The sequence below is a fragment of the Pleurodeles waltl genome, chromosome 7, assembly GCF_031143425.1.
Source record: "Pleurodeles waltl isolate 20211129_DDA chromosome 7, aPleWal1.hap1.20221129, whole genome shotgun sequence".
Lineage (NCBI taxonomy): Eukaryota > Metazoa > Chordata > Amphibia > Caudata > Salamandridae > Pleurodeles > Pleurodeles waltl.
In genome coordinates, this window is record NC_090446.1 from 680,138,223 (window position 1) to 680,210,311 (window position 72,089).

Below are 72,089 nucleotides of genomic sequence, written 5' to 3' on the forward strand. Positions count from 1 at the left end.
CAAAGAAAACACCCAAACAATGGAAAGCATGGGAAGATTGTGAATATATCAGTGGCACTCCCAGGAAGACATATTGAAAATGAATTCCTCTGGGACTCTGTCTTACTACTGGTCAAAGCAAGGAGATAGGCCAAAATAATTGCATGCGGAAAATGGCTTGACCTACATTTTTAATGACCCATGTAAGATATTTTCTCGCTCTCTCTGTCTCTCTTTCGCTCTCACACAAACACCAAGCCCCCCCAACACACAACCTTCACCATGAAGATTACACATACTGAAAGGGGTTAACTTGCAAATAAATCGCTGCAATACCAACATAACAAACAACAGCTTTCTCAGAGTACTCCTAGAGACCCACAAAAAGCAGTCCAATGGCACCTGAAGGCTGTGGCAAAGGGAGGGGTGGCCTTATTCAGTAAAACAAAAACTGACTAGAAGAAATGGAATCAAACTACAGGGTGTTGAATAGTGTGTTGACTTTTTAGGAGCCAAGATGAATACTTCATGAAGCAGATGGCTAAAGGTCTATATTCTTGATAGGTGTGAGACGCATGAAGAAGACTGCTCAGAAAGCTTCCACAAATAGCCAGTAGAAGGCAGTGCACTATGCCATGTGCACTGTGAGGAAAATCAGGGCAAAAGGCATATCCATACCTACCCTATTCCTATGACCCAGGAGCATAATCGAGTCGACCAAATCTGGGTAACTCTTCACCATTAACCTCACAAAATGGGTTACTTACAGCAAACATGAAACTTGTGTGGTGGGAGTCCTAGAGGAGGTGAAACCCCAGGAGCTAGGCAACAATGGGGCATCAGCCAATGCAGAGCAGATTTAGGACAATCTTCAGTAATGAAGAAAGTAGTGGCAATGTTAAACCTTCTCCAGTGCGTACCTACATTGAAAAATCCCAATCCAGGTGCATTTGAGAAATAACTGTTAATAGGCAAAAATATTTGATTATGTCTCCCCTCATTTCACTGAAGGAGAAAACTTGTGCTCTCAGACTGTCAATCTTCCATATTTCCTCCTTAGAATTCACCTGCCAGTGCCATTTTTTGTTGCTGGAAACTGTTAGTGTTGCACATCAGCCGACTGCGTAATGAAGGTAGGGGAGCATAACTTCATGAATACATTTATAGCTGCGCATTAGCTCGTGAGCTTCCTGTTGTGAAGCCAGGGAGTGAAAGTCGGAATGTTGCACAAACTAACCCATGGCATCTGCTGAGCCTAGATATCAAGTGATTCGCGAGCTCCTGATAAAGGGGATACTTTTTAAGCAGATAAATATCAAACACTCAGGAGGGAAGCACGAAAAGAAGCGATATAAGCATCAAGATTAGGTGTGCGCAGGTAGAAAAAGACGGCCATTTTGAGAAAACTGGACTGTCATCTGTGTGTTGCATTGTAGAAGAAAAGTAGAGTATCATTGCAGAATACCTTGCCCCTGCACCGTTTACACAGAGAAATAAATATGAAAAGCTCGTTGTGCTCCTTTCCTCCGCAGCTAAAATGAACAGATCTAAGTCTGAGAGCCTGCTGTGTTGGTCAAGGAGAGCGCGTGCAATCAGCACTGGCAAGCTCAGCGGTCATTAGAAAAGCGCGAGCCGAGACGCCTCACAAGCCTCAGGGTGCAGACGCTGATTGAATGGCCACTTGCGCGCAAGTTTTCGAGAGGGCCACACTGCTCTGTATCTGCAATTCGTCAGTTCATCTTCTCAAGTCGAGTTCTCATAAAGCTCCTCCAGCGACCTACACTTTCATAAGATGTATGGTTCAATTTGTGAGGAAATGTTTTTCAATAGAAATCAATACTCTAGAAATCATTTTTCCTGTTGCAGGATCTAAATTGATGTTCGCGGGAGAGGTGTTTTATCGATGATTAATATACAACTGTAAGTATTGTTAAGATAGCTCAGAAGGTTAGTCTGTTGAAGTAATAAGTGTGAAACTTGCATTCCAGAAGTTCAAATCCCGATATGGCCGACTCTTTGAAGGGTCCATCAAGTGAAAAGAACAGTTCTCGTCACCCAGCCCTGTATCACCAACAACTCACAGCAACAGACCTTCTACAATGTTACTTTATTTGCTGGTTTGTTTTTGAGTTTTGGTATATACTGTGACATTCACTAAATGGCCCTTTAAGAGTTTTAAAATGGGTTGTGGTAAATGCTACAGCACTGCATGTTAGTGTTCCTGCCACAGGAGATATTTGTAATGAATACACTACTAATACACCCTTTAAACTATTGGGCTTGTAAAATGTATATCCATTCGAAGGATGTGCAACAAGGGCCTGTCATTATAGATTTGTCTATTCTAAGGTCCTCTTGTGGACCATAACACAATTTACAGTGCGGTTGGAGCCAACCCATTGCTTACCATTAGTTGGCTTTCCTGTCACTCTTCTTGTATTTGTTCCTCCTCTGCAGAATAGCTTCTTTACAATCTTTTTGATTGGATGACTTATAGCTTTCCAATGCTCACATTCAGGGGACTACTTTTTTATTTTTCTTTAAACGCTCAATAAGAGTACACGTTTCTTTTTGCTGTCTCCTTTGTGTGCTGCTTCCCACCTCAAAATCTCAACCTTTCCACATGTTCCGTGTTGCTTCCTCCTCCACAAACCTTATTTCCTTCACTGTTTCTCCCACCTAGGCCTTTTTTGCTCTTTTGTCTTCTCACACCCCTCCCCACTTCATGCTTAGCTGCTGATTCCATATATACTTTCATTGTCTCCCACCAGCCTTCTACTCACTCCACCACTTACTCCCCGACCTTCTTGCCCTGAAGCAACATTTTGTTTGCTTCATTTTTTCCAGAAGCTGCTGTTTGCTGGTGGGATGTTCCAGTCTTCTTTTTGTGAAAAAAAAGTATATATATTTTTTGCACAAGTAAAAGTTCAGTTTTTTTATTTACAGCTCCAAGTGGAGGCATCAGTCAAGTTGGAACAGTAAATAAATAAAATGGCACCTTTGTTACAGTTATGCATGTGTGTGTGGTGATGCATGGGTGTGTACAAATGTCATCACAATATATATGGACGCATAGAGAATGACTGAACCCCCAGCAGCATCATGATGTGTACAGGTGCGTGTTACCATCATTTTGCCTATCTTATTTTTCATTTCAGATGCTAAACAGTAGTGGCAGAAAGCTTTTATGTTTTCTGAAGCTACATAACATCACAAAAAGCAATTGCAGTCAATAGGTAAGAAAGCAAGACCTATTGACTTTGTCAATGCTTCTATTTTTCTTCCTCATTTTTAGCGCTGCTAATGCTGCTGAAACCTGCATCATGATACTTCAAACAGTCACACGTCATGAGTCTCATAGATCAAAACACAGTGGCAGGTCAAATGAGCCACTGATCCAAACGTGCTGCTTTAAGTGAGATCAATAGAGTAGGGGTCACTAAAAGGGTGTGGCCAAAAGAAGCGTGACAAGGGATACTTTAGGAGAGGAGTGGCCTTTGTAACAAAGGGTGTGACCTAAGCAAAATCATTCAAGTGACAATTGAAAATATATATCTGAGCTAACTATTTCATAGACAGCATGGATGTCATTTAGGGGTTGCCAGAGGTCGCAGCTGCGACCCCTGGCTTGCCCTTTGCTACCCCTGGCACTGCCTTTACGACCCCTGGCCTCAGAGTTGGCAGATTTAGTGCCAGGAACACAGTGACTGCTACCCTTATGGATGTGAGTTGGGGCTAAACTCTGAGTGAGTGTTTATGTGAGAGGGTGTATGTAAGTGTGAATTTGTGTGTATCTGTAAGTATGTGTTTATGAGTAAAAGTGGAGGTCTAAGGGTGTGTGATGTCACATCTGCTACCCCTGGCATTTCGGTGAATTGACGTCCATGATAGACAGTAGTGTCAAAGGGACTTTAGAAACTCCGGTCAGCTGTGTTAATCATCTAATACACATGATGGTGCACTCTTTATTAAAGAATAAAAAACAAGTCACTGATTTTTGATGAACATCAGCCCTGCTATACCTCCGAGGATGTGACGTGACTGGTCCCTGAATAGAAAAGTAGAACATTTAAGTGCATCTCTGTCGTCTGGTTCTAAAAACTGGAGAAAGCGAGAAAGGCAACTAACATCAATTTTGCACTTTTAAATGAATTTGTGACTTTCTTCGGTTACATTCGATGATAGTGGTTCCCTTCATATGGCTGCCTAGGGACGGTGGGTCGTAGATCGTGTGCTGTGTAAGCCAGCCTGCTCCTGCTGCACATAGTACATGGGACAACTAGTGTGTCAAACAGCCAGGTGATGAGTACCTGCCCATCTTTTATTTGAAAGGGAGAGCACCTGCAATTCTCAGCACTGGCACAGAACTTTTAATGAAAGTGTACTGGCATTTTGCAGTAACAAACAAAAAGTACTCTGGTATAGTGAGTATCTGAACTTCGATATTTCCATTTACAGCTCTGCGTAGTTCATTTCTGAATTCATATGCAAGCTAACACAAGTAGGGTATTACAATCGTTATAAGTAAGGCGTACTGGGTGTACCCTGAAAATCAACACCATTATTTTGATGGGGCACAATGTCGAGAACAGAATATCAAACATAAAATATTGACAGGCAAGTAAGTCTCGATTTTCTATACCTTATATATATATATGTATATATGTTAGTTACTCGCAGTAACCAGTAGGTCATTATAGTTAGGACCCAGTTTCCATAGAAAAGTGCTTTTTGACATCATTTGAAGAATCTTTACAAATTTTCCAAATAAAGTGTCAAGTTGGTTCTTGTTATGGATGGAAAGTTTCAGGATGATTCATTAAGCAGGAGATGATAAAAAGGGAGGTGGGGGGTAAAAAAAACAGGGGTTTTCCAATGTTAATTCCCATACTCTTTAGACACAGCTGCAGGCTGAACCGCTGGATTGAATTACACCAAATTTGGCAAAATGGTAGCTTTTGGTCAGCAGATTAATTAATTTATTTATACAAACATTTATACAGTGCTCTGTAATCGATTCTGGTATCCTGGTGCTGGTAAAGCCCCAACATAAGAAAGAGAAAAAGGTGGAAGGGACAAGAGGGAAAGCCCCAGAACAGAATTAAAAGAAAGCTGCTGCTATAATCCAACATTACCGTGGAAAAAGCCACGTTTTCAAGGCTTTTCTAGAATGCAAAAAATCTGTCAAAGATCTAATAGAGTCTAACAACATACATAAATTCTATACTTTACATGCATCATAATAAGATACTTATTTGAAAAACATTCTTTATTTATGTACAAAAATATATTACATATTCACATAAGAGAAACCCCTATCAAAAAACCAAACTAAAAGGACAAAAGAAAGTGCCAAAAGAACAAGTGCTCATGATTAGAAGAGAAAGAGAAACATAAATCTCACCACTATCCAATAGAAACAGAGATTAAAAAGAAATGCCTGTTGGTTCAGCCTTTTCCACATTGAGTCATTTAGATAATTACAAGAGTATTAAAATCCCCATTCAAGTCCTTCCTTCATTGTAAAAAAGAGAAAACACATCCAGGCTCAACCACCATCGTGATGTTTCGACCCCCTCTGGCTCTTGGGCTAATTCCGGGCTCACACATGGGTCTTCATCAGGACTAAAACGATAGGGGACCACTAAAGTAATCCAAAGAGAATAATAATCAATCTAATTATACTAGTCTTTTGGTAAAATATCATGCTGCTGCAAAACTATTTACACCAATACTTACACTTAGTACAATCTCACTCTTGAAGCCACAATCTTCTTCAACATCACTTCACCTCGCCTCACACCTACAACATACAAAAACGAACTATATTAAACAACTCACTGTACAACAAAATAATGTTGAACAAACCAAAAAACACTACGCTCTTACCCAAGTCAACTAAAGATAAGCTCCTTCCACCATAATTTCACCAAATCTCTTCAAAGTAATCCTTAAAAAAGCAACCAAACACACATCATAGTCTCCATTTAAAACAAACATAATTTTCCACAATAACCTAACAATTGTCTATGTTCTATTGGAGAAACAAACATAATGGATCACCCATATCTCACTGCATTGATTAAATTACTCTATATTTCTATTCTCAGAAAAGCAAAGAAGTCAAAAATCTGGCATATCAAAAAAACGAAATTATTCCACTCTGTCAAGCTTCTCCAAAAGCCCCTATTTCTTTAGATATGGCAGCCGTTAGTTTTACTTCATATCTGACCTTCAAGGACATGGCATGTCAAATGGCGCGCTTTTATAACTTCCTTTATTATGGAAAGCGAACGCAGGTGTGGAAAGCATGTTTTTTATTGTTCCACTCTGGTCCGCACCTACAAAGGGCTCTATTTGCCCCCTCTGGCATCTGTTGGTATAGCAACAATGCTTACATATTGACTCCTATTCAGCACGCGCCAGTACAAAAAATGATAGTTTAATGTAAAACGTGAATCAGCATGCAAAAAATATTACCTGTTGTTTCACTTTGATCCAAATCTCTATACAACCCTGCCCACGGGGGCACCTCAAGATTTACCAACAATAATATTATATTTGGCCTGCTCTCATCTCACTTACACGACAGGGAATGCGTGTCATTAATAAAAAGGTTTGTATTTTAGAGAAAGGGGACAACAACAATGTGGATTATATTTATTATGTCGTCCTTTCACTCTATAACTATAAATATGTAGAAAGGGCCTATAATTCTTTGCTCACCCAGTTTTATTCAACCATCAGATATAAAAGTACAGAAAAACATAGCAACTCATTCCATGTAATAAGGTTCATCACAGAGCCATTATATATAGCAATAAAACTACTTTGAACTCAATACACCATGAGGTCTATGTCAAATATAACAAACAAAAATGATCCATTCCAGTGCTAGAATCATTACATACGGAAGAGAACTCACAATCTTAGTCAATGCAAGCCTAAAAATCATGAATCTAAAGCCCAGCTAAATCACCAAGACAAAATGTCAGTCCCTTTTAACCATTTGATAAGCTAGCTGTCTGCCTAGCTATCTCTTCATATTCATTGAGGCCTTGGGAGACAGAATCCAAGAGATGAATCCATTTAAATTCTCGTAGGTTTAATATATTTGAAATTGACTTGTCCATACTTGACAGAGGAATATTACAAACAAGATCCAAGAGGTAGATTTTCAACGAGAGGACGAGCTGGACCGAGATGATACACTACTTTCTCAGTATCCTCAGGTTCAACTGGTGGGGGGGAGAGTGATAATGAACAACCATCTATGAGTACGGCTCCCTGTAATCATGATATACATCTGTTAGATTTAACCTCAGGTACTTTTTTAGTACCTACACAAAGGATCCCCCAGGGAGTGGGTGGACGCCCATGGAACAGCGGTTTTCCCAGAGACGAGGCTGGGGCAGGCAACATTTGCACCGGATATAGCGATTTTGTGTAGGGACAAATTCTAAGAAAAGTACATCTTTGATAGAACTTTACCATACTTTAGTGTTATTTGGTTTGTTCAACATTATTTTGTTGTTTAATATAGTTAGTTTTTGTATGTTGTAGATGTGAGGCGAGGTGAAGTGAGGTGAAGTGATGTTGACGAAGATTGTGGCTTCAAGAGTGAGATTGTACTAAGTGTAAGTATTGGTGTAAATAGTTTTGCAGCAGCATGATATTTTACAAAAAGACTAGTATAATTAGATTGATTATTATTCTCTATGGATTGCTTTAGTGGTCCCCTATCGTTTTAGTCCTGATGAAGACCTGTGTGTGAGCCCGGAATTAGCCCGAGAGTCAGAGGGGGGTTCGAAACATCGACGATGGTGGTTGAGCCTGGATGTGTTTTCTCTTTTTTACAATGAAGGAAGGACTTGAATGGGGATTTAATACTCTTGTAATTATCTTAAGGATTCAATGTGGAAAAGGTTGAACCAACAGGCATTTCTTTTTAATCTCTGTTTCTATTGGATAGTTGTGAGATTTATGTTTCTCTTTCTCTTCTAATCACGAGCACTTGATCTTTTGGCACTTTCTTTTCTCCTTCTTGTTGGGTTTTTCGATAGGGGTTTCTCTTATGTGAATATGTAATATATTTTTGTACATTAATAAAGGATGTTTTTCAAATAAGTATCTTATTATGCTGCATGTACATTATAGGATTTATGTATGTTGTTAGACTTGGTTCCAGAGTGGGCATTGTAGTTTCTTAACAATTTCTACCCAGCCCCTTTTTGGTTTGGCAGGGTTACCCTCTGTGGTTTGTAATATAAAAGATCTAATAGAGCCAGGGAGCTGGTTCAAAATTTGTATGACTGAGACTGAAAAGGCCCGCCTTCCATAGCTTGCTTTTCTTATTTTTGTTATACGGACAGACTGGCCACCATCAATCCACATTCTAAGTTCATCCAGATGTGTGAGCAGAGCGGATTCAGTGCTACGATTTGACCTAAAGCCAAATTGTTCTCCCTCAAGGAGCAAGTTTCCATCCAGGAATTGAGATAAAATCAAGCAGGCATAACCTTTCCAGATTTCGGCTGTATTTTGGATCACCCTTTTTCTTATTTGGTGTAAATCCCTTCAGTAGTTTCTAAGACATTAAAGGAAATCCAAGTTTGTATATTTGGGTGCAGCCTAAGATAGATCTCATGGCGAGATCTGTATGCTGTCAGCACTTCAACCAGAAAGTGGTTGCAGCCATCGGGGGAACCATACTCATGATAGCACTCATTGAAATGCACTGTATTGAATGGCAGGTTTTGAGGGTCACAAAAAGCAGAATTAATAAAGGGCGATAACAGATTTTCATTACAATATATATCATTTGTTGCTAAGGTGATTTTACCCTTCAAAAAACCCTTATGCTGGGATTTTATGAATAATGTTTGAGAGAAAACTGTTTTCTCATGATTTTCCCACAGAGGTTATGGAAAGTGCTTCAGAAGCTCAAATGAGAACAGATTTTCTGCAGATTCATGCTATCTTTCTCAGCCATATAAGAATGGAGTCTGATATTCTCAGTAAAACATGTACATCCAACAGGAGCAGCCTGTCAGTAGGTTCCCTTGTGTTCTACTGCGGTTGCCCAGAGTGTTCTAAAGAACAACTAGACTGCTAACAGTTTTAATTTTGACAAAAGTGTTGAGTACCTGATGCCATCTTGATTGAATCAAAATGGTAAAACTTAAAACATTTATTTCAGAAAGGAACGAAATGAGGGGGTTCATTTTGTAATAGAAATTATGTTTAATGTTGTAGGAAAAAAACTTAGGATGTGTTTTAAGTGAGTTCTCAAATACTTTCCTTTTCTATTTCATTAACCCCTTCAATGCCACAGAAGTGATGGTTACGCCGGTTGTGCAGCACTGGGGCACCACGGACATAACCATTACTTCCTGGTAGCAGCCCTTGGGGGAAGAGCTAGAGCTCCCTCTGAGGGACTCCCACCCCCCTCCCCGGGGCAGGGATGGAAGGGAAATTGCTTCCACTTCCACCCCAACCCCTCCAGTGACGTCTGGTGACGTCAGTGCATGATTGCGCGCTGATCTCATGAGAGGTGGCCCCCATCGCGCCGGAAGCTGAGCTTCCAGCACGATCAGAAGAGAAATCAAAGCATTTCTCTTTTGATCAGGGCGTGGGGGTGGGCAGAGAGGCATCAAAGGAAAGGAAAGGCTTTTCCTTTCCTTTGATGTCTTTCTGAGCATTTTGGCTTCCCAATTGTAAAGCGTTTGGGCTGCAGAAATGCCCAATAGACATCAGGGAGTTTGTTTTTGTTGTGTTTACATATGAGGGGAGCGACCTCTTAGGCAAGGACCGCTCCCCAATAGGGGCTTTTTTTATTAAGCCTTTTTTGCACCAGGGGCAGATCAGCCTATTTTAATTAGGCTGATCTGGGGGGCAGAAACCACTACGCACCAGGGATTTTTTATTATTTAATTTTTTACAGATGGGGGAATTTTTTTTTTCTATTAGGCCAATCTGTCAGCGGGGGGGCAGAAACCACTTAGGCACCAGGGATTGGTGTGTATGTGTTTTGTTTGGGGGGCAGCTCCTTGGGCAAGGGTCGCTCCCAATGGGGCACATTACTGTTGGCAATTTCTGCCCCCCCTTGGGGGCAGAGCAGCATATTTTTGTAAGGCCCATGTGCCCCCAAGGCGGGCAGAAAGCCCACCAGACACCAGGGAAGAATGTTTTTTCAAAAAAAGAAGGTGGCGGTATGGCCATACCAACACCACAAATAAATAGGGACAAAGTTGTTCTGCACACCGGTGGGCAGATTGGGCAATTACCCCCCAAACCACTCCCTAGGGGTGCAGAAAGCCTACTAAATGCCAGGGAATTAAAAAAGAAAAAACAGTGGGGTGCTGGCTGCTGACTTGTATGGGCATGGTTATGGCCTCACCCTAACTGAAGGGGGTAACATTCTTTCAGCTCTTCACAGACACACTAAAAGATCTTATCCCAAAGGCAAGCAGGAGGACATTAGATTATTTTGGGTTTTGGTTTCACATTTGGGCCATGAGAGCTTGTCTAACTTTCAAAATTGTCCCACTTGGAATGGGGAGGGCTGCCCTTTTTGGACTTTGAGACGCTGCCATGTTGACAAATTTACAAGACCTAGCCACATCTGAAAAAAAACATCTGGGTGAGTCCAGGGTGGTGTGCTTCAGGTGTACCCACACCATTGTCTTACCCACAATGCCTTGCCAACCTCCACCTTTGTTTGAAATCACACATTTTTGTGATTGAACCTTCTGGAATCTGCAGGAATCCACAAAATTCCTACCACCCGGCATTGTCATCTATACCGATATAGCCTAAAAACCTTTTTTTTCAAACTGCCCTTTTGGAACTGATTTGGTTCCCCTGCAATTTCAACATGTTTTTGGCTCTTCCCTGTCACAGGCGCTTGGCCCACCTACACAAGTGAGGTATCATTTTTAATGGTAGACTGAGGGGAACATTGGGTGGTAGGAAATTAAATTTTTGCCGGTGCAGTGATCCCACACAGAAATGTGAGGAAAATGTTTTTTTTTTTTTAGCTAAATTTGAGATTTGCCGAGGATTCTGGGTAAGAAAACACTAGGGGATCCATGCAAGTTACACCTCCCTGGACTCCCTCAGATGTCTAGTTTATAGAAATGTCTGGGTTTTGTAGGGTTCGCTAGATGGCTGCTGAGCCCAGGACCAAAAACGCAGGTGCCCCCGCAAAAACAGGTAGTTTTGTATTTGATAATTTTGATGTGTGCACGCAGTGTTTTGGGGCATTTCCTGTCATGGGTACTAGGCCTACCCACTCAAGTGAGGTACTATATTTATCGGGAGACCTGGGAGAACACTAAGTAGAAGGACGTTTGTGGCTCCCCTCAGATTCCATAACATTGCAGTACCGAAATGTGAGGAAAAAGTGTTTTTTTATGCCAAATTTTGAGGTTAGCTAAGGATTCTGGGTAACAGAACCTGGTGAGAGTGCCACAAGTTACCCAATCCTGGGTTACCCTAGGTGTCTAGGTTTCAGAAATTTCAAGGTTTGCTTCGTTTTCCTAGGTGCCGGATGAGCTAGAGGCCAAAATCCACAGTTTGGCACTTTGCTAAAAAAAGCTCAGTTTTCTTTGGGAAAATGTGATGTGTCCATGTTTCTGTCGTGGGCACTAGGCCTACCCACACAAGTGAGGTACCATTTCTATTGGGAGACTTGGGTAAATGCTGGGTGGAAGGAGATTTGTGGCTTCTCTCAGATTCCAGAACTTTCTATCACCGAAATTTGAGGAAAAAGTGTTTATTTTGCCAAATTTTGAAGTTTGCAAAGGATTCTGGGTAACCAAAATCCACAGCTAGGCACTTTCCAAAAAACACGTCAGTTGTCAATATAAAAATTTGATGTGTCCATGTTGCGTTTTGGGGCATTTCCTGTCTCGGGCACTAGGCCGACCAACACAATTGAAGTACCATTTTTATCGGGAGGCTTGGGGCAATGCTGGGTGGAAGAAAATTTGTGGCTACTCTCAGATTCCCGAACTTTCGATCACTGAAAAGGTTTGGGAAAAGTGTTTTTTTTTGCCAAATTTTGAGGTTTGCAAAGGATTCTGGGTAACATAGCCTGGCGAGAGCCCCACAAGTCACCCAATTCTGAATTTCCCTAGGTGTCTAGTTTTCAGAAATGCACAGGTTTGCTGGGTTTCACTAGGTGTCAGCACTGACACCAGTTAACATGACGAGTCCAGTGCAGATTAATCCGTGCATGACACAGAGCCCAATGCAGAGAAGTCCTAACCTGCCTACTACATCAAGAGTTCAAAATCAGATGCCACAGCCAAATGTCCTGAGAATTTACCCTGATGTACCCATTGTGGAAACTGCCACAAACCTAATAGTGCCAAAAGAACAGGTTTTCCCGAAACCGACATTGGTTCAGACAGAGCCAACTCCACTCTTACTGCCTCAAATGCAGTTACAAGCATTGCCAAAGTACACTCCTATAATGGGGACACAGACAGATATGTTCATATTGATGAGTCAAAATATGGGAATTATGCATCCACAGAACCCGAACGTTAGACCTAGCCCAGATGCTGTATCTGTACCTGTCACAATTGGTCCAGTCATACCTTTGTTTGCACAGGGAAACAACTGTGCAAATGGACAGGGAGTCCTGAGTCAGAATTCAATGAGGGGAGGACACAATGAGAATACTCGAATAGTCTCTCCTGTGGGACAGACCTTTGACGGAACAGGATCATTGTTGGACCTTAGTCCATTCGGAATTCTTCCGAATACTGGAACATCAGTCATAGCCTGAAGATACTGACACCCCAGTCTCCAAAACTAACTGTACAACCATTGCCAAATACCCAGCCCAACAACATTTTCTGCAAGGTTTGACTGCCTAGCAATTGACTATATGGTTAGACAAGCTGAACACCCCACAGAGTGCTCCTAGGGGGGAGAGGAGTACTTGAACTATACTAGGCTAGGGATGGAACGGTGAGCATGTTGAAGGAGCTATGGGTGTAACAGACTTGAATCCTACACCGAAGCAGAATTGCAATACTTGTGCCCGAAAATTACAAGAGAGGTGCGCGCAGACTTAGCGGAGAAATATGACATGGAAATAGAGAAAACAAAACACTGGAAGAGGAGTTACAATTTAGATTTTGACTCAAAAGATTTCGAACACATGAGATCTGCAGGAATTAAGGCACACTTTAGGGAGTTGCTTCACAGTGTCGATGCATGGGGAGCATTAGACAAGTGGGAAGACAGATCGGTAAGAAGAGAGATAAAAGGAAAAGGGATTCTGCAAATCTTACTGCAAATGTGCAACAGGGTGAGGATCTGGTAAAATGTTTACCAATGAGAGAGATTCCGGGGGGGGAATATTGTCCATGTCCCTTGGACCAGAAGTGACATTCTGTTCTTTACATATCATTATCCCAGGTTGAGAGAGAAACCAGTAGAATGGTACCAGCAGACAGACATGTTCGAGAAACATGCAAAATGCCTGTGGGAGGATGTGAACACTCTATTAGAGATAGTAGTTCCAGCTGATTTATGGATGGAGTGTAAGAGGATTATAGATTGGCCGATAAAGGAACCACAGAGAGATCCGATTACAGGTGCAACATCTCCCGAGGTAATGAACTACTACTATAAAGAGATTGAGTTTTTGAAAATGAGAATTTCGGCCAAAAACATTGACTGGCAGAGAATAGACAGGACAGCCCAAGAAGTGAAAGAATCAATACAAATGTCTTATGAAACATAGTTGTAGGCATTTAAGCATTCCAGTGATACAGAAACAATTGTGCCAAAAGACATGATTCATTTTGTGTTTAGATTTGTGGAAGGATTGATACCTGAAATTAGCCAGATGATTAAGAGTCATTTGATTTGCTGGCAAGCAAAGCTGATTGATGAGGTATTGCAGTATGCAAAGTACTGTAGTGACGAGATTGAGATGAAGCAGAGAAAGTTGAAAGAAAAGGCGATGGTAATGCAGATCAAAGCGGCACAAACAGGGATGCAGGGAAATTTTCTACAACAGCAGCAACAGCAACAACAGGGAAATGTGATATTTCAAAATCAGGCGAGAGCTAGAGGTCGCAGAGGAATGGGAAACGGAAACTGTAGTCCCGATTTGAGTACTGTAGTGGTTCAGAGAGGTCACAGGTCAGAAGTTTAACCAGAGTTGTAACACAGTACACCAATTCCCATTACATAGTGAGCATGGAATAAACAATGATTGGGTGAGCGAGAGTTCGGATGAAGAGGAATGTGTGCCCGCAGCTTCCTTGGAGGTAGACCAGAAAAAACATATGTGAAGGGAAATGTAATGGGTCCTAAAGTTTCATTCCTGGTTGACACAGGAGCTACACCCTCTACAGTAAGAACTGCAGAAGTTCCAAACCTGCCCCTTTCAGGAAAAACGGTACAGATTTTAGGAGTAGCAAATCAGTATTTGACCAACCCAGTTACAGAAATAGTTCAGGTTAAGATTGGTAACTTTAAATGATTACATAATTTCGTAGTCTGTGACTCAAGTCCAGTATCCCTACTGGGAAGGGATTTGCTGTGTATAACAAGATGCTCGATTATTTGCTCAAATTACGCAATTGAGATACAGACAAACAGCAATGATGAGGATGACCCAGCTCCAGAGACGGAGTGTGAAATAATAAATGAGGAGTACCCCCTGATTACTTTCTTTCCAGTTTTCACAGTGAAGAATCTTCCTTCTGACTTACAGGGAACAGTTAAAGAGAGAACGTGGGATTTGACAGGAAAAGACACGGGCCTGATAAAGGGAGTAGAGCCAGTCAAGGTACTGGTAAAGCCAAACACAATTTTTCCCCACATTCCCCAGTACCACATGACACAGGACATCATTGAGAAGGTTGTTCCCATAATTGCAGAATTTGTGAAGTAAGGGGTTTTGAAATAAGTGTTGAGAAGCCCATGTAATTCACCTATAATGGGACTACGAACGTCCTGTGGGAAAGTCCAGATTGTCCAGGATTTGAAAAAAATAAATGACATTGTGATTAAATGTTGTCCTGTAGTGCCAAATCCAGCTGTGATTCTGTTTCAAATTCCATGTGATGCTGAATGATTCACCATCATAGACTCGTCACAAGCATTCTTTTATATGCCTCTTCATGAGGATAGGCAATTTCTCTTCTGTTTCAAATTTTTAGATTGATTCTAGTGTTGGTGTAGAATTCCTCAAGGGTTTTTTGAATCACCTTCTATTTTCAACCAGGTCTTGAAAAAGAACCTGCAATAATTGGAAATGCCTTTCCAATCGGCATTGGTAAAGAACATTGATGATTTGTTTACTGCATCCACAACAAAGGAAGAGTGCAAATATGACATGATTGCCTTACTGAAGCATTTGGGAAGGAATGGTCATAAAGTGTCTCCACTTAAATTACAATACTGTCAGAAAGAAGTGAAATATTAGGTCACCAGATTGAGAAGGGGATAAGGAAAATATCCAGAGAAAGAGTCACAGCCATATTGCAGATGCGTCCCCCAGCCAGATAAAGAGATGGTAGGATGTTTTTGGGGATGGAAGGCTACTATCGCCAATGGATTCCCAACTTTTCAGTCATTTCGAAGCCATTGTAGTAGCTGACTCACAAAGAAGTCACTAATCCTCTAGTGTTAGATCAGGCCTTTTTGAAAGCTTTTTCTGAACTGAGAGAGAGTTTGTGCAAAGCCCGGGCTTTGAGAATGCCTGACTAAACAAAACCCTTCAGGTTGTTTTGTCATGAGTGTTAAGCATGTTCTTTGTCTGTCTTAACTCAAGTCCATGGAGGTGTAAATCGCACAGAAGCATGTTTTTCAGCTACTTTGGACCCAGTTGCAGCAGCTTTACCAGGCTGTTTGCGTTTAGTTACTGCGGTTGCACAGAGCCTCGAACAGTGTGAAAGCATTGTGATGGGACATCCCCTGTCTATTATGGTCCCTCACTCCATTGAAGTTTTACTTACACGAACAAAGACGCAATACTTAACATGTGCCAGGCTGACTCGTTATGAAACAAGCATCCTGGGAACCCCTAATATGTCACTAAAAAGATGTACAGTGCTTAACCCGGCGACTTTACTCACAAATGAGAAAGTTTAAACTGAAAAATTGGAAGATATTGAGCATGATTGTCTTGAAGTAACTGATCTGTGCACAAAACCGAGACCTGATATTACAGATACCCGACTGTAAGAAAATGACCAAATTATCATTGTTGATGGTTCTTGTCTAAGAAACAATACGGGAATATGAAGAGAAGGATATGCTGTGTGCACAATTTCTGGTATACGTGAAGCGTCCTGGCTTCGAGGAATACATTCTGCACAAGTAGCAGAACTGGTAGCCCTTACTAGATCATGCCATGTTTCTGCACAGCTTAAAGTTACCATCTACTGATAGCCAGTATGGATTTGGGATAGCGCACAATTTTGGCCAGTTGTGGTCTCAGAGAGGTTTCCTGACCTCTTCTGGTTCACCAATAAGAAATGGTGAGAGAATTCCAGGGTTGTTGCAAGCTATCCAAATGCCTGAAAAGACTGCAGTGGTGAAATGCATTGCACATCTCAAATTGCAACTTTTTTTTGCCAATGGGAAATTGATATGTGGATCAAGTCGCAAGTTTTGCACGTTGAACTGTATATCGTTCAAGGATAAATGGGAATTGTTACCTGCAGAAGTTGCCACATGTCGAAGTTATGCATTGCATGTTATAAATACCTTGGAAGAGCTGAGAACATTGCAAAATAATGTTGACAGGGAGGAAAAATGATCATGGGTCAAAATGAAATGTGCAAAACAACAGGATGAACTGCGGATTTCAGAAGAGTGTCAATTAGCATTGCCAAACAGTTGGCTCAAATGGCTAGATATTATCATGGTCAAGCGCATGTTGGGAGGGATGCCATGATTCGATTGCTCAAATGTAATTGGTTCAATCCAAAATGTAGACAAGTTACTGAAGCAGTTTGCCATCATTGCATCAGTTGTCAACAAATGAACGTGGGAAAAGGGACAGTGGTCAATTTGAGCCACACTGGAAGAGCAGGAGGTCCATTCAGCAGAATGCAGATTGATTTTATTGAGATGCCTGTGTGTGGAGGATTGAGATATTAGTTGGTGATTGTCTGCATCTTTAGTCATTGGATTGAAGCTTACCCTACGCAATGACAGACTCACAGTAGTGAAATTACTGCTTAGGGAACTCATACCCTGTTTTGAGTTTCTGATCTCTTTAGAATCAGATAGAGGAAGTCACTTCAACTATGAAGTGGTTGAATTACTATGTGCAGCCTTAAACATTGAGCAGAAGTTGCATTGTAGTTACTGCCCTGAAGCATCAGGACTGGTGGAACAGATGAATGGTAACTTGAAATCAAGAATGGCGAAAATGTGTGCGTCCACGAATCTGAAATGGCCAGATGCACTTCTGTTAGTTCTGATGACAATGAGAAACACACCCTACAGGAAGACAGGATCGTCCCTGCATGAGATTCTCATGGGCAGAGCAATGAGGTTGCCAGCGGTTCCTGCAAATGCTCTTGTGAACATAACTGATGATATGGTGTTGGACTACTGCAGGGGTTTGGCTGATGTGGTTCTCTCTTTCTCTCATCAGGTGGAAGCCACCACACTGCAACCATTTCAAAATCAAGGACACAACCTGAGAGCAGGTAACTGGGTTGTGATCAGAAAACATGTGAGAAAGACATGTTTGGAGCCTCGGTGCAAAGGCCCTTCCATGTAGTTTTGAGTTCCGAACTGGATCCACGCAAGCCATACGAGAAAAATGGCATGCCCTCTGGACAATAAAGAGGAGTTGTTGAGAGTACCAACAACGACCAGACCAACCTCAGAGCCAGAAAGAGGAGAAAGAGGAATTGAGACCGGATCTGAACAAATTCTGGCACTCCTCTGAGAGACAAAGGATAAGACCTATAGGAGAGTGGCAGTGAACAAATCTCAATTGAGGCCGCAGGAGAGTTTAGTCACAGAAGGTCTCGCCCAGAAGTAGAAGATTTTGAGAGACAAACAGAGCAAACGAATGACCCCATGGGGGAAGGAGTTGAGGTGGATCAAAGCCAATGTGGTCTGACTCCTCCTCAAACAGTTGCAGGTTTGTCAAGAGAAAGTCCTGCAGAGCAAGAAGAAGTTACAAGTTCAGCACTGAAAGGAGCATTGGCAAAAGGTCCACTGAAAGGAGATAAGTGGCCGGAATCACAAGTGAAGAGAAAGGAGGCAGTAACAGTGACAACTATTGATGGGGAAGTAGATATGACAATGAGAGAAGATCTGAGCGAAGAAGAGTTGAATGGAGATCGAATGTTGAAAATAAAAAGAATAGCAAGTCGAAGGCACGCTTGTCTTGAATGGGCGTGTGCAACAACAAGTGAATGGCAAAGAAAATATTTGTCCTTTTGCTTCGATGAAGACATTCCAGATCAATATTTTGACACTTGAAGGATACTTGAAGGAAATCAATGAACTAAACTGCTGAAACTACAAGCTGAGAAAAGTACAAAAAAAAAGAGACTGTTGAAAGTAACCGGAAAAGGCATTTGATAACCTGATTTGACAGAGTAATCTGATTTGACAAGCTGCTATGCCTATTTTGACAACTTTACCGATTTTGACAAAAGGATCCTAGAAGTGAGATTGAAAGCTGTAAATAACTGCTGAAAGAAGATTGAAGATTTTGTTTTTGATTTTGCTGCATAGTTATTATTTTTTCTCTTCTACTTTCTGATTCTTTACAGATCATGAATAACATTAGCCAACAGGGTAGGAAGAATAGTTGTTGTAAATACTTGAGTACTGGTTTGGCAATTGTGTGCTTGATATTGTGCTTGGTATTGACTGTGGGAGTGACTGTTCTTGACAAGAGTAAAGCCACCCATACTTCAGCTTTTGAAACAACTACTGCACTCACATAAATAGAGAAGTTCAGGTTAGATGAGAAGTATCTGCACGTAGACAATACACAAGGAGAACTTTCTTCCAATGTTTTCTACCACTTATTGAGTATTTTGAGACAATGGATGTGAGAAATTATGTTTTCCACACGGATTCCATCATCAATCAAAGTAGGAGTTACCTATCATAGTTTGCCTCTCACTGATGGATTACGTTGTAGTCTGTCACTAACAAGATTAACCAGGAGTACATTCAGTATTTCTATTCTAATTTTGACATCATGTTTTCGCTTCTCCCTATAATTAAGCACCTGAGTAGAGTATTGTAACCGGGTTGCGAGGGCTCTGGTTACAAATATCGACCCTGGGCCAATCAACCAATACCCCGGGGCCACCGATGCGAGAAAAGAAATGGAAAAGTCCCTCACAATCCCGGATATCCGGGTTACAGAGAAAATAAAGGAAGGACTACTGGTGCGCTCGGCGTCGGAAGAAAACAGAGAGGACAGAGGCAGACAAGAGAGTCAGGAAGAGTGACTGGATCCAGAGGACAAAGGAGGAACCCCAGGAATCGGCGGCCCGACCTGTAACCAAGGCACAGGTACGCCGGCAGTGGAGCAACGTTTGGAAGCAGTTTCCCGCCACGTCCCTAGAGGGACGTGGTTATCGCAGGTACATGCCTGCTTCTGGAGCCCCCATAACATATTTTTCAGGTGGGAGGGGAAGGCGGGTGGTGTGGGGGACAAGCGCTGGGAAGGGAAAACGAAATTAACTCAGCACCAATGACTTAACAAATAATTATTTTTTCTTCTTCTTTTGAGCTGTCTAGAGTTATTCTCACAAAGTACAAAACGTTTGGTTCTGTTTACCTTTAATTTTTTTGGTTCCTTGTTCTAACAAGGTGAGGGCTGTAAGATTAACAGCCTCACTTATAGAGCCAAGAAAGAAACCTTTAAGAATACAAGGAGACACCTCAACACCCTGGTGAGATTTTGGGCACCTATTAAGATTAGCTGCACTTTCCCTTCTAAGCCCCTGAGCAAACCACTTACCTTTCTTTCTTTCTTTTTTTATCGTTTTTCCAGTCAGCGTTCCGTCCGGTTCTGTCCGGACGTCGGTGGGCATCCAGTCGAAGAAGAAGACCCCCTAAAAAAAAGAGACAAAGAAAGGAATTAGTGACAGAGGTAAGATAAGAAAGGAAAAGGCACAGAAGAACAGAAGAACCCAAAGAAAGAAAGCCAAAGCAAAGAGAACACTGACTGTGTAGGACTCTTGAGAAACTAGAGACTTAAATAAATGTAAAAATAAACAACACTGTTACCAAAGAAATATTGGGTCTCCAACAGAGTTATTTATACCTCTCCTTCAGTAACGCTATACCCTAGCCTCTACAGTGGTGTCAGAAGTGGGATAGCACCAGTGGAAGAAGGAAGAGACCATATTCTGTCCTCTGAAATGGAAGTTAAACCCACGATTGAGGACAGGATCCAGCAGCTCGTGGAGGGGCACCTACAGGTCATATGGGAGGAACACCAAAGGGACGCTAGGACAGATATAGAAACCCTTCAAAGCGCATTAATGAGCCAGGACACCATTATAGCGAATAACCAGCTTGTTCATGAGACCGCCTTACAAAAACTAACAGACACCATAGCTGCAACACGGGTCCATCCCAACGTGCCTAGCTCTGTCCTCCAGAAGTATCAAGAAGGTGAAGATCCTGATGCGTTCTTCACCAACTTTGAGAGGGTAGCAACATCCGCCACGTGGCCAGAAGATAGGTGGGGACAGTACGTGGCCGCCTTACTGACCGGCAATCTACAAGCTGCATATCAAGCGGTTAACCCTGGGGGAACTACCCCTTTTGCAGCTATAAAGAAAAGTGTATTGGAGCGGGTTGGCTTTGATACCGAATATTACAGACTTAAATTTAGGAAAAGAAAGTGGTGTCCATCAGAAAATCCCCGTGCCCTCTATTTCTGAGTAAAGGATTTGGGGCTGAAATGGTTGGAACCTATTGGGACCGACAGAGAAGATGTTATTCGGGCAATCCTTTTCAAACAATACCTGGAGGCCTTACCGTCATCCACCGGTAACTGGATCAAACAGCACACCAATGTGGATACTACCGCGCAATAGATCTCACGTGTGCATATCATCGATCCACTGACTTTAAAGCTGTACTGTCAAAAGGAAACAACTCCACTTGTCGACCTAAATGACCCTCATACCGTCCTACACCTCGCAAAAACCCCAGGGAAACTTTTATTCTCTGATTCAACGAGAAAAGCCCTAACCAACAACCCCAGTGCTACAGTTGTGGGGAGTGAGGCTATATTGCCCGCACATGTCCCCACAAGGAAGAGAAACCGGAACCCATGGAAATCAACGTTACCCGTGGAAGAGTATTTGATACTGGAAAAGAGAATTTGAAGTATATGAAAGTGATGATCGTCAACGGACACAACACTACCATACTGGTTGACTCAGGCTGCAGTCAATCCGTCATTAGAGCAAACCTGGTAGACTTCAAAATTCAAATACCTAGAAACACTGTTTCTATATGTTGTAATCACGGTGACATGAGGGAATATCCCTTGGTCTCTGTCTCTGTTGAATGGGAGCACCGACAAGACGTAATAGAGACGGGAGTCATTGACCATTTAGTGAAGGAAGTCATCGTGGGCACCGGTTACACATATTTTTCCGATCTACTGGGTAGTACACAAACCAAAAGCCAGATGGGTCTATGGTGGGAGGAAGCACCCTTCGCAAGAATACACATAAGTCCGGGGGAATACCGGTACAATCCCACCAAGAAGAAAAAAAGAAAAAGGAAAAAAATTACACCAATCGAAAGAAGAAACCAGTAGAATGGGGGATACAAAAAAAATAGCAGTCACCTCTCTTCCACCTTTCCACAGTAGCCAAAGAGAGGATCCTACCCTCCAACACGCCTGGAGATCAGCTACGTGCGAGATAACTGGAGAGGTGGGTCCCTATTTTCTTGTTCAAAAGGGCCTCCTGTAAAGGATCATGAAATATAATAACCAGGAAAAGAAACAGCTAGTGATTCCGGGACCCTCCCGCACTCAAGCCCTACAGCTAACTCATACTCACATGGGGGGATGACATTTTGGGAGGGTAAAGATGGAAGAATACCTTTTCCGCCGGTTTAACTGGCCTGGGGTCTTTTCACACATCAGACGGTTCTGCCAACAGTGTCCAAGATGCCAGTTGATAAACCCTGGCTCCCAAAAGAGAACACCCCTGTATCTGCTGCCTATTATCAACATCCCATTCTCAAGAATAGGTATGGACTGGGTAGGCCCACTCATTCCCCCCTCAAAAGGGTACACTTATATCCTTGTTCTAGTTGACTACACCTCTAGGTCCCCTGAGGCTATACCTCTATCTAGTATGACCCCCAAAAGCATGGTTCATGCCATGGTCGGGTTCTTCTATGAGTAGGGTTTCCCAAGGAAATTCTAACAGATCAGGGAACCCGTTCATGTCACATCTATTGACTCAGATATGTCAGATAATAGGCGTAAAACACTTAAGGACCTCCGTATACCACCCCCAAACAGACGGCCTCGTGGAGAGGTACAACCGTACTTTAAAGTCCCTTTTGAAAAAGACCATCTCCGAATCGGGGAAGGATTGGGACAAAAAGTTACCCCTGGTCCTTTCTGCGATAAGGACTCACGTACAATCCTCTACCAGTCATAGCACCTTTGAACTGGTCTTCGGTTGCCAACCCCAAACCCTCTTAGACATGGCCACAGAACTGTGGGAGGAAGAAGAGGGCGGGGAAAAAGCCCTACCAGAGTACACCCAACAACTAAAGCCCCAAATCCAGACAGTATAGGAGGATGTGCGAGTACATCTCGAGAGAGCCCAAGGCAAACAAAAACAATACTATAACAAGAACACCCATCTCAGACAACTACACTCTGGGGATAAGGTCCTCATATTACTACCTAGTTTGGACAACAAACTATTAGCGAAATGACAAGGCCCATATAGAGTACTGGGTGCTGTAACTCCTGTAACATATACAATTGAATTGTCAGAAAACCCCCAAAAGCACAAATATACCATATAAACCTATTAAAGAAGTGGTAAGAACCTGAAGACACCACACCTTCTCTGACAACAGGGTTTCTTGTAAACACAGTAAAAGAGTCATAAATCGGGTTCTATCCAACAGGTCAGGAGACAGTCTCCGAGAATCCCCACATAAATACCTCCCTCCTAACCGACCAACAAGAACAGGTAAATTTTCTCCTTGCCAAGCATAAATCACTATTTTCCTCAACACCCGGGAAGACCATACTGATACAACACCACATTAAAACCCAAACTGGAAAGATTGTTCATCTCCGACTTTATCAAATCCCAGAAGCCTGAAAACAACTAGTTGAACAAGAAGTGGGGAAAATGCTACAGATGGGCATTGTAGAACCCTCTGTAAGTCCACGGTGCTCCCCAGTCGTTCTTGTGCCTAAACCGGATGGGTCCATCCGGTTTTGTATTGACTTTAGGCAATTGAACACTATATCGCAATTCGACACCTGCCCCATTCCACGTGTTGACAAAGTCCTAGAATGACTAGGAAAAGCCCAGCACATGTCCACATTGGACCTCACTAAAGGTTACTGGCAGATCCCTTTGTCACCAGGAGACAAGGAGAAAACGTCTTTCTCTACTCCATGAGGCCTCTATCAGTTTACTGTACTCCCTTTTGGGTTGCACGGGGCCCGACAACCTTCCAAAGACTCATGGATACCTTGTTACGGCATCACACTGTCTACACTGCCACCTACCTCATTGAACATAGTGATCTATGGTGAATCATGGGCAGAACACGTGGCTCACCTAGACAAAATATTTAACCTGCTACAAAACGCAGGACTCACCGCCAACCCTTCTAAATGTAAACTAGCATGCAACGAGATTGCATGCCTCAGCTATTATATCGGAAAATGTCAGATTAAACCTCAAATGAGTAAAATAGAAGCCATCCTCCGAATACCCACCCCATCCATGAAAAAAACATTTCGCTCCATTCTAGGGCGGGTGGGCTACTATAGAAGGTTTATTCCACACTATTCCACACTGGCTGCCCCTTTAGCTGATCTCTTAAAAAAGGGTCAACCCACGAAGATAGCAAGCCCAACAACACAGTTATTCCATCCTACAGAGAAGTCTTACCACCGAACCAGTATTACGTTGCCCAGACTTCCACTAACAATTCTATCTACAAACTGATGCTTCTGACGTGGGAAAAGGGGCCGTATTATTTCAAAAAGATGAGACTGATAACAACCACCCCATCATTTTCATAAGTCGTAAACTCCTGCCCTGTGAACAACGCTACCCACTAATTGAAAGAGAGTGTCTAGCAATCAAATGGGCCATCGAGAATCTCCAGTATTACCTGCTGGGACACCCCTTCATAATACATACCTATCAGGCTACCCTCGCTTGGTTGTCCTGCCATAAGAATACTAATCTGCGTATACTACGTTGGTTTATGGAACTACAACCGTTTACCTTTCAGGTGCAACACCTCCGGGGAAATCAACTATGTACTGCTGAATATTTGTCAAGGTACCCCATTGACCAGGAACTAGAACAGTCCCTTTCTAGGGGAGGGATGTGTAACCGGGTCGTGAGGGCCCTGGTTACAGATATCGACCCTAGGCCGATCAACCAATACCCCGGGGGCACCGACGGGAGAAAAGAAATGGAAAACTCCCTCACAAACCCGGATTTCCTGGTTACAGAGAAAATAAAGGAAGGACTACTGGCACGCTCGGCGTCGGAAGAAAATACGGAGGACGGAGGTGGACAGGAGAGTCAGGAAGAGCAACTGGACCCAGAGGACGAAGGAGGAACCCCAGGAATCAGCGGCCTGACCTGTAACCAAGGCACAGGTACGCCAGCAGTGGAGCAACGTTCGGAAGAAGTTTCCCTCCACATCCCTGGTCGGCATCGCAGGTATGTGCTGGCTTCTGGAGCCCCCATAACATATTTTTAAGGCCAGAGGGGAAGGCGGGTGGTGTGGGGAACAAGCACTGGGAAGGGATAACAAAATTAACTCAGCGCCAACAACTTAACAAATCATTTTTCTTTCTTCTTCTTTTGAGCCGCCTAGAATCATTCTCACAAAGTACAAAACGATTGGTTCTGTTTACCTTTCATTTTTTTGGTTCCTTGTTCTAACTTCTCACTAACCCACACAAAGCGAGGGCTGTGAGATTAACAGCCTCACTTATAGACCCAAGAAAGAAACCTTTAAGAATACAAGGGGACACCCAACACCCTGGTGAGATTTTGGGCACCTATTAAGTTGTTTTTCTTTTCCCGTCCCATCACCCACCACGCTGCACTTTCCCTTCTAACCCTTACCAAAAGCCCCTGAGCAAACCACTTACCTTTCTTTATCATTTTTTTAAAATCATTTTTCTGGTCGGCGTTCCCTCCGGTTTTGTCTGGATGTTGGCGAGCATCCAGCCGAAGAAGAAGACCCCCTAAAAACAAGAGACAAAGAAAGGAATTAGAGACAGAGCGAAGATAAGAAAGGAAAAGACAAAGAAGAACAGAAGAACTGAAAGAAAGAAAGCCAAAGCAAAGAGAACACTGACTGTGTAGTACTCTTGTGAAATTAAAGAAATGTAAAAATAAACAACACTGTTACCAAAGAAACATTGGGTCTCCAACACAGTTATTTATACCTCTCCTTCAGTAACGCTATACCCTAGCCTCTACAAGTAGCTAAGCAGAACACTATAGAGCTAATGAGATTATTCTTTGAGCCTACATTAACCTTTGGCACGGCATATGCGCAGAGAAACAATGTGACATGCTTGCATTTACCATTAGAAAAGAGCTTCTTAGATCAGACAGACAACAGGAGAAAGGCAGTAAAGGAGAAGTTAGAAAAGGGCTTAGAGAAAATGATTACGCATTTAGTGAAATAAAAACACGAGGCAGGTTAGCTTTAAATGCGTAACACGTAGGAAAGCTTTGTGTATATAGGCCTAAATCTAGTATGTTGTGTGTGGAAATGAGTGAATGTAGACATGTGTTTTTGATTCAGAGACATTTATGTTGAATGGACAGGATCCAAGGATTCCTGGAATTTTGTTACATCTGTGGGCCACATGCTTATTACCGTCTTCCAGAAGGATGGTATGACACATGTTACTTTGGGATAGTTTTCCCAAAGATATTTCAACTTAATGACTTGAAAAGATTGCCGAAAATGACTCATTTACATCACGTTGAACAAAAGGGATGAGTCTCCTTCTAGTATAGTGTGAAATATATTTGGAGCAATGATTCCTTCAGTAGGGGTTGTTCTGAATTCTATAAAGATTCAAGAGTTGTCTACTATTGTGGATAACACGTTGACAAATTTTTCAGGAGCCATGATCCTTATTGATACAGAAATGGCTGCGTTAAGATCTATGACTCGTCAGAACCGCCTTGCGTTAGACATTCTTTTAGCAAAAGATGGCAGAGTTTGCAAAATGCTGAATTCAAAGCACTGTTGTTCATATATTCCTGATAATAGCAAAGAAATTAGAAGCTTACTTAATAACCTGACTAATGAAAGTGATGATTTGAAAGAGCTGAAAGAACCACGTGTTATGGAGAAAGTTGGCAAAGGATTTGCTTCAGTGGGAAATTGTCTCAGCAACATTGGGAAAGGGATACTATTGACAATAATACAAGGGATATTGATTATTGTGATTTGCATAATTGAAGCATGGGGAATATTTTAATTGTATTGTGTGATTACATCAAAGTAAATGAAAAATGATCAGAGGAGGGAAGAGATGAAGATGGAAAAATTGTTTAAGGAAAATTCAAGGATGGAACGAAGATTAAAAGTGCTAGAGATGACAAATTTTAGTTGAAGCAGAGAATTTGTGATGGAAGATGTAAATGTGATGACATATTTAATCATCAGAGGAGGGATTGTTAAAGCTGAAATGTTACTAATGAATATTCACATATTCTAAATGTTAAATCTGCATAGAAAATTAGTTAACATAGAAAAATAATACACACATTTGAAAATATGCCTACCTGAATGACCACCAATAATCACGAAGTGCACTTATTAACAGCTTGTTAATGTAAAATGTTGAGCTTATATTTGGATTAATGTAGTAGTATGTCATATTAATGGTTATGGATTATTTATTTGCTTTATTAATCATAGGCCTTTATTTAGCAATATCTTGGGCCTAGTTGCACGGCCTCATGCCAAGTTGCATTGCTTAGACGACTTATAAAACGGCTTCTTAGAGAATTAAATTGTGTTTTTCCATTGCATTGACTAAATGTTAGTAGCTAGAATTATTTCCCATGAGAACTGCTTGCTAGAATATGTTGTACCAGCTAAGGATACTTTGTATCAGTTAGTGTGTAAAGGCGACGTTCCCAGGAGCAGACAATGGATGCAGTGACTGGAGTCTAAGCTGTTACAAGTTTGGTACCTGACGAGCCCATTGACGGGAACAGGAGAAGAGGAGCCAATCAGCGACATGTGAACAATGGTTAAGTAAATTCTAAGATTTGAGGTTCTACTTTCATTGGACTAAACATTAACGTATGATTCTTTGACCAATAGCAACGTGGGAAATAGTTTTAGGGAATCTAACTTAACCAGACTGCACCAAGAGGAGAGAGCCCCATTGTTTCCTATCTGTCATGGGAGGATAGTTACTATTCTTTCTGAACTGCATGAAGAGACATTTCCTATCTTGAACTTTAATGCTGAATTCCGATGCTTTGCTGATTGAACAGATGTCCAGTTGTCGAAGACAGTTACAGCTTGCTGAACCATACTGAGGTAAGGTATATGACAATGTTACTGATTGCTTTTGTCCTTAGGTACCAACTGCTAATTTTGATAGAGCCGTAGTTAGATGTTTTTCCAAATTTGTGTTGAACTAAATTGTTTTGCATGAAGCCCAAACATGTCATTCTAATCAGAAGGTCAGTTAGGATACTCACTGATTGATGTCTGCTAAATATTAACAACAGTTGATGTCTTTTGTTTGCTGAATCTAAATGTATGCCATTTCTTTTGCACAGTTATTTTTGCTATTAATTTGTACTGTAACCCAGAATGTTTAGTGATCCATAGAAGATGCAGTTGGGAGAGCATAACTTATATTAGTATGAAATGTTTATGAACTAACGTGTAATAATGCTGCATAGAAAACATATTAATGTATTTTGCTAAAACGTGCACTTGAAATGTGCCCACTTGGAGTGGCCGCCAGCATATACAATGACTAATGAAACTGACTAATAATGTTGAAATGTTATATTACGATATGATTTTGCACTAATAATAACAGGTTAGATGTAAAAGGTTCTGGTAATAAATCATTAGGCCTTAGTTAGCATGAGTCGAGGCCTAGCTGCCTGGCTTTCATATTAAATGTATTTTTCTAACGTACAGTGTGCTGACTTGCTGAAGGACATAAACTCTTGTTTTTCTCCAAACTAGAAGATGAATGTAATTGTAGTAGATCGGTTCCCATGAAATTCGACTTGCTTAGTGAAACATTCTTGCTGAACGCAACAGTGTAGACTGTTCGCAGGTACAAGGTCACCTGAACCGGTACAGACAATGGAGCCACTGACTAAAGATGCAAAGAAGTCCACGAGAGTAAGAAATCATACAGGACATTGTACCCACTGAAGACGTTAATCATAAGGACCAATAAACTACATGAGAACAGTTATGGGGTGAAAAATTCAATGAAGTAATTGAAAAACTATTGGATAGAGATAGTGGGGTACTGACCCCAGCCAATTAGCTTTTAGGGGATTATACAACAGAAAAGGGATAAAAACCCTTGACACAAGGAACTAAATGAGAACAGGAGGGAATAGGAGACTAGGAGAGAGTTAGGGAGATGCTGATGCGATTTGCTATGACCCAGACACTTTGTCACTCTGCATAGAGACTTTGCTGTTTGGTCCTTAAAACCATTCTTACCCTATATTGCCCGTTTACACTTTACCTTTACCACCTTATGAGGTGTCTTCAATCAGGGTCAAAAGATTCATTGGCCTAAAACGAGTGCCCACTTTTTCCCTTTTGCTGAATTCCTGATGGCGAATCAACTGATGTCCTGAGCACGAAGACCGAACCTGAGTGCTGACCCAATACGGAGGGTAACTATATGACAATGAAATTGTAATTGTCTGTTTGCTTTTCCTTTCTAGGTACCACCTGCTTCTTTTGACTGAGACCATAGTTAGATGTTTTCTAAATTGGTGTTACTAAATTGTTTTGCATGAAGCCCAACATGCCAATGCTGATTCGAGGTTAGATGAGGGGTTCACTAAACTGACGCAAATAGACAAATGACTGAATCTATGCTTTGTTGAATAACGTGATGATGATTATATTTTGCTAAAGGATAACCTATGCTGACGCCGTGTTATATTCTAATGTTCGTGATTCTTGCTTTGATGAAACCTTATCAGAGTTGCCATATTGTGACTATGCTAATGTTTTTCTTGGTTTTGAGACTAATAAACTTGCTAGTAGAATTGTAATCAATAGGGAATAAACTTCATAGAATAGTACTAAACTGATTATTCATGACTGCAAGGTCATGGTGGTTTCTGAATTTTATTAAATGTCTTTGACTAATTTGAATTGTCATATTACTGTGAACTTTGATGACATTATTGACATATTGATTGACATGCTGATTAGTTGTCTCGTCCTAAGGTGTCTTCAATCAGGGTCAAAAGATTCATTGGCCTAAAACGAGTCCCAACGTGAGTAAGCACAGTCAACCTGTATTGTTTCTGAATGCTTAGAATTTGATTTTGAGACTAAGTTACGTGATATTAGCATTGTATATATAGGCAAAAAAACATTCTAACTTTTATATAGAGGTGTGGTTATTCATGGCCAAGGGGTCGTGGTGCATGAAAATTACTGACTCCTAAGATTATTGATGTTATTGATTGATATTGTCATGGATTTGTACCGGAACTGAGTTTATGGTGGGAACGACTCTAAGTGCAGTCAAAAGGCACACCGAACCTCTAACGCGTTACCTTATAAATTAATGACAAATAACCAAACAAGGTCAGACCATCTAACAGGAGATTAGGGATCTTCATAACAAAGGAGTCTCCCAAGATGTCCACCAGAGAAAAAAGAGCCCAGATGTAACACAAATATCAGCCAACTGTAGCATAAGTACAGCCCAATGACAGAATCGTGCAAAACACTTAGGGCCTCATTTACAAGAAACTGGTGCATTGGCATTGATGCACCAATTTTCTTACGCCAGCCCTAGACCCCTTAACAACGCCATGGTAGCACTGATTTTATGATACAGCACTTCATGGCATACGATTCCACAGATGCGGCAGAAATGCGTGTGCATCTGTTGGTGCAAAAGCAGCACTGTGCTGGAGTAGTGTTAGTAATCTGACGCTACTCCATCAATGCGAGGAGGGTGCCATGTTAAAAAGCCCAGTGTCACTTTAGCGCCTGCTCTGAGAAGGCCTTAAAAAAGTGATGCTGTGAAGGTGCAGAATGGTGCAGTGAAATGTAGTAAATTTCACAGCTTCAGTTCTGCGTGGCTTTTAAAGTGGGCATGCGCATCTTGCATACATTTTCATACATTATACCTGGCGCAGCTATAAGTGGCATAGGGCTTTACAAACTGGCCCAATGGTCCCATTGCACCAGTTTGTAAATGTGGTGCAGTGTAGGGGACTGCGTGTGCTGCCGCCGCGTCACACAAAAGTGATGCTATGGCGGTGCAAGGGGCTGACCCGAAGGTATTGGAGTGCTTTACATGGGCATCAGTTCCATTACACAAGAACACATTCCTTTTGGGCTTTAGGCATGGGGAGATTTAGTTATTTGCCCAGAATCACAGGATGTTGCTGAAACTCAAACCTGGTTCCCCATTTGCAAAGTCTGCACCTCTGGCAGTAACAACATATCCTCTCCCTTAAGTGAAACAAATAATCGAGTGATCAACTGGATAAAAAAAATTAAGATAGCAAATAATTTGAAAGTGCTTCGCCGCTATTTCAGAACTCAGAAAATATGTTCTTATTTCAGTTTTTTAAAGCACCAGCCATAATTTCTATTGGAATAAGACCCTCTAATTTTTATAATTTCTGAAGGGAATGGTATAGGTATTGCAGTTTAGATTACATCAAAATGACATCAGTCGCACCACACTTGTAAAAAATATACAATGCTAGCAGTCTAGTTGTTTATTAGAATACGAAGGGGAGGCAGATGTCAGGGGCACAGACTCAGATTACTGAGGGCAGAGCGGAGGGTGAAGAAGCACCAAGTTGACCACGCTGGGCTGGTGGGAGGGGCAAAAGCAGCACTAGGGATCATGGAGGGCAAGGGAGAGGGGGTAAGGGGCAACAAACCAACCATGCATGACAGGCAATCACGGCTGTGGCAATATAACAGACCAGTGAGGGCAGAAGGAAGAGGCAGTGGCAGTACAACCATACATGCCAACAGACCCGATTCAGACAGGAGACCCCAGATGATTTTAAGCCCAAAAGAGCTTCATTTTATGTGTCTCCTGCCTAAAATCTCCTCTTTTTCAATGTAGGTAAGTGAGGAAAATCAATTCCCCAGGCTTTTTTTTTCCAAAGTCTCCATCTTGCTAATTTCAAAATGTTGGCAAGTATGGTTTATTGGATCATTGAGGGCAGGAGAAATGGGGTAGGGACATGGAATTGGATAAAAGCAAGCAGAAGGGAGATGGGCAGGGGAAACATACTGACCTTATAGGGAAGGCATCAGGGGGTTGCAGCAGCACAATACTCCACACAAAGCAAGCGGGACGGCAGTGAAGCACATTGGACCATACAAAGCATTAGGGAGGGGACAGTGCCATTCACATGGACAACAGAGAGCAGAGGGGGAAGAAGCAAAGGCAGCAAGCCGCATAACACACATTGAAGGGAAGGAGGAAGGGGGCAGGGGCACGACAATGGACAAGACAAGGCATGAGGGAGGGTAAAGGGGCCTGCACAAGAAAAAAGGAGGTTGGGGCAAGGGAGCAGGGGTGGAGCAGCAAGCTGACCATGGCAGGCAGACGGGATGGGCAATGGAAGCACAACACTCCTTAGAGGTCAACAATGAGACTATAATGGCATACACAGGAGGGTGTCAGAGGCAGCAAGTTGACCACACAGGGCAGGTATGTGTGGCATCACAGAAGGCCATGCATGGCAAGCAGGATGGTTAGTGGCAGCACAACAGGAATGGTGGGTAAGAGGGAGGGGGTAGAGGCATGCACAAAGGACAATGGAGTACAGAAGGGATGGGTAGGGGCTTGACACCGGCAAGAGAGGACAGGGAAGGAGCTTCACAACAGACCACGTGGGGTAGGCAGGAGGAGCAATTTCAGCACAACCAAGCATGGAGGGAAGAAGGAAGTGGCAGCAAAATAGACCATGGAGGACCGGAGCAAGGGGATAGGGGCATGGAACTATGATAGGCAGGGTGGAGGAGGCAGGAACAGACAGCAGTCATCTTACCATGCTAGGTAGGTGGGAGGGGCAGTGGCAGCTCAACAGAAAAATCTGAGTAGATAGGAGGGGGAGTGGCAGGTCAATGAAACATGGTAAGCTAAAAGGAGGGAGAAGGGGAAAGCGCACAGATATCAGAGTGCAGGGGGAGCAGGGTAGAGGCAGCAAACTAAGCATAGAGGCTAAGCTGGGGGGCAACAATGGGGCATAGAATTGGGCAATGGAGGGCAAGAGGAGTGGGCAGGAACATCAAACTAAATGGAGGGCAGTGGCAGCACATCAGACCATTCAGGGGAGGAGGGAGGGACTGGTGCATGGACTTGGACAACAGAGGGTAGGAAGGAGGTGGATGGGGCGGCAAGCTAACTGTTCAGGGCATACAGAAAGGCTAGAGGCAGAACAACGCCCCCACAGGGCTGTAATGAGGGAGCAGGGGCATGGACTTGGACAATGGATGACAAGGAGGAAGGGGGGCAGGATCTGCAAGCTTGGGTGGAGGCTGCACAATATCAGGCAAGGCCCTGCGTCCAACTCCACGCCACCAATGTCTATTGCAATGGGCATTTTACTCAACGTAAAAAAACATAGAAATTCACTGAAAAAACCCAAAGGTTATAGGAATATTATAGTTAGGAAAAAGAATTAAAAAACATAGAAATTCAGTTACAAAATCAAAGGTTACAGGGACGTTATAGCTAGGCTCACATTTCAAAAGTACAAAACCATAGAACTTCAGCAGTAATAGTTAGAGTTATTGCAAGTAACTATAACTTGGGACCTAAGGTAACTGTAACTTGCACCCTCACCATGCACTGCTAATCACCCCAGATATTACAGCACTCATGACGTCTTATATAACTTCATTGATAATATCACTGTATATTGTCTTCAATAACATTGTTGATGAGAAATCTGTGCATGGTGGGGGTGCGCATTATAGTTATCTTGGGGCACAAGTTATAGTACGAAGTGGGGGTGGCAGTCCCCAAGGCCATCAGTGGCTCCACGAGGGGGGCTGTGTGGCACCCCCTCCAATGTAATAGCCCCAGGGAGGTGGTGGTCCCCAGGTACTGAGGATCTGCAACAGACTCCCTATTTGTTTTAAAGTTAGACCTCTAGAGGTGGTGGTCCCCAGGGCTGTGGGGTGGGTGGTTGGCCTCCTCGTACATTCTTTTATTTTGTGCCCCAGGTTGGTGGCAATCCCCAGGGATGTAGGGGGGGGGGCTGGGCAGGCACCCCGAATTATTTACAATTATTGTCCCAGAAGGTGGTGGTCACCGGGCTTGGGGCGCCGGGCAGCCCCCCATATTCTATACAGTAATTTCCCCGGGAAGGTGGTCCCTGGGGCTGGTGGGCAGCCAGCCCCCCGCATTTCTTACGTTAAAAGTCCTAGGAAGTAGAGGCCCCAAGGGCCAAGGGAGGCCATGTGGCACCCCCACATTATTTTGATTAAGTGTCTCAGGGAGGTGGCAGTCCCCGCGGCTTCAGGGGATTGCAGGTGGCCTCCGGCCAGCCCCTACAGCCAACCCTTGTGACCACCCAATCCCTATAACCACCCAACCCCCCTCCCCAGGTGTATGAGGATGGCCCTCTAAGTAGTGTGCAAAACTAGACTCACTGTTCAGGGGATCAAGGCAACCACATGTTGGTTTCCAGAGGTAAAAATGAGGCCACCTAATGCTCCAATTTTTAAGGTAGCTGGTCGGGCAGTTACGGTAATCCAGGCAATGTGCTAAGCATTTGTTGTACTCACAAAATCAATCATGCACCACACACACACCCAATGAATAGCTCAAGACGAGAATTTATAAAATATTTCAGACTTTTATATAATTTTTTAAACCAAAATGATTAAGATATGTTAAGTACTTTTTGAATTATGATTTTGCAAACTCTTAATAAAGTCAGTCTATCTGTGTGTAATTACGCACCATAGGAATCAAGGGAAGGCCACCTAGAAAAATGCATATAAAATCACACAGGTGAGGTACTAGTCTCTTCTTTTTCGTGATGGTCGATGAGGTTGGTGGGCACACTGTGCCAGCTGTATAGTCTTGGGCAACTCTCAGTTCCGGTGGGAGCAATGCTGGAAAGGCTCTTGGCACAGGGCCACTTGAAGGGGCCACCTGGAAAAGGAGCTGGTTTGCAGATTTAAAGGTGGTGCCTTTGGGTGCCCTTGGGCTGTCAAGGTCACAAGGGGTTAGGGTCCTAGGGCACACAGCAGGTTCCACAATGCAGGGCTCTGGGTGCCCAGATGCAGAGCAAGTTGGAGGTCTTGGAACCTATGCACAAAGGAACCCTTTGGAGCTTGAGGTAAGTCTTCTTCTGAGGCCTTGCAGGATGATGACGGTGCTCTAGTGGGAAGTATGGGGTGCTCCTGAAGTCCCTTGACCAGGGCTTCCTCCTGGTCCAGTTCCAACTCTGGGTGAACTGTTTTTGTTGTTGTCCGACGTGCACCGACCAGTACCTGGCGTATTGGCACAGCTCGGCCGTGGGAGGGTGCAGTGCCACCAAAGCTGGCACACCCGTAGTTCTCATCCGGGTTGCTGTTGATGTGTCATCAGGTCCAGCTGCAACTTCCTGCTGCAGAGATATCATCCAGTCTCTGAAGTGACCCTCACCGGTTTGCTAGTTCTTTGCAGGTTTCTTTGGTTTCTTGAATGGTTTCTCCACTCAGGAGTGAGATCTCAGGCTATTTGCGAAGCCTGGAGGTCCTCTGGATCTTTTGAGTTTGGTCCAGTGGTCAGCTCCTCCGCAGCTGCGATTGTCGGGACTCTGGTGAAGCAAGCAGGGGTCTTGGAGCATCTTCTGATGTAGCAGATCCTCTGTTCTCGCCCTGTCGGGTTCTTTGGTGCTGTCTTCTTTTCTTCCTGATGAATCTGTTTTTTTGGTCTGGGGAGCCCACTAGATACTGAATTAATGGGCATTTTAGGGGGAACCTGGTAATGTCCAATGGGGCACTTACCCTTGGGTGGCTACTCCCACTACAGTGACCACTTCCTGTGGGAAAGACCACCATCCTAATCCTCATTGGCTATTTTCCTGCCATCCAACATGGAGGAAAATGAAATGGAGGGTCTACTTCGCCTGCATGCCCCTAGGGGTGGTGCATGCTCTGTGAGACCCCTCCTCCTGCCCTTTCTGTGGTTTCCTGCCTTTGCTCCCTCCAAAAGTGTGGATTGACAAAGGAGGAAGCCATCTGCCGCTAGCAGTAGGCCTTGGTGCTCGAGTTTCAAGGGCTGTAGCTCTTTGAAGCTCACTGCCAGGAGAGTGCGCATCCCTGGGGGAGGGGTGTTAGCTCCAGAGCCCGGGCAATCCCCCAGGTTTGTATGTTGGCTGTCGGGAGGTGGCATGCCGGATTGAACCAGTCAGCCACCATGCCCGTTAGGATAGCAGGGGGCACCTCTAAGGTGATCCCAAGATACATTTGGGGATAAATTCAATACTGGTTCCAGTTTAGATTTATCATCCTGAGTTGTTTGATACAAAACAACCAAGGGTACAGAGTGGCTATCATGTAGCTGGGGAACTCGTGTTTGACCAGTGTCCAGCACATGTACTTAAAATGGCTGCTCTGTTCATTCATTATGTCCCAGATTTGGCAAGGACACAGTGAGGGCATATATTGCTCATGCAACTATGCCCTCACACACAGTATGGTGCATCCTGCCTTAGGGCTGGGAGGCCTGCTAGGTGTGTGACGTACCCATAACATGTGCAGTGTATGGTGGACAGGGCACTCAGGGAATGTGTCATGTCAAGTTTGCCTTCATAGGTTTGCCCCAGTACACTCAGCCTGCAATGGCAGTGCTGGGTGCATCTGGGTGCAGGGCCCTAGAGGGTGACCCAATCAGTGCTGCTGCCCTCAGGGACTTATCCTTAACATCCTATGCCCTGGGCACTGGTATACCCATTTACTAGGGACTTAGAGTGATATTTAAAAGTGTATCCAATTGTGCCAAGAATCACAACAGATTTAGGAAAAGAGCTCTTGCCCAGGGGACCTGGTTAGCAGGGCCCTGGGCACTACACCTTCTAGGACACGTCAACATTAGGCAAAAAGTGGGGGGCTAACCATCCAAAAAGAGGCCTCCTCTCGCACCAGACCAATTCCTGTGGCTGCCAAACCGCCCTCCCAGGCGTGGCCCACCTCCCCAGGCCTATCTCAGTCCTCGGGATCCCATTCCTCTGGGCCCAGCATACATTTTTTGTTTTTTTAGGGGAGGGGAGCCACGCAATAACAGTTTAACATGAATAGTACAACTAAACCAGCTACTCAGGCTTACATTATTTGTGAAAACCTATCATTTATCATAAACTCTTGAACTTTATTCAGCTTTATTTGTACAGTAACTTTTCATTCACACAAAGTTCGAAGCAACATTTCTTTGACACTGGAACAAATTGCTTAATTCTTACCAAACGTGCCACTAATCATATAATGTGCCAATAAACGGAAGTTTCTTTAACATTTTCTTGTAGAACTATAAAATCAATGTTAATGTTTTTCCCCGTTCGAGAGATCCAAAATTGACACATAGCAGTAATATTTTACATTTTATGTCTCCATCAAGGTTAAAGCTTTTATTTTCTGCTTTTTCTTTTAAAGATTATTTTGTGCAAAATATTAAGAAAAGACTGATCTTTATCATTGGAGTACTAGCCAATAACATTGCAAAACCATCAATTGATGACATCTGGATATCAGGTGAGGTGGGAAAGCTCAAGCTAAAGAGTGATAATCAAGCAAATCAATGATGAGGAAAGAAAATACCCAAAGATGCAGCCCTGTGTAGGTCATGATGTTACTGAACATGGTTCACAACCCACAGCAAATACTAAGCTAGGCTTCTACATTTGACAATATTATTGTAAGAAGCCCCTCTGAAATTACCCGTTAACAGTATCTTTTATACAAAAAATAAAAAATATTAGCAACATTGCCAAGCTTTTACAAATGTTTAGAAGCTAATTGTCCAGTGTTGATTCTTTAAAGTCCATGTTTTCTGCACTGACATTATACACTTGTGTAAAGCCCACTTTTTAAGGTGATTGCATGTCCATATGAAGACTAAACCTTTCATTTTTTGCATATTCTTTTTAAGATGTGTTGCCTAAGGGTGGCGTGGCCAAGCAAGATGGCTGACAAGATGTGTTAATGAGGAGCTCCTGAGCACCCTGCCACACTCCTGCTTAATCCTGCCTGTTCCCTCCTGGGATAAAAATTTGCTATGCTGGGCCGGGTGACTGCCTATTATGGGGGTGCAGTGAGGCTTTTGTACAGCTGGCCAGAGCCCTGAGTTGGCGTTGTGTGGCAGAGGCCTGGTGACCGTATGGGGCATGCAGAGGAGGGGTGTGTGTTACTGAGCAGCCATCTGTCAGTGTGGAGCACATGGCCAGGGCCAGGGCCAGAGCTGGAGAGGCCCATAGCTCAGTGGAGGAGCCTGAAGTGATTCTTGTGTGGGCCCTGGTCCATCAGGCCACTGTGAGATCAAGAAAGATGGCAGCAGAGGGTGGTGCGAGCTCCAGATGTCCCAACTGGTGACAGCCTCAACTGCAGGAGGTGGGAGCCTCCGTATGGGCTGGCACTGAGGGGAGAAGGGCTGAAGCGCATGTGCCTGAGTGGAGGAACGGAATGTGGCACGGTTCAGTTGCAGGCCCTCCACGTGGCCTTCTACTGCCACAGGGCACCCTGCCAGACCCAAATTAAAGCAAACAGGGAGGTACCGAGAGACAGGACCTGATACTGTGGGCTGCCCAAAGCCTGGGAGGGTGACCTGAGTGGTTCGGACTGCCTTCTTTCTCCCCCCCCACTACTTGAATCTGCTTCTGGTTTGCTGGGGGAGGCACTAAGGCCGGGATATGTCTCTAGCGGAGCACCTATGAAGGAGGGCTGTGGACTACCTACCTTCCTTTCTGTGGTCCTTTCCGATTGGGGCCTGGGTGGGCAGTAAGTGCTCTCTGGGGTGGATCAGTGTTGCAGGAGGGGGGTGGCCTGTGACTGATGTGTTCCCCCGCTCACTTCTAAGTGGACAGAGGAGAGCATGGTTGCCTGGTCTTGAAGCGGGGGACTCCTGAGCTTGTCATCGCTGGAGCCCTGAGTGGCTGCAGGCCCTGACTCCTGGATGGGCCCTCAGTGGCACTTCACCTCCCAAAAGGGACTGTTGCCTTCGTTGTCAGTATGGTGCAGGGCAAGACCTGCGCATGGAACACTTCACCAGTACACTGACGGCTGGGACAGTGTAGAAGGATGAAAGCAGAGCATCCCCACCTTTTCATGCAGAACACTCAGGCTCACAAATCCTGGCAACAATCAAGAGTTCTAAGCAGGTCATGGAGCCCTAAAAGAATGCCATCACAATTGAAGTAAACTTGCTGCGTGCAGGCCTTCAAGTATTTGAACGCTCTAAAGAGACTGAAGGGAAGGTATATGTACTCAAACAGGATTGGAACAATTTGATGGACACCATGCGTACTGTTCAGGGCAGGCCATCATCTTTGATGAGTGCCTGGAATACGCTGAAGTGAGATCCAAGTAATGCAATTTGCGATTTGTGTGGTTTCTGGAGTGGGTTGAAAGGGGCGCCACTGAACTGTTCCTTGAACATTGGCTTACAGGGTTGCAGGAGAAGGGGATCCTCTCAGACTTTTTGTGATTGATAGAGCACATCGGGCCCTGGTCCTGCGAACACTGCCTGGGTCTATCCCCAGGGGTCATCACTGAAACTTTTTTTAACTATAGAGACTGGTACAGTATCCTACAGAGGGCCAAAAATAATGTTGATCCCACATTTGAATGGAGCACAATATGAATCTTCCCAGTCTATTGGCCTCATTACAAGTGTGGTGGTCTGTAGACCGTCATGGTGGCATTGCATGTCCGACCGCGGTATTACAAGTCATTGGGCCCAATTGAGCAAAGACCGCTGCGGTCCCACCGGCACACCCAGGCAGCACAGACCGCCGCCATCACGAGGGTGCACAAAGAGGCCGACAAAGACAGTGTTTCTGCCAGCCACATTGTGAGGTTGCACACCGCCAATGTGACTGTGGGACTGTAAAGGGGGACACCTGCAGGCAGCCTCACATGCCCTGTGCCGCCATGGAGCCCATCACACATGTCCCACTGCTGCTGCACAAAATCCATACTGCTGTGGACACAACGGACCATGAGTACACACAACTACCTGTCTCATTACGCTCAACAAATGATCATAGCACCGTCTGCCACATAATATGGGGTCACGCTACTGGCACCATGTACACTAGTCATTGTGCCTGCGTCGGAATCACACACAAAGAACACATGCACAGTCACAAAATGCCCCCTTTGGGCAGGTCACTCACACTACACTGGAACCCTACACAAATATGTACGGCTGACCATCTCAGGCACAGTGACAGTGAAGTGTACACAACATTGAGTCACACAACAATAACAACACACCAACATCACACCCACAAATACAGCTCACACACTCACAGTCCTCACATGCAATAGACTGTCATCACATTCAACACATATGTATGGATGTTGCAAGGAACAGAAACACCACTTCCATTAAACAGCCCTGCAATGGACACACACAGCATACACATTGCAAGACAATGGAAGGACAGTGGAATGCACAATACACAGAGGGACAAATATACAAAGATCTTTATGCAAGCAATACCTGCACAATAGGGATGGGGACATCTGGAACACTCAGGGAAGGAGGCTGCACTAACAAATAATACTAGAGTCAAGTGACATGCCTATCTGCACAATGTGGAAGTGCAAGTCGACAAAGCACATACAACTCAAACTGCATGGGACATACCTCTAAATGAAGTAACTGCAAGGTAAACCTAGCTAAATGGATATATGCACATTCAAATGCATACAAAGCTAGCACAACTGAACACACTCCGGGGGTCATTCCGACCCCGGCGGGCGGCGGAACCGCCAAAAGACCGTACCGCGGTCAAATGACCGCGGCGGTCATTTTGACTTTCCCGCTGGGCAGGCGGGCGACCGCCAAAAGGCCGCCCGCCCGCCCAGCGGGAAAGCCCCAGCAACGATGAAGGCGGCTCCGAATGGAGCCGGCGGAGTTGCTGGTGTGCGACGGGTGCAGCGGCACCCGTCGCGATTTTCAGTGTCTGCTTTGCAGACACTGAAAATCCTAATGGGCCTAAAGGCCCATCCTAAAGGCCCCATGACACCTGTTCCCGCCATCCTGTTCCTGGCGGTATTTACCGCCAGGACCAGGATGGCGGGAAGGGGGTCGGAATCCCCATGGCGGTGCTGCAAGCAGCGCCACCATGGCGGATTCCTTGGGCCAGGGGTAAACCGGCGGGAAACCGTTGGTTGCCCTTTTCTGACCGCGGCTTTACCGCCGCGGTCAGAATGGCCCTGGAAGCACCGCCAGCCTGTTGGCGGTGCTTCCGCGGTCCCCCATGACCGCCAGGGTCGGAATGACCCCATCCATGTCTGCACAAACAAAACTCAAGCTGCCAGACATGAGATGCATCCATAATCCATGTCAGGGGGACAGGTGTAACACCATGCATGCTCACATTGGACAACCCAAGATTAAATACTTACTATAACAAACAGTACACAATCCCATGAAACCACCATTGCATTTACGCGCACATATCCATACAGTCAACATATACCCTTGTCTTGGGGGACATGAGCACTGTCCACAAAGTCAGACACTGCAAACAACAGCAAATGAATCAGCAAGCAGGCTGAAACACAACCAACTGTAGGCACACAACACAAGTCACTCAGGAATGACATAAAGTAGAAACGGAATTGCAGGACAAATGTATACCCAAAAAAGCCAACTGTTTGGGTTTATTAACATGACATTTCCAGGGCCATAGACCAGTCCATATGTCCTTTGGGAGGAGTGGGTTTGGTCTTGTGTTTGGGAGTAGTGGACTGCTTCTTGGGAGGGGTGAGCTTCTTCTTGGGGGTATGGGTGCTTGCAGGGGGGGCAGATGTGAGAGGGGAGGACTTGGAGGTACAGGGGAGGAATTGGGAGGTAGGAAAGGCCTCTAGGGTTTGGGACGGGGTAGAGGGAAAAGGAGAAAGGTCAAGCTCAAGCTGAATCAAAAAAACTTTCTTGGGCACACAGGGACAGGCAGCAAAAGGGGGTGGGGGTTTGGGGGTCAAGTGAGTGGTTGTCTGCTGTCTTGGTGTAGATGTCATGTGTGTGTGTGTGTGTGTGTGTGTGTGAGGGATGCTTTTGTTTTAGTGGTGCCTGTTGCAAGGGTTAGTGTGTGCATTTGTGTGTCCTGGGGGCTGGGAGGTGCTGGGGAATGGAGTGGTGGATGTGTGTGTATCGGTTGGTGTGTTGTCTGCCGGTATGGTTGTAGGGATGGATGTTTGTATGTCTGTTGGGGTAGTGTCAGCAGGTATGGTGGGTGTATCATTTACTGTTGTGGTGATGCCTGTAGGTATGCTTGATGTCGTTTGTTGTATGCTGGGTATAGTAGGGGTGTCTGGGGAAGTGGTGACTGATTTTGTGTTTGTCGGTGTCTGTTGTTTACTGGTGCACTGGTGTGTTTTGTGGTGCTTGTGTCAGTGTGTGCTGCTCTTGTGTGTTGAGGTGGGTGCGTAATAATCGGTATGTGTGCTTTGGGTAGGTAGGGTAATGGGGGATTTGGATTTGGAAGAGGCCGGTGGAGGGGGGGATGAAAGGGGGAGTGACTGGCTGCCTTCAGTGTGGAGACCAGAGTCTGAAAAGATCTCTGTAGGCCAGATATTTCACCATAAATGCCTTCCAGAAATGCATTTGTCTGCTGGAGCTGGGTTGCCAATCCCTGGATGGCATTCCCAATGGCTGTCTGACCAACAGAAATACTTCTTAGGAGGTCAATAGTCTCCTCACTGAGGACAGCAGGGGTGACAGGGGCTGGGACAGAGGTTCCTGCGGCAAAGGAGACGCCCATCCTCTTGGGTGAGCTGGCACAGCCAACTGGGTGGGGAGCAACATGGAGGGTGGTGATAGAATGGGGGTGGCAGACAAAGATGGTATAGGGGTATGCCCTGATGGGGCCGCCACTGCAGTGTCCACTGGAGGAAGAATTCTTTTTTTTTTTTTTAATATGTTTTTATTATTATTGATTAACTTTCAATGCATTACATCTGCAACATTTTTGATGGCATCAACAGATTTCCATTTATTACATATAATTGAACATTAAATATACAGCATACTCTTTCATTTTCTAAAGCTCCCACCTCATTTATTCTTATCCTAGACTTGCATAGGTTCCTTGGGAGTGCAATGCGCATAGATTGCTTCGGTGTCCTAGGGGTACTTCACTTTCCAGTGGTCGTATTTAATCTGGAGTGCCCACTTGTTCGTATCGCAAACTTCTCTAAAACTACTTATTATTATAACTTGATGGCGCTATTTCAAACAGACTACATTCACAGCCATGGTGGGTGTTACTCATTGTTTCCTTGTTCTTCTTTTTTTTTCTTTTTTTTTCCCTCCCTTCTTTCAATCAATTGGGACCAGGCGGGTGCCCTTTTATGCTTATTGTCTCTGTTTCCTCATACCGAGACTGATGTGCTTGAGGGCCGGGAGCATCCATGTTCTATCTCTTTTTGGGTTCAGTCATCCTATCCCCCTAACTGCCTGTTCCGGATGGTCCTGGTCACCCTCTTTCCACCCCTTTTCTCTTGGTTTCCTCCATCATGCCCCATTGTGTGTGCTCTATCCTATTAGTCACTCTGGGTTTCCACTGCCACCCCCCCTTCCTTAGTCTGACTATCCCATCTCAGGAGTATTTCTTCCCACGCCAGGGCAATGGGGGTTTGGCGCATACCCTTTGCTTCCTCACTTTTCAGCACTTGCAATTCTGCTCGGGCCCATCTTGACACATCCCGCCTCCATTCGCTCCCCGATGGGCAGCTGGGAGATTTCCAACCTATCATGATTCGTCTCCTATAGAGGACAAGTGCAAGGTCCAGGAAGCGTCCCCTCATCTTCCCTAGAGGCGCATGCGCTCTCAAACCCAGTAGGCATGCCGCCCGGGACAGCCCAATCTCCACCCCCAGCACCCGCTCCTGGTCCGCCAGCACCGCAGCCCAGCTTCTCTGGAGCTCTGGGCAATTCCATACCATATGGTCAAAGTCTGCAGTTACATTTCCACATCTAGGACATGTCTTGGGGGTTCCCCCATAGATTCTTGTCAGTCTGTGGGGGGTGAGGTATGTTCTGTGCGTGTAGTTGTACTGTATGTATCTCAACCGGGTGTGTCTGGATACCGTCTGAGGATAGGCTAGTGCCCTGTTCCACTCCGCATCTGTTAATTCCCTGCTCACTGTCTTTTCCCATTGTTCTCTTCGGGGCTGTAGTGCGTCCAGTGATTCCTCATTTTGGGCCCTGTAGATCCTGGCTATTAAGTGAGATTCCCCACCAGACGTTAGTAGTAAGTGCAATACTCTGTGGGTTGGGGGCTCTGCATTTACCGTTCCCCAGTGCTCTTTGAGGATGTGTGTTAGTTTCCTATACTGGAGGAACTGTGTCCCCTTGGGACGCCCATTTCTATTAGATCAGAGAAGGACCTCAGCACCCCCTCCTGGAATAGCGCTCCGACTGTCTCTACTCCCGCTCTCCTCCAGGGTCCGAGGCCAAAGCCCACCAGGTTCCCATCATCTGTTCCTTCCCCCAGTATTGAGAGTGGAAGCTCAGGGGAGTAAGGCTGTCCCACCCCTACTCTTCTCGCACTTTTCTTCCAACATGCTGACGCTACACTCGTCATCATACTATCCGCGCGCTTGGTCACTCTCATGTTCACCATCCGCGCAATGATTTTTTCCATTCCAATTTCTCCTTGGGCGGTGTATCTATCTAATTGTCCCTTTCCTTCCATCCACGCCGCAACCCACTGCAGTTGTGATGCTAAATAATAAAACTCGAAGTCAGGGACTCCCAGGACCCCATGTGTGTCGGCCTGCAGAGGATCGAAAGAGCTGTACGTCTACGGCCTTCGTCCCATATAAGCTCCCTGATCAGCGTTTTAAGTTCGCGGAACCACGCCAAATTAATCTGCAGCGGCAGGTTCGCGAAATAGTAAAGTAACCGGGGCAGGATTATCATTTTGGACAGTGCAACTCTGGCCATTATGGATAGCCTTAGAGAGCGCCAGAACTTTACTGAGGACCGCAGGGAGCGGAGCGCCCTCCCGAGATTGCCATCCCGGAGGTCCCCCACCTCGTGGAACACCTGTATTCCCAGGTACTTAAATGTCCTCGGTGCCCAGCCTACATCTTCGGGGCACGATGCGGGCTGGTCACATCCCGCCAGCATGGGAAAAACATATGTTTTGCCCCTATTGAGACGCAATCCCAATAAGGACCCAAAGTGCTCCAGGGCATCCAGAGCCCAGGGGAGTCCCGTCTCTCCGTCCCCGAGGTAGATGAGTATATCATCTGCATAAAGGGAAACGATGTGCTCCGGTTGTCCACATTGTATCCCTCTGCCCCTGCCATCCCTACGTAGCTGGGCTGCCAGCGGCTCGATAGCCAGTGCGAATAATAGTGGCGATAGAGGGCAACCCTGCCTAGTGCCCCTGTGGATTGGGTAGGTATCGGATACCGTCTTGCCTGTCCTCACTGTAGCCAGGGGGGATGCATATAGCAGGTCCACCCACTTTACCCAACCCTCTCCCAACCCCATCTTCCTCATCACTGTCCTCAGGTAGTCCCATCTAACAGAATCAAAGGCTTTTTCGAAGTCCACAGCGAGTAATACCCCAGTCAAAGGTTTCGCTTCCCTGGGCATTTGTAGAATGGCAAATAGTCGTCTCAGGTTAAGGGATGTGCTCCGGTGCGGGACAAACCCGTTCTGATCCCCGTGTATCAGTTTGGGCATGTGGCCGAGCAGCCGGTTGGCCAGAACTTTGCTGAGTATTTTAAAATCATTGTTCAGCATTGACAAGGGGCGAAAATTAGCGACAGATGTCTCTCTAGCTTTAGACTTGGGCAGTGGGACCACCAATGCTTCCCTCAGCGTGGCAGGCAACACACCCCGGCTCAATGCCTCAGAGTACACCACCGCCAGCCTGGGGGCCAGTAAGGTTTCGTACTTCTTATAGAAATCCATAGGTAAGCCGTCCGTTCCCGGTGTCTTCCCGGGCGCTAATTGCAATATGGCATTCTTTATCTCATCTGCTGTCACAACTGCCCCAAGCCCCTCCTGTTCCTCAATTGTCAGCGTTGGCAATGAGAGATGCTGCAGATACGCCTCAAGAGCCGGTTCGTCACACTCCCCGGGTTTCCTATATAAATGAGCATAGTATTCCATGAAAGCGTTGTTTATAGTGTTTGGACTGTGTCTTCCCTCTCCCTCCATGGTTATCACCTTGGTTATAGGCTCTCCTTCCCCTCCAGGTCTTACCAGCCACGCCAGCATTCTGCCTGACCTCCCCTCCTCGGAGTGTAATGAGGCCATATAGTTTTGCACACTATGGCATCTAAGTTGTTTCTCAACCCGGGAGTGGTCTCTCCATGCCTGGGCATACTTTTCCCCTTCCTGCTCCTCTGTTCCCTGTCTCCGTTCCCCCTCATGTATTTCTTTCTCTAGTCTGGTCAGTTCACGTTCCAGCGTTCGTCTCACCCTCGTCCTCTGTCCCATACAGTATCCTCTGGTTGTCACTTTAAGGGTCTCCCACTCAACGGATCTAGAGTCAGTGGATCCCTCGTTAATTTTAATATGGTCAGCGAGGAAAAGACGAAGGTCATCCCTGTACACCTGGTCCTCCAAGGCTCCAGGGGCCAATCGCCACATCAGGATGGGGGGCCTAACCTCCCTCACCCTCCATGTCAGCAGCAGAGGATTATGGTCAGAGAGCGTACGTCCCAGATATTCAGAGTGGACCATCCCCTGCATTAGTGTTGCTGTACAAACCACCCTGTCAATTCTTGTGTGTACCCTGTGGAGTCCTGAGTAGTATGAATAATCTTTTTCAGTAGGATGTTGCTCACGCCATATGTCCAATAATTCCCATGCATCTAGCCATTCTCTAAGTTTTTGGGTTACTCTGCTCGTCGTTGCCCCCGACAGTGGTGGGGTGGAGCGGTCTAGTTCTATATCTAACACGCTGTTAAAGTTTCCCCCTATCAAGAGGCCTCCCCCCGCTGGCTCGTGAGTTGACCCGATAGCCGTGTCATAAAGGGGATCTGGTCCTGGTTAGGAGCATAAATGCAACTCAAGGTAATTGGTACACCGTGCAACCTTCCCTCTAACACTACGTATCTGCCTTCCTGGTCAATATTGGTGGATTCTACTGCAAAGGGAACCCCAGCACGTATCCATATCAGCACCCCCCTAGCATATGCAGAATATTCCGTGGCATACACCTGACCCCTCCATCTTCGCCTTATCTTTTCTGCTTCCCCCTTCGCTAAGTGGGTCTCTTGTAGTAACGCCACTTGGATACCCCTCCTCTTTAGATAGGACAGAGTTTTGTGTCGTTTGTTTGGTGTTCCCAGCCCCGCACATTCCATGTTAGCATATTATACTCTGCCATATTGGAAAGACATTCACTATATTTCTTTCTTGGCCCGTCCCATTGGCCTGAAACCTTCTGTGTCTGACTGTATGTCTAAACCTAACAACCCACCTACTGCAGAGCGCCATCAGAACTAACAATCTTGAACCCCAACTCCCCTTCCCCAGGGCGCCCTCTAAACAGAAGGCTGCCCAAAATATTGTGCAACTGTGCAACTCAGACAAACTGTCAAATCTAGTTCTCGCCATACTGTCGGAATGGACGAGATTCTGGTGGGGGGGACCCCACCCGGAGGGGCCATCAGGTCGCTGTCCACCTCTATCTCAGGGCTGCGCTGTTTTTTCGTTTACCCGAGCTCATCCGCCGTCTGGGGGTCACCTTTGGTACCTGCACCAAGCAGCCCTACCCGTCCACCGAGGACATCACCTTGCCGTTGCACCATTTGGGTCCCTCGGGCCTCCAGCCAGTCCCACGCCTCTCCGGGAGTCTGGAAAAAGGTGGTCTTACCATCCATAGTCACCTTTAGTTTTGCCGGGAAAAGGAGCGAGTATTGGATTCCTTCCTCTCTCAAGGCCCTTTTGACTGTCAGGTATGATGCTCGCTTGGTTTGGACATCCAGTGTGAAGTCGGGGAAAAGTGTCACCTCCCCGTTCGCAACTTTAAAAGGGCCCGCTTCTCTGGCTCTTTGTAGAAGAATATCTCTGTCTCTATAGTGGAGGAGTCTGGCAATCACCACACGCGGAGGACGGCTTGGCGCCAAAGGCCTCGAAGGCACCCGATGCGCGCGCTCCAGGGTGTAAAATGGGGTCAGGGACTCCGGGGCCACGATCGACCTCAGCCATTCCTCTAGGAACTTCAACATGTTCACTCCTTCTGCCCCTTCCGGCAGCCCCACCACACGCACGTTGTTTCTGCGGCTTCTGCCTTCTGCGTCCTCTGCTCTTTGTTCTAGGCGTGCAACCCTATCTACAAGGCACGTCACCTCGGCTTTTAGGTCTTTTTGTTGCGGGGCAATTTCAGCCAGGACATTCTCCGTGTCTTTTACTCTATTCACTAACTTATGGTGGTCCGCCCTCAGCAGGCCAACTTCAACTGCGACCTGGTTGATGTCACGTTGTAGAGTAGTTTTAGTGTCCTCAATTGCACCCAATATCCTATCTAAGGTGTCCTGCATTTTAAGCTGGGGAGGGTCCAGCGGCTCTCCCTCTTTACGTTCAATGGGTGTCATATTTCCGATTATTTTGCCTTTGTGGCGTTTCTTAGGGGACATCTGGCACCCGGGTAGGGCCACCCACTCAGGCTGGACCGAGTTCTGGGATCTCACAGTTTTCCTTTTGACCTCTCACTTCGTTCTCCGCCTCCGGCACCCCGCGTTCTGCCGGGGTCACTCAGATGGTCAGTGTCTCTTCACTCCGAGGCCGGAGTTCTCTATGGTTCAGGTTCCGTTACCACCCGCCGGGGTTACTCTCTCTCTGTTTATTATATTTTTATTTATTGGTACCCTTCAGGGTGCTCATCTTTGGGAGCACAGGTGCGTTTCAGCATGGCTCCGCCGGGTAATCAATCGCAACACTCACCCTCGTCTAGGGCGCCGATTTCGGGTCTCCAACATCTCCTTTCTGTTCCTCGGTGCGGGCCGTGAATTTCTTATGTATCCAAAGGGTCAGATCCTGTGTTCTCTCTGCCCATACTCCGGGTGCGATCGTCCTGTGGTGAGGGCCCACTGACTCCGCCTGCCACCTTGCTGGCGCGTTTCTTTGGGGTTCGCTCCTCTGGTCTCTGCAGCACGCCCTCGGCCCTCCTTCGGCCTAGTGAGCGTCCCCCTGCCCCAGCGCCGTCGCTCGCCAGGCCGCTCCGCTCCCGGTCTCTCCTGTTCGGACCAGGTTCCGCCACCTCACGTCAGGGCTTCTCTCTTTCCGTTTATTATATATTTATTTATTTACTTAATTAAGGGTCCACCTCAGGGTGCTGATCTTTAGGGGCGCAGGTGTGTTCCAGCTGGGCTCCGCCGGAGCGCCAGGAGAATCTCTTTCAACACTCACCCTACTCCGGGGCGCCGATTTCGGGCTTCCGCCATCTCCTTTCTGTTCCTTGGTACGGCTCAGTGACTTCCTATGTGTCCAAAGGGTTAAGTCCCGTATTCTCTTTGCCTCGAATACGGGCGTAGGTGTCGACTGTCCGGCGATCGGGGCCCACTGGCTCCGCTCTTCTCCTTGCTGCTGTGTTTCTTTGGGGCCTGCACCTCGGGTCTCCGCTGCACGCCCTCGGCCCTCCCGTCAGACCGCTCCACTCTCGGCCTCTCCTGTTCGGACGAGTTCTGCCGCCGTACACCGGGATTTCTCTCTTTCTGTTTATCATATATTTATACTCCGGGGCGCCGATTTCGGGCCTCCGCCTTCTCCCTTCTTTTCCTCAGTGCAGCCCCGTGTATTTTTTATGTGTCCAGAGGGTCAGATCCTGCGTTCTCACTGCCCCGACTCCGGATGTAGGTGCGGTGAACGGGGCCCGCTGGCTCCGCTCGACTCCCTGCTACTGCGTTTCTTTAGGGCACGCTCCTCGGGTCTCTGCAGCTCGCTCTCGGCATAACCTCGGTCCGGCAAGTACCCTCTGGCCCCAGCGCCGTCACTCGCTAAGTCGCTCTGCTCCCGGTCCCTCCTGTTCCTCGTGCGCAGCCGGTCGTCTCCGTGCTGGCCACGTGTTCATACTCGGGTCCCCGGCTGCTCTGGGCCCACCAAGTAGACAGCTCTGCGGTTCCCCAACCTGCATCGGAGCCTCTCAGCCTCGCTCCGTTCGGGCTCTGCTGTTTTGCAGTGTCCTCCACAACTCTCCCGCACTGTGATTGCGGTTTGCCCCGAGGGCTGGGTGTAGATTTGACAGGATTATTTGTAGGCCCCTCCGGAGCTCGTAACTTATGCGTGCGCCATCTTCGATCGCGCGGCCACGCCCCCCGCACTGGAGGAAGAATTCAATGATGAAGAGGATCTTCCAGTCTTCCCCGTGGCCTTTCCCTCGCCGTCCTGGACACTGGGCCCCTCTTTTTGGGTGGCATCTTGACCCGAGGTCCCGTAGCCAGATGCTTCCCCACTCGGCTGTCCCCTGTCGCCTTCATTTGATGCTGCAAATACAAAGAGAAATAGGGTCACCACATGTCCAAGATCACACTTAAACAACAGTTGTGATTAGCAAACATTACTATGTCAACAAGGCCTCAGCAAAAAACTCCACCTAAGTGGCCCGTACATGTGCCATACCACAAGCATGCATGCCATCTGAACTGTCAACAGTTGCCCATGTGAAATTCACGATCTCATACAACTACAATTGCACTGCTGAAGTTGTGCAATCACAGTAACCATTCAACAAGTAGGAGACCTCATCACCCTTAAAGCTGTGCCCCCTAGAGAAGACCTCAGTTATCTGTTGTCATAGAATAGTAGGCCAATGCCAAATGCGTTCCCATAGATCCCATATAAGGTTTTGCACACATCTATTTGTCACATACATAATGACCCAAGATTAAGAAATGATGCTCCAAAATATTGTCATGTTGCAGACAAAAGTACAATAAACTGGAAAAGATGGCATGTTAATACTCATGTCACACTGGAAGCAGTTCCACTATGCACACTTCACCAAGTGATATTTGTCACAATAGAGTCATTGAGGACGTACTAATGTAGCTCAGATAGGCCACACACACATGGAAATGGAGACTATAGACATCATGTGCAACATTTCAGGGAGATATGTCCCCAAAGTCCGCAACACAATGAATCAGCAATCCCCCGTGTAATCACCACTAATGTCTGGCACCTATTACAATGACATACTCTGAGTGCATCAGTAGATGCCATTGGATGTTGGAGAGACCCTGAGGTTTGCAAGTACTTGTTGAAGGCCCTCAGCATGTTGCCCAATTGGAAGCTACATCATTGTCCCCATCATGGTCATGCAGACCCAGATGTCTGACTGTGGATGAATGCTAGTACCCAAACACATGTGATTTCAACATAACTGCAAGTCACTCCATCATACATGCCAACAGTAAGGTCACAAATCTTACCCATTACACATGTGCAGTGCACTTTGATTGATACATCAATGGCATAGAAATGCACATTGTGACTCAAAACTCTAGGCCTACCTGTCGTGTCCTGCATTGGTACTGATGTTGTACATGCCAACTGACATGCTATGATGCATGGAGGAATGTGTCAACCAATAAACAATGTGACACACTCTTGTACGTGGCACAACATGAAATGTATCCCCAATGTAAATAGCTTATTCCACACACAGGTTGCCATGCACCTATATGTGAGGGAATACAGACATCATCCCATCAACACAGGTAGACCATGTATGAAACAGCAGCTTACAAATACAGCTGACATTGGGAGGACACCCCCAGCTGGACCTCAGCGATTTTCCTGGCTCAGCATCTCAGGTCTTCTCACCTTTTCCTGCAGTGGTTGCTCTGCCAGCTGTGAACCACCAGGGTCCGCACCTTCCGGGTGATGGCTCTCCATAGTGCCTTCTTTTGATGGGTGTTGACCTACATGGATGCAAAAGACAAATCAAAAGATTATAATCACAAGTTTTATCACAAATGGTTGAGTCACCGACATGTCTGTAACGTCAAGCTAGGACATTCTATTTGTCAATGCTCCCAAGTGTGGCACACACAAGGCAATAAGTACAGGTACATGGCTTTAGACATATATATTTCCATGCAGACTAACCCACTAACCTGCTCATGGCCTACAATGACTAAGCAAGTTTACTGACATTAGGTAACCCATACTCTAGCAACCTGTGCTGTGATGTGAGCCACAGTGAAACATTACACATCTATGTGGCTTCTGAAGGGTAAACTCCTTGAATGGACCAACATATTCACATACTGTGAGAATGATTTACTGCATGCAGTCCTACAGGCAACCTCCAGAGTACAAACTCAAATAATACACATGAGTAACAATGAAGGGGCTAGCATCGTGGGTCTTCCCTGTCCACGTGTGGACATGTGGCCTCAGAAATGCAGTCTCATGTCACTTCAGGGGGTGGGGTTATGTGCTATATACCTGTACCGCAGAACACTCCTTTGGACATATGTGTCCATCCTTTAGAGATGACATCCAACTAACAAAGGCATGCATTGTACAGTTTCTGCTATGTGACCAAGATACTGACTCACATATCATGGCCTCCTAGGAAGAAAAACACTATCTACACTGTGGGACTGTCAGTCATGCAATACGCCTATACAGGACAAATATTATCTGTAGGAAGGTGACAACAGAGCTGTGGGAGTATGGGACCTGTCATGTGAGTAAGACACACTGAGAATGATGCACACATGGACTAGATTAATGATTTACCTCTGTACCGTTCCTAATCTGCTCAACGCAATGAGGCATTTAGGGCAGGTTTTGCCACCAGAGCCTCATATGGGCCACATGAAAGGATCTGCTGGGCTACAGGGGGTGGGCACAGTTCCACAGTTGCATAGCCACATTGACTCTCCCACCACTTAGACTAGGTCCCATGCTGGGAGATACATGTGACAGGCCCGGTCTCTACAGGCTGAGCTTTCAGAACCTGTGTGACACTCCATTACCATCACTTCCATGCATGACAGTACATCATGTAGCCAACTGCAATCCAGCATGTGGTGTGTGTGGCAACCTGAAGGGCACAGTGGCTTTTGATATGGCTTCATCACAACAGTTTAGCAAGGTCAGATGAATTTTGGAAGATCTGTGGCACTATATACATTGCTCACATGACTTTCAACTGACTCATACAACATGCATACACAGCTCATGCCATCATGTACATGCATGTTTTCTGACATTTACAACAATCATGAGGAAAGAGATGCCAGTCGATAGCTGTAAGGTCTCCTTATGTGCATTCAACACAAGGAAGATCTAGGAACCCGAAAACCTCACACAATGTGACTGAACTTTGTCCATTTCATTGATGCCACACAGAATGCAACAACAGGCACATGAGTAGTCAAACTTGCACACATGGCACATTCTAGCCTATGAGGAGGGAAAGGATGATAAAGTGCAGAGAAAATAGTGTACTTGAGGAACTTACCTTCTCCTCTGGTGAGCCATAGAGCTGTTCATACAGGGGTAGAACCTCATTGACTAGCCTCTCCAGCTCCTCTGGAGAGAAGGCTGGGGTGCTATCACCTGCTGAACATGGCACAATTGCTCCCAAAGGCAGCATACAGCAGCTCAGGTGGAGGAGGTCTTGCTGGCAGCAGTGTCTGGAGTCAAGTGAGTGAATCTGCAGAACATGACTGTTAAGTCCGCCACTTAACCAGTCGTCACTGCCGACAGACACAGCCACTAGCCCGCAGCCACCACTGGCAACAACGTTGGCCTATGACTGTGTCCACCGAGTTACAAACGCCTATCGCCATGGCAACGTCTCCCGGAGGTAGCAGGCGGTTCCTAATGTCCAGTGGAGTAGGTCAGGCAGCCACCATTTTGGTGGCCTGAAATGCTGTATTGGGCTATTCAAACTGAATCACACCTGGGAAAATGGATATTTGACCTCACAAACATGCTTATCCTGTTTTGTTATGTAGGTCCTAATATTCAAACACCATTGTAGCATGTTGCAGGGCACAGATGTTTTTTTTACAGTGGGGCACAGTCCACCACCACTGACACTCTTTTTCCTGTTAGGGGTATCCAGTCATATTTCAAGAGGCAATTGTGTTGTACATCTTTCAGTTTGGTCCATATACCTGTTGTGAACACATGTGTGGAAAACTATGGTGGCCACAAGTGACCCTTGTGTTCTTTGCAGCTGTGATGTGTACTGGTTACCATGTCTATCCATTCAGAAATGCCTTTTCACATAATATCATTGACCTTCATCAAGCATGTTGCTGTGGACACAATGAATAATGTTAGAAATCATGTCTTGTCATACATAAGTACCTAGGGAGAGGGACGATGCAACAACTTTATGTCTACCGTCCACTGTCAGATATTCAGACCATGGAAGAACAACACATCATCCTGCCGTACCATCTGAATAGACAAACAATGGTGGACTTATGGGGACATTGATGGCAAACTTCTTGGCTTGATCCCACCACATGCCAATTAACAAGTACACCACAACAGAAAGAACTTTGATTCCATCACCATGCAAGTTGTCGGATTTCTACATTTCACAGGTCTGTGCCCATTATCTGGTTCAGTCCATGATTCCTTCATCATATGGAACAACACCATACCCAAGCTGATGTCACAAATGTACCCAGAGAAGGCCTGGCTGGTTGGTAACATCTGATCTGTTTGTATGTGTGCAATGTTTGGTACTATAAATCTGTAGTGTTTGTCTCATTGTTGCACATATGTCCCATTTCTTAACAGGAGACTCAGCATATCCAAGCCATCCACGGTTGTTGACACCACTACGGAATCCAGGGGAAGTCCACTTCAATGATGCCCATGGAAGAACAAGGCAGGTAGTGGAGCGGGCTTTGGGGCTCCTGAAGGCCAGATTAAGGTGTCTGGACTAGACTGGTGGAGCCCTCCTCTACTCACCCAGAAAAGTCTGTCAGATCACTGTGGCATGCTGCATACTCCATAACATAGCCCTGCAGAGGAATATCCTGTACATCACAGAGGAGGGGGAGCCCGCAGTGCCAAAGGGTGAGCCCCCTGAAAGGCCAAGTGAAGATGACAGAGGTAATGAGGAAGGAGCTAACTTGCAGGAAGATCTCAGCAACAAATACTTTTCATGAGTGTAAGTATGTCATGTGATGTCATGACTGTGACTGTACAATGAAATGTAGTTGTGAGAATGTGTGGAGTTGAGTGTTTTAGCAACAGCCAGGGGGCTGAAGCTCTGCAATATTCAGCCAAAGGCTGCTTGAAGAGTTACCCTTTGACAAAGCCCCACCTTGATGATGTTGCTTTGTTTGTGCCAGTTTCATTGCAATGTGATTACATTTCCAGATGCTTTCTCTTTGATTTGTGTAATAGGTATGTTCAAACACCTATACTTCTTGTTTTGTGTTTGTACAGTTACCTTCACCATGACATCCTCATGTGGGCATCTTAGAGTTGGGACATTGACAGGTATCTGATCCTGTATTGACTTCCAAAGTGGACATGGATTGTTCCAGGTAAAGTAGAGTGTTTGGGTGGTAGGTCTGAAGTGGAGGTTGGACGTGTTTTGTGTGCTGTGTGCTGTGTTGGGCCAATTGCATCATATGTATCATCATGTGGGCATGAAATATGTAGTCATTGATTGCTATCCAGCCATTCACCCTTCACATTGGCGAAACACTCCTCTTGTATAACCTGTAGGTAGCTGTAGATGTGATTCATCATTGCAGGCCACAGTGCCTGTGCCACAACAGTGCCTGTGTGCGTATTTGTTTGTCTGTAATGGTTGTAATCCTGAGCAGGACACTGTGGCCCTCATTGCGACTTTGGCGGTTAGGTGAATGCCATACAGTGGTGGCTGTAGTACCACCGCCAGGCTGGTGGTGAAGACTGCCATATTATGACCACGGCGGTGATCCCACCCACATACAGCCAATGCCCCACCAGAACCGCCAGTGCGGTCCGGCCTTCTACTGCGGCGGCTGCCATCTTCAGGCCGGCGGAAGACCATTTCCCCCCCACCATATTACGTCTTAGGAGACTACCAGGATTTCTGGGGCGGGACCACCACCACGAAAAGCCTGGGGGAAATAAACCCTATAAAAGAAGACACACCTTCAGGGACAGAGATGAGTCCGCGTCTGCCATGCAACCCGAACTGGAAGTCTTCCTGATTCTGTATCACGCGATGGAAGTTCAGGAGCAGCAACGTCAGCGAAGATGAGAACTGTGAGTACAGCCCCCTTGCACACAAGGCAGTGAGGGGAGAGTGAAACACCCACATGAACACACACACCCTCCACGGACAGCGATGCAGACATACAACCCAAAAAAAAACAGTCCTGATACATACACACACATCCACAAACACACCACTACACACAAACTACAGACATCCACACCCAACACTCATACAACCCGTACAACACACACCTTACACACATACCACACACTTGGGGAAAAATCCACTGTAAAATACAACAATTACATAAGCCATAAGAAAAGAAAGGCAGGACAAATATCTGTGATTTAACCACAGTATTGAGGTGGGTATTGTGCTGACAATAGGCATGAAATAAAACAAAAACTATAAACAAAGGGCTATTGGCCAGTCCAATTGTCCATACAAACCCCCGCAGACCACGCCCGCAACCTCGGCTTCATCTTGGACCCTCTTCTCACCATGACCAAGCAAGTCAACGCCGTGTCCTCCGCCTGCTTCCTCACTCTCCGCATGCTCCGCAAGATCTTCCGCTGGATCCCCGCCGACACCAGAAAATCCGTGACCCACGCCCTTGTCACGAGTCGCCTGGACTACGGCAACACCCTCTACGCCGGGACCACCGCCAAACTCCAAAACCGCCTGCAACGCATCCAAAACGCCTCGGCCCGCCTCATCCTCGACGTACCCCGCAACAGCCACATCTCCGCACACCTGAGACACCTGCATTGGCTCCCAGTCAGCAAAAGGATCACCTTCCGTCTTCTCACCCACGCACACAAAGCCCTCCACAACAAGGGACCGGAATACCTCAACAGACGCCTCAGCTTCTACGTCCCCACCCGCCCCCTCCGCTCCGCTGGCCTCGCACTTGCTGCCGTCCCTCGCACCCGCCGCTCCACGGCGGGTGGGAGATCTTTCTCCTTCCTGGCGGCCAAGACCTGGAACTCCCTCCCCACCAGCCTCAGGACCACCCAGGACCACTCCGCTTTCCGGAGACTCCTAAAGACTTGGCTGTTCGAGCAGCGATAACCCCCCCTTTCCCCCCTAGCGCCTTGAGACCCGAACGGGTGAGTAGCGCGCTTTATAAATGTTAATGATTTGATTTGATTTGATTTGATACAAACTCACAGGGAATGAATGGCCCACAAATAGGCTCAACTTGACTCCTGACAGCCTAATTGACTCCACTGGACAGGGACCTCCATGTGGAAGGCAGGCACCTCAGGGGGCAGGGTGTGGGTGTGGTGGGGGGATGTTTTTGGAAGGGGGTCCTTGGAATTATGTCAGGAAGGGGGTGGGGTTTGGTTTTCGGTTTAGGGGGTGGAGGATTGGGTCTGGAGTGGCGGGTGGGAGTGACTACCTTGTGCTCCATAGACAGAGGTTTGTTTTGCGGGGGGACATTTGAAACAGAAGGGGGGGCCATGGGAGGACTGGGAGCTTGAGGGACTGGGTTGGGATAGAGGAACCTGGCATGTAGGGACAACACAGGGTGGGTCAGGAGGAGGGAAGAGGTCAAGGCGGGCAAGCAAAGTTTTTAAGATACAGCGGGCAGACTGTGGGAGCAGGTTTGGGAGTAGAGGTAGAGGGAGTGGTTGTAGGTGCATGCAAAGTGTGCTTGTGTGAGGTGGATGACTGTTGAGTTTCGAGTGGGAGCGTTTATGTGTTTTTGGGAGGAGGGGATGAGGGGGAGGGAGGGGACAAACAGGCCATGTGAATGTATGTTGGGGTGGTGTCTGCAAGTAAGGGTGGTGTGCTGCATGTGGTTGTGTGGTGGTGGTGATGACTGTGCATGTGGTGAATGGGGTGCTGGTGTGCATGCCTGCTGTTGTGGTGACTGTGGGCAAGGCTGTACAGGTGGCAGGATCAGAGACTGAGGATGCAGTGCTTGCAGGTGTGAGTGCTGATGTGACTGTGAGGGAGGAGGTGGAGGGGGAGGCAGTAGAGGCAGTGGCTGTTGCTGTACGTGCTTCTGTGTGTTGGCTGTGTATATGCTTGTGGTGTGATCAATGATGCTTGTGCTTGTCTTTGCGAGTCCTGTCTGTTGTTTTGGGTGCATGCTCATCTGATTATGTGCTTGGGATGGGTGGGGGGAGAGGGCTTTGGGACTTAGGTAGTGAGGTAGTTGGAGGGGGGGCGGAAGAAAAAGGGAGACTGGCTGCCATCAAAAAGGAAGCCAGAGCCTGAAACAATCTCTGTAGGGCAGCCAAGCCAATATGAATGCCCTCAGGGTAGGCATTGCATTGCTGCATCTGGGATGCAAGCCCCTCAATGGCATTCACAATGGTTGGCTGCCCTACAGTGATGGACCTCAGGAGGTCAATAGCCTCCTCAGTGAGGGCAGCAGGGCTGACTGCGGCAGAGGCTGAGGCGCCTGCGGCAAAGGAGACGCCCACCCTCCTGAGTGAATGGGCATGGGCAACTGGGTGGGGGGCTACTGGGAGGGCGATGCTGAAACGGGGGTGGCGGAAGACGATGTTGCTGGTGTGCTCGCATAGGGGCCTGCCACCACCAGGGCGCTCCCATCAGAGGAGGGTTCTGAGTCAGTTGTAGCAGTTCCTGTGTCCCCTGTGGTGTTCCCCTCACCCTCCAACCCACTGGTCCCCTCAGTGTCAGGGGACACTACCTCCTGGGTCCTGTGGGCTGCAGCTCCCCCTCTCGCTGGTGCCCCTGCTCCTTAACCAGATGATGCTAATGCACACAAGCACAGAAGAAGAAAAGGAGGGAGGATGGGGGAGAAAGAAAGGCAGCAAAGGGTCAATTACACAAATAACACCACATAGGGTATACATGTCACAATGACTCCCTGGTAATTTACACCATGCAGTGACAACCACAATACCACGCCATTGCATGGGAACAACAGCTGTAGATGAAATCTGAAGAAACTGTCATCCTCCAGAAGCAACCCTGTACTTTGGAGTCTGCACACCTATTAAGACTCTCTAATCTATGTCTGCCTGTTGACAAAGGAACACCCTCACTTACTCCGTTACAGTGTCTGAAGAACTTGCAATTGTCAGGACAAATCACTTAGATAGTGGACATCAGAGTATCACTCCTACACTGGCGAGTCAGTAAGTAGGCCCTTACTAATGTAGAAATCCCAGCAAAGAACTAATACCTATTATACATACCACTCACCATAGCAATGCAGAACTATGCAACATTACCAGCAATGGCATACTGAGGCATACACTGTCTATTACCTTGATATCCAAAGTCAATGGCAGTCATGAGGAAACAAAAGAACACTGTGAGTATTCACCCCCTTGTGGCTGCTGTGCTCCCATCAAGCGCCCATCCACCTCTGGGTTGGCCACCGCCAGTATGCAGGCCATTGGGTGGGGTCAGTGTCCAACGGGCAGCCGTCCCTCGTTGGGAGAACATCCCCAACTGGGCCTCTGCAGTCTTCCGGGCCCAGCATCTCAGGTCCTCCCTCCCACCCCTTTCTGCATTGGGTGCTCAGCCGACTATGGACCTCCATGGTCTGCACGTCCTTGGCGATGGCACACCATACCCCTCTCTTCTGATGGGTGCTGACCTGCATAGGAGACACCGACAGAAGAACACCATTAACTACACACTTCAGTCAGTTACTGTAATGGACTACATACTGTATAGATCTCACAATCATCATACACATCACTCGCACCTCTGTGTACATTTTGCATGCACTAGACAATACTCCCTAAAGGACACACTGCATGATCACACATTCATCAACATGCAGCCATGTCAAATCTAAAATACCAAAATGGTGCTCACCTGATGATCTGGAGCCCCATACAACTGTCCATACAAGGGTAGGACCCCCATCCACAAGCTTCTCAAGTTCTTCTGATCTGAATGCTGGGACCCTCTCCCCTGTATCATGGGCCATTGTGGCTTCCAGACACAGGACACAGCAGCTTACGCAGTGGAGGTCTTGATAGGGTGAGAGTCAGGAGTCAAGTGAAATGTGCTTCTGAAAATGGCGGTCACGTCCGTGCTGGTAATCACCATCACCACCAGCGTTGATCATCATTGGCACCTGTTCTCCATAGACATCAATGTTAACCAATGAGGAAACACACAGCGGTTCTGACCGCCCTCCGCCATGACGACTAATGCCAGCGGAGTGAGGTCACTTCCACCTGTACTCTGCAAGCAGGACAGGCGCATGCAATTTTCTGAAGATTGTTATCATTGTAATTAATAACAATGACATGTGCATCATAAGTACTTATAGTACACACCAAGGCAATTCCTACACGTCTACATTGTACATTTGATGGCAGATATCTACCGTACAAATGAGTGCTCATACCAGTGCACTGCTTGAATAAGAGTAGTTGATGGACATTGAAAATGTAATGATACAAATAATGCCTTACAACTTAGACTACAACTGTGAAGCAGTATGATCATATCATGATATTGTATAGTATCAGAAGTCCGATTGCATGTTGAGGCAACCAGAGCAGATTTCAAACATTGGTTGTCTGCAATGTATTAGAAAGCTCTATTTACTGTCATTTTGTGGGATTAAATCCTTCATGCTTTCTCACATTTGTGATGTTTGGTCTGTTTAGATAACAACCACTGTGGATGAGGAGGAATGCACCCATGTACAGATCCCTAGTTAACTTGGCTACTATGGAGGAACGCCATATATTTCTCTCCTATAATCTGAACAGGATGACCATCATTGAACTGTGTGCACAATTGGAGCCAGATCTTATTCCTGCTCTTCACGGTCCTACTTCAATGCCTCCTACAGTACAGGTGCTGTCAGTGCTCCACTTCCTGGCCAGTGAATCATTTCAGGTGACAGTGGGCTTGGCTGCAGATATGTCTCAGTCAATGTTTACTACAGTGCTGAGAAGAGTTCTGAATGCCTTGCTGAGACACATGCACAGCTATGTCACATTCTCCCAAAGTGATGATCTGCCCACTGCTAAGGCTGCTTTTTATACAATGGGACATATTCCACATGTGATTGGGGCCATTGATGGGACCCATATTGCTTTGGTGCCTTCCAGTATAAATCAGCAGGTGTTTTGAAAGAGGAAGAGTTACCATTTCATTAATGTGCAGATGGTGTGCTTTGCTGATCAGTATATTTCTCACGTTACTGCCAAGTTTCCAGGACCTGTACATGATGCCTATGTAATGAGGAATATCAGTGTCCCAAAGATGATTGCAAAACTACAGAGAGAGAGAGAGTCTGGCTCATTGCTGAGTATGATGTTTTCATTCAATGTATGTCACAGTATATTAGCTGAAGGTATGCTCTGTAGTATTGTATACATGTAATGTGAGATTTTCACTATTTCCAGGTGCCTCCAGCTACCTGAACCTATCCTGGCTGTTCACACCAGTGAGGAATCCGAGGACAGAGGCTGAGAATCACTACAATGAGGCACATGGGCGGACCAGAAGAGTGATAGAAAGAACATTTGTGCTACTGAAAGCCAGGTTCAGGTGCCTACATATTTCTGGTGGATCCCTACTATACTCCCCTGTAAAGGTCTGCCAGATAGTCGTGGCCTGCTGCATGCTTCACAATTTGGCCCTCAGAAGGCATGTGCCATTACTGCAGAAAGAGAGGGAGACAATACACCTGTACCAGCAGAGGAAACTGAGGACCATGATGAAGATCGGGAGGAGGATGATATGGACAACATGACAAATCTGATACACCAGTACTTCCAATGACAGTCAGGTAAAAATGTAGTTCTGTTCATAGCACCATTTTAATGAAAAGCTGTGTGGCAGCTATAATGTACTAAGTTCTAATGTGTGCATATTGAATCTAACACTTCTATCACTGATTAGTGTTGCCAGTGGTATGATTATTGCAAAAAAAGCTTATTCTGCCTATGCTATGTATCAGCTGTTTTGCAGTTTCAAATACATGCACACATCAAACTGTGTCCTCATTTCATACAGTACTTACCATTTGTTGCTGGGAATGGAATGTGTGTTTCAATGTGCTTACACAACTGCTCTGTGATTTCATTGTCCCTGACAGTCTGGCGTGGACGAGGTGTGGCAGAGGAGGGATTAGCTTACTGATAACATGGCATAGCTAAAACTGTGGTATCTAGTCTAGGGCCCTAACAAAAAATGTGTTATGTCACTACTAATGTTTGGAGTTGATAACAGTGCATAATGTTAAGCTGATGTGACCAGATGAATGTAGGCTGTTATGTTACAGGGACTCATGTTGCTTTACTTTCCTTTACTTCTAATTTGAATGTCACTAAAGGTTTCCCTTTTGTCAGATGTTGGTGTGGTCACTACTGTGTACTCGTTGAATCCCTTCAGACTGCTTTCACACAATTTGATGGATGGTGACTTGTGGCAAGCACTTACAATGGTAATGTGTACCCCAAGCTGACTGTACATTGGATGGATTCACACTTTACATAACATTTGCACAGGAACATAAAGGTCAAGACATTGCATATACATGAAATAAATGCACACATCCTTCTGTTGTGTTTAAGTTAAATTACAAAAAGGTAGGGCTAGTGCAATAGAGTGGGTGATGGTGAACAACATCTTCAGTGTAGTGGCCCAGTTAGTTTGTAACACAGGTCCAGTATCCATTGGGCCATAGGAAAAAGGAACAATGGCAGTCCAAAGTGAACAAGGTCACACAAGGGAGACATGTAGGAGAGGCTCACTTCCTGGCAGTAGTTTTGGTCTTGGCTACAATCTCTGTAGAATGTCTGGGTCACAGGGAACATTTGCGGGGTGGTTCCTCTGTTACAGAGGGAGGGGTGCTGGTGGTCTATGAGTCCTGTGGCAGGGCCTCCAGTCCACTAGCTGGAGCAGATGTAGAGGACTGGTCAGTACTCTGGCTAGTGGAAGGGTGCTTGCTGGTGTGTTGAGGACTCACGCATGATGGTGGCAATTTCACTGAGTACTCCTGCAATGGAGGCCATGTTGGCATTGTGGGCTTGCAACTGCTGCATGACCTCCTGGTGGTGTTTCATCTAGAGCCTCTGGTTCTCCTGCAATGTGGTGAGTACCTGGACCATCCTGTTCTCGGATTTCTGGTATGCTCCCAGGACTTTTGACTTTTGACTTTTGGGCAGTTGGTTCCCTGGGTTGCCCCCCCCCCCTTGGCACACAGATATCCCAACATGGCCTGGCCCCCTGTGCCTGTGTTCTGTGAACTGTGTGCCCACTCCCACTTACACCAGGACCTTCTTCGTCGTGCCTGGGAGGTGTCCCTCTACAGCTGGGCACACTGTAGTTTGATGTGTCCTGGAGACAGAGGTTTGGGGACATTGGGTGACTGCTGTTGTAGTGGAGTCAGATGTGGGGAGCTCTGGGGTGGGCTGGGTGATGCTTGTGGTGTCTGACTGACCAGTGGTGCCAGATGGGCCAGGGAGATCTTCCAGATCCAGCCATCCAGAGTAGCTGTCATCACTGGGACCTTCTTCTTCTGGTGGAGGACTGGGAAGACGTGGCACATGCTTCCAGCTGACATTAGCTGGAGTACCTGTGGACATGTATCATAGTTGTTCCTATCATCCTCAGATTTTAATATGGCTAAAGCAGGGAATTAGTGCAAGGTGCTTTCTCCCCCGGGTACGGCATTGGCAGTTGACTATGATTTCTTACTGTATTGCAGAAAGCATTTTCATATGAATATTTTTCTTTAAAAAGTCGTGTTGTATATATGTATTTAGCAGTACATGTCAATGCCATATCCTGGTTTGCCTTTGCCACCTCAGGTGTTCTAGGTGTATACATGTTCAGCATTGATGGGTTTCCCTATGGGATGAATGTTGTGTTTCAACATTTGGTTTTTGTATTGTGGGATTGGTAGTGCTTTATGCTCACCATGCATTACTTATGTGTGTGAATGATGACGTTGGAGAGGTGTTATTTTAGTGGTTTGGGCATGCAAAGGAAATTGATAAGGGTGGTTATTGGGGTGGATATGAGTTTGAGATAGAGTGGGTTGAAGGGAGATAGGGTGACGGGGAGACATGCCATGCAGGTGTACATGGTGGTAGAGAAGTATGGGTGACTTACCAGAGTCCAGCCCTCCGGTTATTCCAGTGAGGCCCTTTGGATGCAGGATAGCCAAGACCTTCTTCTCCAATGTTGTCAACTGTGGGGGAGGAGGTGAGGGTCCACCACCAGTCTTCGTGATGGCAATTTGGTGCCTGTATGCCATTGCACACACCTTCCCCCATAAGTTGTTCCACCTCTTCCCTGTGCGTAGACAGGTTCCCACAGAGTTCACCTTGTCTACGATTCTCCGCCATAACTTCTTCTTCCTGGCAATGGATATATGCTGGATCTGTGCACCAAACAGCTGTGGCTCTACCCTAGCGATTTCATCTACCACGACCTGCAACTCCTCATCAGTGAAACGCGGGTGCTTTTGTCGGGACATGCCGATTGTGTAGTGAGTGTAGTTTGTGTGTTATGCAGAGCATGGAAGTTTGGTGGAGGTGCAGGGTATGTGAATATGTAGGATGTTGTGAAGTAGTGGTTGAGTGCAGTGGTGTTGTGTGTGTTTGGTGTAGAAGTATGATGTGTGTTGTGTAATGTGTGAAGAGTGTATAGGTGGCTGTGGGGTGTGTGTGCAGTTCTAGGGATATGTGGGCTGGCAACGTGTAGCAGAATTTGTGATTTTGAAAGGAATTGTGGGTTGTGTGGGAGTGTGTTTTATAGTGCTGTTTGTGGGTGTGTACGGTGTGTGTATGTATATCAGGTATTTGGCCAATGTTGGCTTCCGTTGTTGTGGAGTAGCAAAATCGACTGCGGCAGTCCACACCGCCAATGGTTTCCACCAGTGATGCACCGCTGTGGTGATTCGTGGGTTGTAATTTAGAGGGCTGTTTGTTGTTGGGTGGCAGTAAGGGTGGTGGGATCACCTCTCTCCTGCCGTCGTTAGATCTAACGGTGTTGATTTTGTGGCTGCTTTCTGGCTGTTCTGGTTTTGTAACTCATGATATTGCAGGCAGATTACCGCCTCCTCAGCAGTCTTTTGATGGCCGTCACCACAGAGGTCTTTGGAGTAGACCCTCAAAGTCGTAATGAGGGCCTGAGTGCCTGTAACATATGCGTCCTTGCACAAGTAAGTTATTTCTTCGTTATATGATATAGTTAACATGGTCTTACATCTCTACATAGCAAAATGTTGAAATTAAGCAAGCAGACAATGAATTTGCGATGGGTGAATTTATTACAGTGCTGATGCAGTAAATAAAATTTGGACATAAAAGAAGAAAAATAATGAAGTTAAGGTGTCAGTTATGGTGAATGAAATCTTTGGAGTAGATGCCACACCATTGAGAGTCCAAGTCTGGAGCACTCCTCCTATTGGAACTGGTAGGTAGTTCAGGATCAGTCGACAGGGTGAATGTGTGACACACAAATGAGTTCCTTTAGGAAGAGGTCATTTGCTGCCAGTGGTAAGTGTCTTACCATCTGCTCCTCCTGGATTATCTGTCAGACGTCCCCACTTACATGGTGGGAGGGGCACAGACACAGGGGCAACAGGGGCTTGCTCCTCTGGCAGAGCCTCCCTTCCAGTGGCTGGCACAGATGCAGAAGGGCCTGGTTTTGATGCACCAAAGGAAGGGGTAGAGAGGTGTTGTAGAGCCCTACTCAGGGTGGTGTTAATGTCCCTCATCACCGCTGTTAGGGATGCCATGTTTGTACTGTGGGCCTCCCACTGTCCATGCATATCCCTATGGATGTCCCTCTGTAGCTGCTTGATTTCCTGGAGTTTGGTCAAGACCTGGCCCATCATGCCTTGGGAGTCGTGGTAGACACCCAAGACTTGGGTGATCGTGTTCTGGCCAGTAGCAACCCCAGTGGCCTCACCCTGTTGGGCCACAGCATTCCTCCAATGCAAACTACCCCCAAGGTCCTGTGTCCTTGGCACATGGTGCGATCTCCTGCTGGTTCCTGGACCATCATTGTTGGAAGCGTTGCACTGCAGCTCAATATCCAGGAATGGGGGGCATGTGATGGTAGACGTTGTGATCGGAACACAGGTTGAGGGGCGAATGGTTGCATGTGATGTAGAGGCAACCGGGCTGGGAGGTGTTGATGTGGCCACAGTGAGACTCACTGTTGGTGTCTGACCAGGTTGTCCAAATGGGTCAGAACCACCCTCCACGTCCAGACATCAAGAGTGTCTTCTTCACTCAGGGCTTAATCCAAGGGGGTAGTGTCAGTCTCTTTTGTGGCCTCTCTGTGCCCAGTGGAAGCTTGATGTGAAACATACAATGTAACTGGTTGTATTGTGACATCTACCTCCAACAATTTAGTGTAATATAAAGCATAGCCCTTGTACAAAGTTATGTTGCAGTTAATCTTATTGTGACAAGTACCCAAGATACCCTGACATTTGGGAATCATACAAATTCCATCTGAGTCAAGCAGCTGCTAAGATGTGTTGATCATTAGCACTTAGGAGGATGGCATGTGAATGCCATCTTGCCACCAGTGCAGGCAAATAGTGGCTATGCCAGATATGTCTTTGGCAATTTTAAGGCCTAGTTGATTGTGATGCAGGCAGACCCAGGAGTTTGTTGTATATGTGACTAGAGCCATCATGTCCCTAGTGCATTGTGAATGTGTCTCCTGTCAATACTATTCTGGGTATGCATCTTGAGGCCTTTGGGATCATTGTTTTAAACACAGGGTAACCTGTCTTTCCTGTACTCAGTTGTTTCAGTTACTGAAACAGTGCCTCCTGGGACTTGCAGTCATATCATTCTCCATACTACACACACATGGCAAATGGTATCCTCCCAGGTGAGTAAACCTCATTTGAGAGTTCATTGATAGATAGATTTGGGCACGTGAACATTGTTTTTGTGGTTGGAGTTAGAGACAGGGGGCCTATTGGGCTTAGCATTCCGCCCATTCCCTCTACTTCTCAACACCATAGAAATGTTTTCCTCCCAGATGTGTAAACGTCTTTTGAGAGTTAAGACCCAGGGGTATTTGGGCATGTGACCACTGTGCTGGTGTTTGGAGTTACAGAAACAGTGCCTCCTGTGAGTTGCAGTCAGGTCACTCTCACTACTCCCCAATACTTGCCAAATGGTATCCCTCAGGTGAGTATACTTCATTCGGGAGTGAGTTGCCAACAGGGTTTTTGGACAAGAGAACTCTGGGCTAGTGTTTGGAGTAAAAGAAACAAGGCCTTCTGGCCTTAGCAGTCATTTTAGTCCCTGTACTACACATACTATACAAATGTTGTCCGTCCCCACCCCTGCCCCGTTACCAAACAGGAGTCTTTGGAGGAGAGGACACTGGGCTGGTGAGGGAAGTAACAGTGATAGACCTTCCTGGCCTTAGCAGTCATGTCAATCCCTCTATTACACATACTATACAAACATTATCCTCCCAGCTGACTAAAGTTACTTGTACATTGAGGGTTGCAAAACAGGGGTCTTTTGACAAATGAACACTGTTCTGGTGTTTTGAGTTGCTGAGACAGTGCCTCCTGTGAGTTGGTGTCTGGTTATTCCATCTAGTTCTCACACCTTTCCAATATTCTCTCCCCAGGTGAGTATACTTTATTTATGAGTTGACAAACAAGGGTATGTGGCAAGTGACCACTGTGCTGGTGCTTGGTGTTAGAGAAATGGGACCTGCTGGGAGTTGGAGTTATATCACTCCCTATACTACACATACTATACAAATATTATCCTCAGGTGAGTACACTTCATGTGTGAGTTACCAAACAGGAGTCTTTGGAGGAGAGGACACTGAACTGGTGTTTTGAGTTAGTGAAACAGTGCCTCCTGGGAGTTCTAGTCATGTAATTCCCACACTATACAAAAATCATCCTCCCAGGTGAGTACACTTAAATTGAGAGTCAAGACACAGGGGTCTTTGGTCAAGAGAACACTGGTCTGGTATTTGAAGTTACTGATACAGGGCCTGCTTGTAGTTGTTGTCATGTCACTCCCACTTGACAAATGGTATACTCCCAGGTGAGTGAAGAGCATTGGAGAGAATACAAACAGGTGTATTTGGGCAAGTGAACCCTATGCTGGTGATTGAAATTACTGACACAAGGGCTGCTGGGAGTTGCAGTCATATCACTCCCTGTACTACATACACTATATAAATGTTAAACTCCCAGGTGAGTCCACTTCAATTGGGAGATCACAAGCAATGGTAGTTGGAGCAAGAGAACATTTGGCTGATGGTTGGTTTTACAGACACATGGCATTCCTGGCCTTAGTAGTCATGTCACTCCCTCTAGTTCCCAACACTTGACAAATGGTATACTCCCAGGTGAGTGAATAGGATTGGAGAGATTACAAACAGGTGTATTTGGGCAAGAGAGCCCTGGGCTGATGGTTGGTGTTACAGACTCAGGGCATTCCTGGGCGTAGTTGTGATGTTACTCCCTCTACTTGCCACATTTGACAAATGTTATCCGCCTAGCTGAGGAAACCTAAATTGTGAGGCACCAGACAGTGGTCTTGAGACAGGTGACCACTGTTCTGGTGCTTGGACTTGCTGAAACAGTGACTCCTGTGAATTGCAGTCAGGTCACTCTCCCAAGTACACATAGTTGACCAATGCTCTCCCCTCAGGTGAGTACACTTCTTTCGAAAGTTCACTAACAGACGCATTGCAGCATGTGACCACTGTGCTAGTGTTTGTAGTTACAGGACTAGTGCCTGCTGGGAGTTGTACTCATATCAGTTCTTGTACTACACATACTATACAAATGTTATCTCCCCAGGTGTGTACCCTTAATTTGACAGGTAACAAAAAGGGATATTTGGAGAAGTGACTACTGATCTGGTGTTTGAAATTATAGAACAGTGCTTGCTGGAATTTGTAGTCCTGTCAGTCCCTGTACTACACACACTATACAAATGTCATCTCAGCAAGTGTGTACACTTCAAATGTGAATTGTCCAATGGAGGTTTTTGGACTGGTGGACACTGGACTGTTGCGTGAAGTGGCAGTAAAAGTGGGAAAAGGTGAGCTGTGCACATATATGACATAGCATTCTGGTGACATTTTTTGTGTTGTGACTTACCAGACTCCACTACCCCATGTATTCCTGTCACACCCTCAGGATGCAGGATGGCCAAGACCTTCTCCTCCCAGGGAAATAAATGTGATGGGGCACTGGGAGGGCCACCGCTGGTTTTGTTGGGCTGCAGTTGGTGCCTGGAGACCAGGTAATGGACCTTGCCCCTGAGGTCTTTATACCTCTTCCTACTGTCCTCCCTTGTGCGCAGGGTGATGCCTACAGCATTCACTCTGTTGACTATCCTCTCCCACAATTCAATTTCCTTGGTGAGAGGGGTATACTGGACTTGTGCTCCAAACAATTGTGGCTCTACTCTTATGATTTCATCCACCATGACTCTTAACTCATCTCTTGAGAAACATGGATTTTTTAGATGTGCCATGGTGGGAAAAAAACGGTTGACAGTGACTTACTAAAGAGGGGAAGTGCAAAAGGGTCTGACTGGACAAAAGTTTGTGCAGGGTGTTCAATGGAATGGTGAAAAGAAGGGGTATCTAATCTATGAATCCTACAAAATATGGTGCTCTGGCTTCTGTGTTTTGCTCTGTAAATGCAAAGGATTGTGCTGTGTGAAGGGGTGTGTTTTATAGTGTCCTTTGCAGGTGTGTCCAGTGTGGCAATATGTGCCAGCTGTGTTGTTTTCAAATCTATCCACCGTCCAGTTGGGTATTACTTTGGTGAACGTGGACCGCCGTGGTTCGGACCACCATTGGGGTCCACCATGGCGACTGTGTGCTTGTAATATGGTCAGTGGTTGGTCGTGCTGTTATTGGTGCTGTAGGACAGACCACCTATTTCCAGGCCTTCACAGCGCTACCTTTTTAGATTGGTGGTCAGCGGTCCTGTCTGTGTAACTTGTAATAGGGCGGTCTGAAAGATCACCATCATGACGGTCTGTTCAGGACTGCCAACATGGAGGTCTGATGGTCTGACCACCAAACTTGTAATGATGCCCTATATGTGCAGAGTTCAGACCCAAAGAAAACCATTTTTGGTTGTCAAACAGAAACTTAGGACCTTCTATTTTCGCTACATGCTTCTATATCTGGCCAAGTTAAAGGTGATGGGGAAACCTCTCCTACTTCTTTGGCTCCCCAGTGGAGACCTTTGATTGGCTAAACTGGAGGGATGGGTGAGTGAGGGGCTGCCATGGGGCGAGACCCAGGAGCAGACCCAGTGGCTCAGCTGAACAGCAGAGTTGGGTAATGACACACTATGGAGGTGCAGCACAGAGAAGTGCAATTAGTTGGTACACTGGATGTAGCTGGAGACTGTGACCAGAGCACCTCTGGGGACTTGCCTCCTCGCAGTCCTCATTGTAGGCCACAGACATATGATGAGCCTATGTTGGCACCGCCCCGGTTGGAGAGAGGGTTTTGTTGATTTTTGATGTGGCTGGCCCCTCACATCTGGACAGGTCCTGTCTTTTTGGCAGTGGGGGACACACAAGGACCTTGTAAGAAGTGCAGGGATGCTTGGGATCATCGGGCTGTGCACTACGACCCCTGACAGCCTTTGACTCTACGTAGTGACACTACAGAGACTGCGAGGGGAATTGACCTATCTATATCTAGGTACAACATCATGGGGGGGTGCTGCAGAGGTGTCCAGTCGCACCTGCTTTGTGCTTTTTCTTGTCTCTTAGTGAACTCAGTTAGATCATACATTTATGATTTTTGAGTATGATTTTGAAGGTGAGTGAGGTGGGTAAGAGTTTGCCTCTCAGGGGTGTGGGATGTTGTTGTGTCTTTATGCACATAGGTACTTACCTGGGGGAAAGGGAATGGATATTGGTTTCGGATTGTGTTTCTTTGCAGTATGATTGAGACATTGTGCATGTTTTTTAAGAAAGTAAAGGCCGATATGCATGGTGCTGAAATATGAGGGACTCTCGGGGGACTCACCTTTGGTGGTAAGGGGCTGTGGTGGCAGGGATGCTTGTGCGCATGGCAGAAGTGGAGAAGCCCATCTCCTGGAGCACCAGGGACCTGCATGGCTACACTAAGGGATATAGAGTGCACATTTATCTAAGACGGCAGGGGGTGGGTATTGGAATGTTCCAGGATACCCATGTGGTTGAAGACGCCAAACTTAGGAAAAAATGGCAAGGCCAATTATACTCCTCTACTTCCTCAATGTACACCAGGGGTGTGTCTATATGGATAGCTCTGGGAGTGGGGTTTCACCATAGGATTACTCAGGCCGATGTAGGGGGGTAATATGTCTTGGTACACAGGCTCCTAGATGGTATTGTGGTATGCCTGTTAAACATCAGAAACCCTGAAAGGCACTGCTTTCAGGTCAGGTATCAATGCAGTGCTAACTGGCTCCTTTGCTGAGAGCTGGGGGTCGGCCTACACAGGGGCACTGGAATAGGATGCACTCTAGGTGGTCTTACGTGGGGAGTGTTTCACAAATACCTATGGCATCAAACACTAAATGCAAAGCGATCTTAGGGAGCTGGAGCAGAAACTAGCTCACTTTCAATTGGCCACCATTAATGGCCCATCCTCCACGTATTAGGTGCAGACAGAGTGGCACACTATAGGGGAAATATGGGAAATACTAGACAAGTTCACTCAGAGGGACTGTCAGAATCTCAGCTGAATTTTCTGTGGGAGCGAGATGTGGCCACGATCCAAGGTCCTAACCTCCCCAACAGTAGTCAAAGTCAAGATCGACAGATGGGGAAGAGGGTTAGGAAAGAGAAAAAGAGAGAACACCCAGTGATGACTGCGCTGCAGGAGGTGTGTTTATCAAGCCCCATCTAAGATTCTCTCTGTTGTAAACAAAATTGAAAGTACATTAAAGAAACTATGTAAAATGTATCTCTAATCTTTTCTGCATGATATACATAGCAAAATGTATCTCCAATTCTTCATATATGTTATACATAACAAATAATAACCCAATACCTGTATGAGTCCCCTTGTCCATCTTAATACTGAAATAACAAGGTCAACTGTTAATACCACACGTCCAAAGGTAAAAAGATACTGGTGGGTAAGAGACTGGTGACATTAATGAACTTCTTAAGTGTAGGAAGCTGGTTTCTGGTTGCATTAGCCCCATACATTTTTGCCTATTTTTTATGCAACTTTGACTGAAGTGCACTGGGCTCCTGCTAACCAGGTCCCGAGTGACATTGGTCCTTCACCAAAACAAGACACCTG